Source organism: Triticum urartu, chromosome 4, assembly GCF_003073215.2.
Source record: "Triticum urartu cultivar G1812 chromosome 4, Tu2.1, whole genome shotgun sequence".
Lineage (NCBI taxonomy): Eukaryota > Viridiplantae > Streptophyta > Magnoliopsida > Poales > Poaceae > Triticum > Triticum urartu.
The window spans coordinates 436,325,602-436,397,690 of record NC_053025.1 but is presented as its reverse complement, the minus strand read 5'-3'; the positions used below and the strand labels follow the sequence as shown (position 1 = coordinate 436,397,690).

The 72,089-nt window shown below is 44.7% G+C and overlaps 2 protein-coding genes across 4 annotated transcripts; one reads left to right on the top strand and one right to left on the bottom strand.

The window, feature by feature from the left end:
- Nucleotides 1–18,334: 18,334 nt before the first annotated feature.
- Nucleotides 18,335–39,599, top strand: LOC125551911 (PH-interacting protein-like). Of its 3 annotated transcripts, XM_048715309.1 has the most exons (23): nucleotides 18,335–18,721; nucleotides 20,626–20,995; nucleotides 21,297–21,448; nucleotides 26,348–26,584; nucleotides 27,468–27,577; nucleotides 27,656–27,733; nucleotides 27,823–27,929; nucleotides 28,950–29,044; nucleotides 29,128–29,252; nucleotides 29,346–29,533; nucleotides 29,717–29,792; nucleotides 30,190–30,358; nucleotides 30,552–30,622; nucleotides 32,701–32,781; nucleotides 32,855–32,925; nucleotides 33,662–33,758; nucleotides 34,087–34,146; nucleotides 35,188–35,242; nucleotides 35,338–35,738; nucleotides 35,826–37,493; nucleotides 37,756–38,331; nucleotides 38,420–38,478; nucleotides 39,175–39,599. In XM_048715309.1, the coding sequence occupies exons 2-23, from the start codon at nucleotides 20,640–20,642 to the stop codon at nucleotides 39,368–39,370; spliced, it is 5,028 nt and encodes a 1,675-aa protein (XP_048571266.1). In that variant the 5' UTR covers nucleotides 18,335–18,721; nucleotides 20,626–20,639; the 3' UTR covers nucleotides 39,371–39,599. The 3 variants fall into 3 exon arrangements, with proteins under 3 accessions (XP_048571266.1, XP_048571268.1, XP_048571269.1); XM_048715311.1 differs by lacking the exon at nucleotides 26,348–26,584; XM_048715312.1 differs by lacking the exons at nucleotides 18,335–18,721; nucleotides 20,626–20,995 and having other exon boundaries at nucleotides 21,314–21,448; nucleotides 26,355–26,584.
- A 252-nt stretch (nucleotides 39,600–39,851) lies between these two features.
- LOC125551912 (probable glycosyltransferase 5) lies at nucleotides 39,852–41,615 on the bottom strand. The gene has a single exon (XM_048715313.1). The coding sequence runs from the start codon at nucleotides 41,296–41,298 to the stop codon at nucleotides 39,913–39,915; it is 1,386 nt and encodes a 461-aa protein (XP_048571270.1). The 5' UTR covers nucleotides 41,299–41,615; the 3' UTR covers nucleotides 39,852–39,912.
- Nucleotides 41,616–72,089: the final 30,474 nt, after the last annotated feature.

Sequence of the window (72,089 nt, the reverse complement as noted above, 5' to 3'; positions counted from 1 at the left end):
CGTCACTTTTAGGCCCGATGGCTTCTCCGATCATCAACAGCGATGCGATTCAGGGTGAGACTTTTCTCCCCGGACAGATCTTCGTATTCGGCGGCTTTGCACTGTGGGCCAATTCGCTTGGTCATCTGGAGCAGATCGAAAGCTACGCCCCTGGCCATCAGATCAGATTTGGAAGTTTGAACTACATGGCCGACATCCGCGGAGACTTGATCTTCGACGGATTCGAGCCACAGCCGAGCGCGCCGCACTGTCACGATGGGCATGATTTAGCTCTGCCGCCGAACAGTGCCCTGGAGGCCGCACCTGTGTCCGCTCCGACCCCTAGCTCGGAGCCGATCACACCAATCGAGGATGGTGGTTAGACACCGCCTCGGGGGCTGCAATCTCTACGGCGATCGAGCCGAACACCAGCCCTATTCTCTGCGAAGCCCATGACTCCAAGGAGCCGGACTCCTCTCCAGACTCCGAGCCCTCCGCGCCCCGACCGATCGAACCCGATTGGGCGCCGATCATGGAGTTCACCACCGCGGACATCTTTCAGCACTCGCCCTTCGGCGATATTCTGAATTCACTAAAGTCTCTCTCTTTATCAGGAGAGCTCTGGCCGGACTATGGTCAACAAGGTTGGGATGCAGATGATGAAGAAATTCAAAGCCCACCCACCACCCACTTCGTAGCCACTGTCGATAATTTAAACGACATGCTCGACTTCGACTCCGAAGACATCGACGGTATGGACGATGATGTAGGAGATGAACATGAACCAACGCCTATAAGGCACTGGACAGCCACCTCATCTCATGATGTATACATGATGGACACACCCAAAGGAAGAGAAGACGAGGAACACAGGGATGCAACGAGGGATTCACTCGAAAAGCAATCAAAGCGGCGACGTAAGCGCCGCTCCAAGCCCCGCCTCGACAGAAACAGCAGACATACAGACCTAGCCATAGAGCAGGACGAGCCGGTGGACGACGAACATGCCTTCGAGCAAGCGTCCGAACAGGGAAACTTGGATAAACAAACCGAAAACCCCGTCCCCGGCGGAAGCAACAGTCCGAACGACCTTACGCCGGATAAACTCATGGAGCAGAAGAGCCTCCACAAAAGGCTCATCGCCACTGCGCATAGCCTGAAAAAGCAGAAGCGGAAGCTCAAAACTGCGGAAGATGCACTCAGAATCAGATGGAGCAAAGTACGCAACACCACAGACAAATATGCCGGCAGTCGCCGCACAAAAAGCTATCCAAAGCGAAAGCTACTGCCTGAATTTGACGAGGAGGCCTTAGAGCCCCCGCAGTCAAAAAATAGGAAAGCCATCCGGTCAGATGGACGACCGCATGGCCAGCATGGAGCGGCAAGCGGCGCCGCACACAAGCCGGCACGCGATCCACCAAAGGACCCGCATCAAAAAGACGGCCCAGCCAGATCTATATACGGGCCAAGAAAGCAAGCTCTAGTAAGCAATGCAACACAACAAATATCCGAACATCATCGCACACCCAAATACAGGGGTGCCGCACACCCCCTATGTTTTACCGATGAGGTGCTGGACCATGAATTTCCAGCGGGATTCAAGCCCGTAAACATAGAGGCGTACGACGGAACAACAGACCCTGGGGTCTGGATCGAGGATTATATCCTCCACATACACATGGCCAGAGGAGATGACCTCCACGCCATAAAATACTCACCCCTCAAGCTTAAAGGGCCAGCCCGGCATTGGCTCAAAAGCCTTCCCAAAAACACCATTGGAAGTTGGGAAGAGCTTGAGGATGCTTTCCGGGCAAATTTTCAAGGGACCTATGTCCGCCCTCCGGATGCAGACGATCTCATTCACATAACTCAACAGCCCGGAGAGTCAGCCCGGAAATTCTGGAACAGATTTCTTACTAAAAAGAATCAGATAGTCGACTGTCCGGACGTTGAAGCCCTAGCAGCTTTTAAGCACAACGTTCGAGATGAATGGCTCGCCAGACACCTCGGCCAAGAAAAGCCAAGAACAATGGCCGCATTAACAAGCCTCATGACCCGCTTTTGCGCAGGAGAGGACAACTGGTTGGCAAGATGTAGCACCAGCGACCCAAGTACATCCGAAGTTAGGGATGGAAACGGAAAACCCCGACGCAGCAAGGACCAGCACCGGAATAAGGGAAACAACCCAAAGAGCACGGCGGTCAACGCCGGATTCAAAAGCTCGCGGCAAAATCAGAGAAAGCCACCCCTCAAGAATAACAGGGACGAGGTATCCAACTTAAACAAAATCTTGGACAAGATATGTCAAATACACAGTACTCCCGGGAAGCCTGCGAACCATACCCACAGAGATTGTTGGATTTTCAAGCAAGCCGGCAAGCTCAACGCCGAACACAAGGGGCTCGACACACCAAGTGAGGACGACGACGAACCCCACAAGCAGAGCACCAGGAAACAAAGGGATTTCCCACAAAAAGTCAAAACAGTAAACTTACTTCACGCGACGAACAGAACGGCGCCACCAGAGATACGCGCCATACGGCCTATCCCGAAGGAGTCTCGCCAATGGTTGTTAAAACCAATCACCTTCAACCATCAGGATTACTCTAGAAGTATCCGGAATGCAGGCTGGACTGCCTTGGTATTAGATCCAATAATCGGCGGACTCCACTTTACAAATGTCCTGATGAACGGCGGCAGTGGTCTAAACCTGTTATACCAGGACACAATCCGCAACATGGGGATAGACCCAACAAAAATTCGTCATAGCAAAACCTCCTTTCAAGGGGTAACGCCAGGCCCGGATGCCCGCTGTATGGGTTCTCTCCGGCTAGAAGTTATGTTCGGCTCCCCCGATAACTTCCATCGCGAACAACTAACTTTCCACATCGCCCCATTCTCAAGTAGCTATCAAGCACTGCTGGGACGCGAAGCTTTCGCCCGCTTTAACGCAATACCGCATTATGCATCTCTTACGCTTAAGATGCCCGGTCCACGAGACATCATCTCATTAAAGGGAAAACACTGAGTGTTCCCCCCACGCGGAAAACAGTGCGGCTGCCTTGACAGCCCCACAATAAAGTGGCTTCACCAGCCAAAGCATCTAAACAGGTCGTCAAGACCATGGACATGGCTAGACGAGTCCGGCATGAACATACAATTGATAAAGGCTTAATAGCCGTATACCCCTGTACTAGGGGCTCCGCGCAGATAAAACAAGGGACAATAAAGCTCAATTTTACCCATTTCGATTTATACTTCGTTTATTTAGCATAACTTATGTTCGGCACGATCTTTCTTTAACCAAGTTCCTCTCTTTTACAGATGAACACCGTGCTACGCCCGTCCAGGATACGGCACAACGGAGACACATGCGTAGACGTGCAGCAAGGACCCGTTCCAAGGATTCTTTTCAGATTAAGACCCTGCATAAACCTTTTTTATTGTCTCTTATTGATACACATCCCCTGGTTTCTTGATATAACCAAGGAGGAGGCTGGCGTTTTGGCATGTGGCCACGTCAGAATTTTGCATGTACCTGGACACTAGGGGCTTACTACTAAGGGCGTTATCCCACCCGCCCTCATAAAGACCAAATACCTTAGGGAGTGTTCGGCGTCACGAGTTTGGCCTTATATGCATCAGCTCTGAATCATGTCTTTGGTCAAATGTTGGGTTTGCCCGGCTCTTGTGTTTTGCTACCTTACGCTCCGCTCTATCGGCTAAGGCAGCACCAGGAGAACTACTGCGATTGTGCCCCGGTTCGGCCAGGCGAGCACCTCAGTAGAGAAAGCCGAAAACTGACTGTCATGATATAGCGTGAGACTGGTCAACCACTCGATGACTTACCGGAATCTTTAGGATTCCTCCGCATTAACGAAGGGCCGTTTCCCGGCCAGGCACATACGCGCCCCGAGTTCGGGCGAGCGCAGGCGCCACCAGGGGCTATATAAGTAGCCTCACTGTCAAACTCCTATGGCTAAGTGAAAGTGATAAAGCATCATAGTCCGATTGCCTAGTTCGCTGCGCTATCACCTCCTTTGTAGGACCAAGACGTTGGATCAAGTGTGAAAATGCGCCTTCTGCGAACACCCCCGCATTATGTGCGTGGGGGCTGAAGCTGACGACTGCCATCTTTCAGATTATATATACATATATGTTAAACGGCCGCACAGGAGGTATCATAATACTTGCAGGCACAAGTATAAAAAGCTTCTACAATTTATCAAAATATTGTTTTACAATAATACATGCTATTCGAATATAGTATCCTTCGAGCACTGCGTCTCTATTAAATGAGCGCCTTGCAAAACTTCCTAAAAATAGCGCTCGGCAGGTACTCGGCTTCCATCCGAGTCTGGGGATGCAACAGCGGTGGCTTCCATTTCCGCCCAGTATGTCTTGACACGGGCAAGAGCCATCCGCGCACCCTCTATGCACGCTGACCTCTTCATCGCATTGATATGCGGCGCCGCACCAAGGAACTGCTGCACCAAGTTGAAATAACTTTTTGGCTCTGGCCTCTCTGGCCACAAATGACTCACAACATACTTCATGGCGAGTCCGGACAACCTATTTAGCTCGGCCCATTCGGCCAAATGATTGGCTAATGACAGTGGACGCTCTGGATTGTGGAACTGTGACTAGAAGAGCTTTTCCACTTTGCGATCTTCTTGATCTCGGAAGTGCTCGGCCGCATCTGCGGCACTCGCTGCTAAATCCATATAGGTGTCCGCCGTACTCCACATCTGGTCTAACGGAGCATGTTTAGGATCACAGAACTTCCTCCGCGGCATAAAGGGCTTTCCAGCCGCGATTTCTCCGGCCTGACGCAGCTCCTCCTTCATAGCTCTCATCGCAGAGCGAGCATCCTTGGCATCGGCAACGGCCTTCTTCAGGTCCGTCTGTTCCGCCTGATCTTCTTTTTCAAGAAGCTTGCAACGGTCAGCAGCGTTCTTCAGCTTCACGACCATCTCGGCCATTTGCTTCTTGCTTCGGCAGTGAGCAGCCTGTTCGGCTTTCAGCTCTTCAATTGCTTTTCCGACAGCCGCATCACTTTTCCTGGCTTGCTCCTTGGCTCGGGCAAGTTCCGCCCGAAGATTCTCCATGGCAGCAGCACCATCTGCATCAAGCGCACACATTGTAAGATACTGGCATAAAGCTCCTCTTACCAGGCGCCGCCGAAGGAATTACATACCTTGTGCCTCGTCAAGCCGCTTGTTGACAAGCGCGATGTCGGCATCTGCCACGTCAAGTTGCCGCTTTAGCTCGACAAATCCATCAGTCCGGCTGGCCACCGGACACTTCGCCACCTACGTATAAAGGCGGCATATTAGACCTGGGATTATGATCCTCTGTGCGCCGTCACTTTTGACAACATACAGAGTCTCAGGGGCTATTATCTACACAGGGCGCATCTTATTTATGCGCAACTGTCCAAAAAGGGTACAATATTTCGCGTACCTCAAAACCTGTCAGTAAACTCCTGACGGCCTCGTGCAATCCGCTCTCTGCGGATGAAATCCTCTCAATCACCGTACCCATCAATGCACGGTGCTCCTCTGAGATAGATGCTCGCCCTAGAAGATCCTTCAGCTCCTCCGACCGCGCACCAGACGGCGTCGGACTCGTCTGATGGCTCTTTTCGAAGGCCGGACGCGGAGGGCTTTGGGGGGCCATATGACTACCTTCCGGCCCCGCCGGATTCAGAGAAACCCTCCGTGACGATACCTCTGGGTCGCCCGCCTCACAAGGTGGTACGGTAGGGGGAGGCGTTCCGCTCTCCATCATCTCCGGGAGAAGATCCCCCGAAGACAAGCTTTGCTGAGAAGGGCTAAGGTCCGAGCTACAAGGTAAATTTTCGATTACTTTCCTCAGATATAAAGGATGGATTTCTCTTGTCTCTTAAAAAGAAAACTCCTCTCTACTTACGACTAGGTGGAGGGCTGATCCCCTTGGGGGCATAATTCGACCGAAGTATCCCCCAGCACAGGACCCTCTGGCGAAGATTTCTTCCCCCGCTTTAAGGCCATGGTCTCCGGGTCTTCAGAGGCGGTCCTCTTCTTCCCCTGAGGAGAGGAATTTTCGATTCCTCCCTTCTGGACAACCTCATTCGAGGAGGCTGTAGCTTCCTCGTCCCCTCCCTCGCTTCCCTTTGAAGGCACAACCTCCAACATCCTGACTAGCACGGGACCCGGCGTGGTCTCGGGGAGGGGGGCCGGACACCTGATTAACTTTGCTTTCGCTATCCACTCATGTTTAAAGGACAGCTCTTTTAGGGGCAATTTTATGATAAATATACGGATAGCGAGTCCGGGCACAAGGCTACTTACTTGAGTATCCGGACGATTGCAGCTCAGACCTGCGTCCTCCGTAGAATCCGGACACACTGCTTGTGGTCCGAAGAACAATTTGTACATCTCCACGGGCGTCATGCCAAGAAAATGTTGGAGAACTCATTGTCCCTCCGGGTTGAACTCCCACAGGCGGAGGGGCGACGTTTGCAGGGCAGAACTCGGCGAATTAACATAACCTGCATCACCATGACCAGACTGACGTCTCTTTCTAGGAGATCTCGGATGCGGCCCTGCAACAGGGGCACGTCCTTTGCTGTCCCCCAGTCCAGCCCCGTATTGACCCATGACGCCAGTCGTGGCGGGGGACCCGAGCGAAAGACAGGTGGCGCCACCCACTTAGGGGCCCTGGGAGCGGTAATATAAAACCACTCTCGTTGCCATAAGCCGGACCCCTCTTGAAAAGAGCCCTCGGGCCATGGAGTACCAGCATTCTTGCTTATAAAAGCACCTCCGCACTCCGCGTGCCGTCCCTCAATCATCTTCGGCTCTACTTTGAAGGTCTTGAGCCATAGTCCGAACTGAGGAGTGATACAGAGGAAGGCTTCACACACGACGATGAATGAGGAAATACGGAGGATGGACTCCGGGGCTAAGTCATGAAATTCCAGCCCATAATAATACATGAGCCCCCTCACGAAGGGATCCGTCGGGAAGCCTAGCCCCCGAAGGAAGTGAGACATGAACACCACACTCTCACCGGGCTTGGGAGTGGGAATGACCTGCCCTTGGGCAGGCAGCCTATGCGAGATTTCGCCGGTCAAGAACCTGGCCTCTCTCAACTTCAGCACGTCGTCCTCCGTGACGGAGGAGGGCATCCATCGGCCTCGAAGGTCGGAACCGGACATTGTCGAAGGTCTGAAGCGCCTGAAATCTGGAGCCTTGGGTGTTGGAACTCGAGGCGAAGGGCGAACTCGTTTGAGATTGAAAGAAAGGAGTAAGGCCTTGGTCTCTTTATAAGAGGTTGAATACCAAGGGCCTTCCTCGTGACCGTTTGGGACTCGCCTTTGATCGAGAAAATATACCAACGGGTACGGTTGGGTTACCCGCACCCGTATTGATGAGAATCCCGGAATAAGGGGACACGATCTCTGCTTTAACAAGACGTGCCAAGGAAACCGCCTCGCTAAACGCGCTGAGGTGGGACAGTAAAACGATTCAAATAAAGACTTGGCCGTGGTGTGATGTCACGCTACGGAATACGTCAGCAGATTAGATTTGTGTAAATATTATTCTCTCTATGGCAATATGTGGAAACTTATTTTGCAGAGCCGGACACTACCTTTGTGTTCAAAATCTTCTATGAAGTATTTGGAGGAGGAACCCGCCTTGCAATGCCGAAGACAATCTGCGCGCCGGACTCGTCGTTATTGAAGCCTGGTTCAGGGGCTACTGAGGGAGTCCTGGATTAGGGGGTGTCCGGATGGCCGGACTATACCTTTGGCCGGACTCCTGGACTATGAAGATACAAGATTGAAGACTTCGTCCCATGTCCGGAAGGGACTTTCCTTGGCGTGGAAGGCAAGCTTGGCGATACGGATATGTAGATCTCCTACCGTTGTAACCGACTCTGTGTAACCCTAGCCCTCTCCGGTGTCTATATAAACCGGAGAGTTTTAGTGTTGGGGAACGTCGTAATTTCAAAAAAATTCCTACGCACATGCAAGATCATGGTTATGCATAGAAACGAGAGGGGAGAGTGTTGTCTACGTACCAACGCAGACCGACTGCGGAAGCGATCACACAACGTAGAGGAAGTAGTCGTACGTCTTCCCGATCCGATCGATCCAAGCACCGTTACTCCGGCACCTCCGAGTTCTTAGCACACGTACAGCTCGATGACGATCCCCGGGCTCCGATCCAGCAAAGCGTCGGGGAAGAGTTCCGTCAGCACGACGGCGTGGTGACGATCTTGACGTACTACCGACGCAGGGCTTCGCCTAAGCACTACAACGATATGATCGAGGTGGAATATGGTGGCAGGGGGCACCGCACACGGCTAAGGACCGATCTCAAGGATCAACTTGTGTGTCTATGGGGTGTCCCCTGCCCCCGTATATAAAGGAGTGGAGGAGGGGAGGGCCGGCCCTCTCTATGGCGCGCCCTAGGGGAGTCCTACTCCCACCGGGAGTAGGATTCCCCCTTTCCTAGTCCAACTAGGAGTCCTTCCATGTATTAGGAGTAGGAGTCAAGGCAAGGGAAAAGAGGAGAGAAGGAAGGAGGGGGCGCAGCCCTTCCCCCTAGTCCAATTCGGACTAGGCCTTGGGGGGGCGCCCAACCTCTCCTATCTCTTTCCCCTAAAGCCCAATAAGGCCCATATACTCCCCGGCGAATTCCCGTAACTCTCCGGTACTCCGAAAAATACTCGGATCACTCGGAACCTTTCTGATGTCCGAATATAGTCGTCCAATATATCGATTTTTACGTCTCAACCATTTCGAGACTCCTCGTCATGTCCCCGATCTCATCTGGGACTCCGAACTCCTTCGGTACATCAAAACTCATAAACTCATAATATAACTGTCATCGAAACCTTAAGCGTGCGGACCCTACGGTTCAAGAACAATGTAGACATGACCGAGACACGTCTCCGGTCAATAACCAATAGCGGGACCTGGATGCCCATATTGGCTCCTACATATTCTACGAAGATCTTTATCGGTCAGACCGCATAACAACATACGTTGTTCCCTTTGTCATTGGTATGTTACTTGCCCGAGATTCGATCGTCGGTATCCAATACCTAGTTCAATCTCGTTACCGGCAAATCTCTTTACTCGTTCCGTAATACATCATCTCGCAACTAACTCATTAGTTGCAATGCTTGCAAGGCTTATGTGATGTGCATTACCGAGAGGGCCCAGAGATACCTCTCCGACAATCGGAGTGACAAAAACCTAATCTCGAAATACGCCAACCCAACATGTACCATTGGAGACACCTGTAGTACTCCTTTATAATCACCCAGTAACGTTGTGACGTTTGGTAGTACCCAAAGTGTTCCTCCGGTAAACAGGAGTTGCATAATCTCATAGTTATAGGAACATGTATAAGTCATGAAGAAAGCAATAGCAACATACTAAACGATCGGGTGCTAAGCTAATGGAATGGGTCATGTCAATCAGATCATTCAACTAATGATGTGACCTCGTTAATCAAATAACAACTCATTGTTCATGGTTAGGAAACATAACCATCTTTGATTAACGAGCTAGTCAAGTAGAGGCATACTAGTGACACTTTGTTTGTCTATGTATTCACACATGTATTATGTTTCCGGTTAATACAATTCTAGCATGAATAATAAACATTTATCATGATTATAAGGAAATAAATAATAACTTTATTATTGCCTCTAGGGCAAATTTCCTTCAGTCTCCCACTTGCACTAGAGTCAATAATCTAGATTACACTGTAATGATTCTAACACCCATGGAGCCTTGGTGCTGATCATGTTTTGCTCGTGGAAGAGGCTTAGTCAACGGGTCTGCAACATTCAGATCCGTATGTATCTTGCAAATCTCTATGTCTCCCACCCGGACTAGATCCCGGATGGAATTGAAGCGTCTCTTGATGTGTTTGGTCCTTTTGTGAAATCTGGATTCCTTTGCCAAGGCAATTGCACCAGTATTGTCACAAAAGATTTTCATTGGACCCGATGCACTAGGTATGACACCTAGATCGGATATGAACTCTTTCATCCAGACTCCTTCATTTGCTGCTTCCGAAGCAGCTATGTACTCCGCTTCACATGTAGATCCCGCTACGACGCTTTGTTTAGAACTGCACCAACTGACAGCTCCACCGTTTAATGTAAACACGTATCCGGTTTGCGATTTAGAATCGTCCGGATCAGTGTCAAAGCTTGCATCAACGTAACCTTTTACGGTGAGTTCTTTGTCACTTCCATATACGAGAAACATATCCCTAGTCCTTTTCAGGTATTTCAGGATGTTCTTGACCGCTGTCCAGTGATCCACTCCTGGATTACTTTGGTACCTCCCTGCTAAACTTATAGCAAGGCACACATCAGGTCTGGTACACAGCATTGCATACATGATAGAGCCTATGGCTGAAGCATAGGGAACATCTTTCATTTTCTCTCTATCTTCTGAAGTGGTCGGGCATTGAGTCTTACTCAATTTCACACCTTGTAACACAGGCGAGAACCCTTTCTTTGCTTGATCCATTTTGAACTTCTTCAAAAAAAATTCAAGGTATGTGCTTTGTGAAAGTCCAATTAAGCGTCTTGATCTATCTCTATAGATCTTAATGCCTAATATGTAAGCAGCTTCACCGTGGTCTTTCATTGAAAAACTCTTATTCAAGTATCCCTTTATGCTATCCAGAAATTCTATATCATTTCCAATTAGTAATATGTCATCCATATATAATATCAGAAATGCTACAGAGCTCCCACTCACTTTCTTGTAAATACAGGCTTCTCCGAAAGTCTGTATAAAACCAAATGCTTTGATCACACTATCAAAGCGTTTATTCCAACTCCGAGAGCCTTGCACCAGTCCATAAATGGATCGCTGGAGCTTGCACACTTTGTTAGCTCCCTTTGGATCGACAAAACCTTCCGGTTGCATCATATACAACTCTTCTTCCAGAAATCCATTCAGGAATGCAGTTTTGACATCCATCTGCCAAATTTCATAATCATAAAATGCGGCAATCGCTAACATGATTCGGACAAACTTAAGCATCGCTACGGGTGAGAAAGTCTCATCGTAGTCAACCCCTTGAACTTGTCGAAAACCTTTCGCGACAAGTCGAGCTTTGTAGACAGTAACATTACCATCAGCGTCAGTCTTCTTCTTGAAAATCCATTTATTCTCAATTGCTTGCCAATCATCGGGCAAGTCAACCAAAGTCCATACTTTGTTCTCATACATGGATCCCATCTCAGATTTCATGGCTTCAAGCCACTTTGCGGAATCTGGGCTCACCATCGCTTCTTCATAGTTCGTAGGTTCATCATGATCTAGTAGCATGACTTCCAGAACAGGATTACCGTACCACTCTGGCGCGGATCTTACTCTGGTTGATCTACGAGGTTCAGCAGTATCTTGATCTGAAGTTTCATGATCATTATTATTAGCTTCCTCACTAACTAGTGTAGGTGTCACAGAAACAGTTTTCTGTGATGTACTACTTTCCAGTAAGGGAGCAGGTACATTTACCTTGTCAAGTTCTACTTTCCTCCCACTCACTTCTTTCGAGAGAAACTCCTTCTCTAGAAAGGATCCATTCTTAGCAACGAATGTCTTGCCTTCGGATCTGTGATAGAAGGTGTACCCAACAGTCTCCTTTGGGTATCCTATGAAGACACATTTCTCCGATTTGGGTTCGAGCTTATCAGGTTGAAGCTTTTTCACATAAGCATCGCAGCCCCAAACTTTAAGAAACGACAACTTTGGTTTCTTGCCAAACCATAGTTCATAAGGCGTCGTCTCAACGGATTTTGATGGTGCCCTGTTTAATGTGAATGCGGCCGTCTCTAGAGCGTATCCCCAAAATGATAGCGGTAAATCAGTAAGAGACATCATAGATCGCACCATATCTAGTAAAGTACGATTACGACGTTCGGACACACCATTACGCTGTGGTGTTCCGGGTGGCGTGAGTTGCGAAACTATTCCACAGTTTTTCAAATGTACACCAAACTCGTAACTCAAATATTCTCCTCCACGATCAGATCGTAGAAACTTTATTTTCTTGTTACGATGATTTTCAACTTCACTCTGAAATTCTTTGAACTTTTCAAATGTTTCAGATTTATGTTTCATCAAGTAGATATACCCATATCTGCTTAAATCATCTGTGAAGGTGAGAAAATAACGATATCCGCCACGAGCCTCAATATTCATCGGACCACATACATCGGTATGTATGATTTCCAACAAATCTGTTGCTCTCTCCATAGTACCGGAGAACGGTGTTTTAGTCATCTTGCCCATGAGGCACGGTTCGCAAGTACCAAGTGATTCATAATCAAGTGGTTCCAAAAGTCCATCAGTATGGAGTTTCTTCATGCGCTTTACACCGATATGACCTAAACGACAGTGCCACAAATAAGTTGCACTTTCATTATCAACTCTGCATCTTTTGGCTTCAACATTATGAATATGTGTATTACTACTATCGAGATTCAATAAGAATAGACCACTCTTCAAGGGTGCATGACCATAAAAGATATTACTCATATAAATAGAACAACCATTATTCTCTAATTTAAATGAATAACCGTCTCGCATTAAACAAGATCCAGATATAATGTTCATGCTCAACGCTGGCACCAAATAACAATTATTTAGGTCTAATATTAATCCCGAAGGTAGATGTAGAGGTAGCGTGCCGACCGCGATCACATCGACTTTGGAACCGTTTCCCACGCGCATCGTCACCTCATCCTTTGCCAGTGCCCGCTTATTCCGTAGTCCCTGTTTCGAGTTGCAAATATTAGCAACAGAACCAGTATCAAATACCCAGGTGCTACTGCGAGCTCTAGTAAGGTACACATCAATAACATGTATATCACATATACCTTTGTTCACCTTGCCATCCTTCTTATCCGCCAAATACTTGGGGCAGTTTCGCTTCCAGTGACCAGTCTGCTTGCAGTAGAAGCACTCAGTTTCAGGCTTAGGTCCAGACTTGGGTTTCTTCTCTTGAGCAGCAACTTGCTTGCTGTTCTTCTTGAAGTTCCCCTTCTTCTTCCCTTTGCCCTTTTTCTTGAAACTAGTGGTCTTGTTAACCATCAACACTTGATGCTCCTTCTTGATTTCTACCTCTGCAGCTTTCAGCATTGCGAAGAGCTCGAGAATAGTCTTGTCCATCCCTTGCATATTATAGTTCATCACGAAGCTCTTGTAGCTTGGTGGCAGTGATTGGAGAATTCTGTCAATGACGCAATCATCTGGAAGATTAACTCCCAATTGAATCAAGTGATTATTATACCCAGACATTTTGAGTATGTGCTCACTGACAGAACTGTTCTCCTCCATCTTGCAGCTATAGAACTTATTGGAGACTTCATATCTCTCAATCCGGGCATTTGCTTGAAATATTAACTTCAACTCCTGGAACATCTCATATGCTCCATGACGTTCAAAACGTCGTTGAAGTCCCGATTCTAAGCCGTAAAGCATGGCACACTGAACTATCGAGTAGTCATCAGCTTTGCTCTGCCAGACGTTCATAACATCTGGTGTTGCTCCAGCAGCAGGCCTGGCACACAGCGGTGCTTCCAGGACGTAATTCTTCTGAGCAGCAATGAGGATAATCCTCAAGTTACGGACCCAGTCCGTATAATTGCTACCATCATCTTTCAACTTTGCTTTCTCAAGGAACGCATTAAAATTCAACGGAACAACAGCACGAGCCATCTATCTACAATCAACATAAACAAGCAAGATACTATCAGGTACTAAGTTCATGATAAGTTTAAGTTCAATTAATCAAATTACTTAAGAACTCCCACTTAGATAGACATCCCTCTAATCTTCTAAGTGATTACGTGATCCAAATCAACTAAACCATAACCGATCATCACGTGAGATAGAGTAGTTTTCAATGGTGAACATCGTTATGTTGATCATATCTACTATATGATTCACGCTCGACCTTTCGGTCTCCGTGTTCCGAGGCCATATCTGCATATGCTAGGCTCGTCAAGTTTAACCTGAGTATTCCGCGTGTGCAAAACTGGCTTGCACCCGTTGTAGATGGACGTAGAGCTTATCACACCCGATCATCACGTGGTGTTTGGGCACGACGAACTTTGGCAACGGTGCATACTCAGGGAGAACACTTCTTGATAATTAGTGAGAGATCATCTTAAAATGCTACCGTCAAACTAAGCAAAATAAGATGTATAAAAGATAAACATCATATGCAATCAAAATATGTGACATGATATGGCCATCATCATCTTGCGCCTTTGATCTCCATCTCCAAAGTACTGTCATGATCTCTATCGTCACCGGCATGACACCATGATCTCCATCATCTTGATCTATATCAATGTGTCGTCACACGGTCGTCTCGCCAACTATTGCTCTTGCAACTATTGCTATCGCATAGCGATAAAGTAAAGCAATTATTTGGCGCTTGCATCTTATGCAATATAGAGACAACCATAAGGCTTTTGCCAGTTGCTGATAACAAAACATGATCATCTCATACAACAACTTATATGTCATCACGTTTTGACCATATCACATCACAACATGCCCTGCAAAAACAAGTTAGACGTCCTCTACTTTGTTGTTGCATGTTTTACGTGGCTGCTACGGGCTTAAGCAAGAACCAATCTTACCTACGCATCAAAACCACAACGATAGTTTGTCAAATAGACTCCGTTTTAACCTTCGCAAGGACCGGGCGTAGCCACACTCGGTTCAAATAAAGTTGGAGAAACTGTCACCCGCTAGCCACCTTTGTGCAAAGCACGTCGGGAGAACCGGTCTCGCGTAAGCGTACGCGTAATGTCGGTCCGGGCCGCTTCATCCAACAATACCGCCGAACCAAAGTATGACATGCTGGTAGGCAGTATGACTTATATCGCCCACAACTCACTTGTGTTCTACTCGTGCAAATAACATCAAACCATAAAAACCTAGGCTCAGATGCCACTGTTGGGGAACGTAGTAATTTCAAAAAAATTTCTACGCACACGCAAGATCATGGTGATGCATAGCAACGAGAGGGGAGAGTGTTGTCTACGTACCAACGCAGACCGACTGCGGAAGCGATCACACAACGTAGAGGAAGTAGTCGTACGTCTTCCCGATCCGACCGATCCAAGCACCGTTACTCCGGCACCTCCGAGTTCTTAGCACACGTACAGCTCGATGACGATCCCCGGGCTCCGATCCAGCAAAGCGTCGGGGAAGAGTTCCGTCAGCACGACGGCGTGGTGACCCGATCTTGATGTTCTACCGAACGCAGGGCTTTCGCCTAAGCACTACAACGATATGATTCGAGGTGGAATATTGGTGGCAGGGGGCAACCGCACACGGCTAAGGAACGATCTCAAGGATCAACTTGTGTGCTATGGGGTGCCCCCTGCCCCCGTATATAAAGGAGTGGAGGAGGGGAGGGCCGGCCCTCTCTATGCGCGCCCTAGGGGAGTCCTACTCCCACCGGGAGTAGGATTCCCCCTTTCCTAGTCCAACTAGGAGTCCTTCCATGTATTAGGAGTAGGAGTCAAGGCAAGGGAAAAGAGGAGAGAAGGAAGGAGGGGGCGCAGCCCTTCCCCCTAGTCCAATTCGGACTAGGCCTTGGGGGGGCGCCCAACCTCTCCTATCTCTTTCCCCTAAAGCCCAATAAGGCCCATATACTCCCCGGCGAATTCCCGTAACTCTCCGGTACTCCGAAAAATACTCGGATCACTCGGAACCTTTCCGATGTCCGAATATAGTCGTCCAATATATCGATTTTTACGTCTCGACCATTTCGAGACTCCTCGTCATGTCCCCGATCTCATCTGGGACTCCGAACTCCTTCGGTACATCAAAACTCATAAACTCATAATATAACTGTCATCGAAACCTTAAGCGTGCGGACCCTACGGTTCGAGAACAATGTAGACATGACCGAGACACGTCTCCGGTCAATAACCAATAGCGGGACCTGGATGCCCATATTGGCTCCTACATATTCTATGAAGATCTTTATCGGTCAGACGCATACAACATACGTTGTTCCTTGTCATCGGTATGTTACTTGCCGAGATTCGATCGTCGGTATCCAATACCTAGTTCAATATCGTTACTGGCAAGTCTACTAACATCTTAGTTACAATGCTTGCAAGGCTTATGTGATGTGTATTACCGAGAGGGCCCCAGAGATACCTCTCCGACAATCGGAGTGACAAAACCTAATCTCGAAATACGCCAACCCACCATGTACCATTGGAGACACCTGTAGTACTCCTTTATAATCACCCAGTTATGTTGTGACGTTTGGTAGTACCCAAAGTGTTCCTCCGGTAAATGGGAGTTGCATAATCTCATAGTTATAGGAACATGTATAAGTCATGAAGAAAGCAATAGCAACATACTAAACGATCGGGTGCTAAGCTAATGGAATGGGTCATGTCAATCAGATGATTCAACTAATGATGTGACCTCGTTAATCAAATAACAACTCATTGTTCATGGTTAGGAAACATAACCATCTTTGATTAATGAGCTAGTCAAGTAGAGGCATACTAGTGACACTTTGTTTGTCTATGTATTCACACATGTATTTTGTTTCCGGTTAATACAATTCTAGCATGAATAATAAACATTTGTCATGATTATAAGGAAATAAATAATAATTTTATTATTGCCTCTAGGGCATATTTCCTTCATTTAGTCCGTAGAACGAACAACAATCATACCATAAGGCTAGCTTCTAGGGTTTGGCCTCTCTGATCTCGCGGTAGATCTACTCTTGTACTACCCATATCATCATATTAATCAAGCAAGACGTAGGGTTTTACCTCCATCAAGAGGGCCCGAACCTGGGTAAAACATCGTGTCCCCTGCCTCCTGTTACCATCCGGTCTAGACGCACAGTTCGGGACCCCCTACCCGAGATCCGCCGGTTTTGACACCGACACCCGCCAACCCTTCTGTTCCCGCCATCGTCTTTCCTGCCAACCCTTATGTTTCCGCCAACTTCTTTCCCACCATCCCTTCAGTTCCCGCCATCTTTTCATTATTGTTGCCACCCAGCTGCAATGTATAGTGGAATAAGATTTCGTACCTCAAATATTTTGTCAAACACCGCTACAAAACCTCGGCTCACCATACAATACGTGAATGATACACTCATTGTTGCCGCACTCACCCTAAAGTGTTCCTTGATGAGTTTGCCCTCATAACTGTCCTCTCAATCAACTTCCGTAAAACTGCATGTCTTCCAATCCACTCAGAACATGCATTGACCTTGCTAATTGCCACGACCGTGGCATGCTAACATGAATCCTTTCGTCTACTATACTTAGGTTTGACTCTGTCGCCCGCAAAACTACCAACCTCTGCCTTTGCCCCCATCATAGACGTACATCTTCCGAGATTATGTCCTTGTGTGGATCACTAGGATTGCTATCGAGGGGGGGGGGGGGGGCGGTGGCTCACACTCGTCTCTTCGATTCTCGAAGATATGTCCCAGGAACACAGTTATGTTCCAATCATCTCCAGGGAGGATGACTGGAGCTAATCATCTTCGGGGAGGATGACCAGAAGCCCTTGTTCAGCGAGGACGACTAGACACTAATCATCTACCAGTAAGACGATTAGTTCCAGTTGTCTTGCCCGAAGATGACGCCCTATTATTTGTGAAATATATCTAAACCGTGTATTATTTTTATAAATTAATAAAAAATGTATTGTTTTAAAAAATAGCTCCATGCTAGCCATAGATGTGAACTGGATGTTGCATAATGCAGCATCACCTCGATGCGGGCATTGAAATGTCAGTCCTATGTAAACTTTTTTGTCACTTTGTTAACCTCATCCATATGAGTTTAGACCAGTGAGCCTCAAGTTAGTCTGGTCTACGAAGCTCTATCACCGTCATCACAAATCGAGTGTCGATCATTAACATTACTTCTATGGGCTCCTCCCCATGGACAACACCATCATGGATGTATTGCATCTAAAACAATGAAGGCGAGAATGAAACTCGGAAGGCTGCAAACCAAACTGCATATATATTTAACGGTTTTGCAAAACCTGTATGGTTGAAAGCATAATTTTTCGTCGTGTTGGGAATAATTTATTTGTAAATTTTTATCCCATTGCAACACACGGTCATTTTTGCTAGTAACAAATCATACATATAATTTCAGTTCTTATAATATTAGTCAAAATATTTATGTTTCATAAAATCAAATCTCACTAAAACATAATGCAATTAGTTTCCACGACAACGCATGGGGAACGTCTGGTTATTCGTTTGACGATTATGCCCCCCTCGGTCGCTACTGGCTGGCTCGACCAGACTGATTCAGTCTATCGAATGCAGCGGGAGACAACACTGAGAAAAGCGAGAGTGGCCGGAGCCCAAGCTGCGTTAGGGTGTCCGGGGAGGTGGTCTGTGGGAGGGCGGCTGCTCTCGGGAGCGGGCGAAGCAAGCGGGGTGCAGGGAGCTCTCGGCAGCGGGCGAAGGAAGCGGCTCGTCGGCCGGTTCGCTCCGGCACGCCGCGGGCGAAGGAATCTGCTGGAGGAGGGGCAGCGAGCGGTGGTCAGCCGCGGCAGTCAACTGGCGTGCGGCTGGAGGAGGGATTGGGCCGCAGCGGCGCATTAGGCGGCGGTGCCGTGCAGCCGTGCGTCAACGGAAGGCAATTACAGAACACTGGTCACTTAATCACTTGCTTTCCGCCACTGGTCAGTGTTTATCAATGAATCTCCTGATTAATTGTTACATTTATCGGTTACTTGATTGCTTCACATTTGTGAAATCAATGCACTGCTGAGTATAGTAGGTGGATCTCTCACCAGCCCCCTTCCGGCGCGTATTATGACCATATTGTGCTTTCTGTTTTCGCGGTGGTGGTTCAGACTTTGCGAATTTCTTAGCCAGATTGGTAGATTTGTGCTTATTGATGTGTTCAATGCCATGCAGAAGCTGTAGTAATATCAGTTGTGGCAAGCATAGGAAATGTCTCGAAGTTCTAATTTGTAAAAAATTGCAAAAGTTTCACAGGTTTTACAGCTAGGTTTGTAGGCTTAAGCCTCATATGAGTTTTCCCCTGTGATGCTTTCGTAGATGAGATTTGTGGCATAACGAGCTTTAGTAGAACATATTTGATTGAGCGCTGTTGGCATTGTATCTGCTCAGTTTGAATGCTGTGAATTCTAGGGCTGTAGTGATGGTAAGCTAAATGTTTGCCATAAAAAAATATCGTTGTATTTAGTGCAAAGATCAGTTTTGACCGAATGCGAGTAGTAGTCATGGATGCTTTGCATGATTCGATCAGTTTGTGAAGCTGGGAGGTGCAAATATAGGGTAGAAATATGTATCGGATTGTTTTTCTTATATATATCCTGCTTATAGGTTCTAGGTTTTAGTGGTTGGTTAGCAGAAGAGGTTGAATAGTAAGTACCTCTGCCATGTGCCTTAGGTAAATTTATAGAGATGCTTGCATTTCAAACAAGATCTATGCAAGGCGAGGTGGTTGTGTTTATGTTGTATTTGGTGATTGCGCACTCTAGATATGTAGTTTACTTGCTTAACATCTCACTTGGTGCAGGTAAAAGAAAACTCTTACTTGGTTTGTGTACTTTGTGAATTTCAAGTATTAGATAGGTGTTTGTAGGGACGATTATGTAAAATCCAAAGTTCCATCTGCTGATGTGCAATTGTAACATGGAACTTTGACTTATCGGAAACATATAGACGTCCTGACAAAGGTTGAAAGGAATATATTCAAATAGTTACATTACACATTTGACTACATAGTATATGGTATAGAACTTCCATTAGTACTATACCGCTATATCAGTTGCATGTCATGAACTTTTGGTAGAGTTTTCTATTTGTTGGCAAATGAAGTTACCTTTTAGCAAATCAAGTGATGTGTCGTGTGTTGGTTGATGGTGGAGGCCAGGTTCTTGATAGCATTGTCGATAACCTAGCTGTTGTTTGCACTAGATTTTCAACTTCCACTTGTATGTATGGTTGTGCTGTCTTTATAATGCCACACATCATTGCAGATGTGTCTATGGTTGTCAAAAGGTATTATTCAGACGAACCTTTTATGCAGTAACGGACCAGTTGTACCGCAATTCTGTTAAACTATGGTTCATTCATATAATTGCACTTGAAAAGTTATTTCAGATTCATCCTAAAAACTACTCCCTCCGTTCCTAAATATTTGTCTTTCTAGAGATTTCAACAAGTGACTGCATACGAAACAAAATGAGTGAATCTACACTCTAAAATATGTCTATATACATCCGTATGTGATAGTCCATTTGAAATCTCTAAAATGACAAATAATTAGGAACGGAGGGAGTATTTGTTTTCTCCACATCTCATGGTTACCAGCTTGCTGCTAGTTCTCCAAATTATTTTTCCTCTATGTGCGTGCTTGTACTATGGAATATGTATTATCCTCCATTACTTGGGAGTATAATATTCTGCACCGTTCATGTCCATTCAATATTTGACTTCTCTACTTGTGTTTTTGCATTGTCTCTTGGCTAAGCTCTTGTCTGGTTTCCAGAACTCAATATCTCTTTATCAACTAGCAGTATTCTTGTATTTAAGCTTATGTTTTTAACTGCAGGTGGTGTTGTAGACATGGATTTTCGAAAGCATCAACCTTCTGCTAATGCAACCTCTATTAGTATGGTCCACCTGGATTTTCCTAGCCAAATGCTTGAGGATATTGATTCTGTGAATCAAGTGATGCCAGCAGATTTTCCATCGGAGGCTCCTATTGATATTGATATGAGGGAACTTTACTTTCTAATTTTGCATTTTTTATCACATGGTCCATTTAAGCGGGTCGCTGGAGAGCTGTGCAATGAACTTCTGGAGCATCAATTGTTACCTAGAAGATATCATGCTTGGTATTCGCGTGGTGGTTTTCATAGCGGCAAAGAAAATGACGATGGTGTATCACTCCCTTTGGGTTACCTAAAGCTAGTTGAGAGGTACACATACATTACTCTATTTGTTTTGTCTTCTGGAGCTCGTACTTCCTCCACCCTTCCTGATTTGGTAATGATGTTCTTCAGTTAGTGTTTGTGTGACTAATCTAAAACTGATGAAACCAATGATTATGAAATCTGTTATTATGTTATAAAGGCACATCACATAATAATTAGCAAAAGGGGTAAGCAGACATATTTAAAATGGTCTTATGGCCTTATCAACAATAAACTTCTGTCTGCTTTTTTCTTAACAATCAAATGCAAATAAGTTTTTTGCTAACTAGTTTTATGCTGCTTTTAGATACCCTCATATTGGTAAAGACCACTTGGTGAAGCTGTTAAAGCAACTGATGATGACTTCCTGCCGCCCAGACAGCTTGGTTAGAGATGTGTCTCCAAATGCTGCTGATTTTCCAACACTTCTTGGCTCCAACTCCTTTTCCCTTCTTGCATGTATGTATTCTGAAATCTAGTCTTTAAAGTATTTCTTTCCCCATTTCTTGAGCTATTTAAAACATCTTTTGTTGCAACTTAGTGTTTCAGTTTTGAAGTTTGGGTAGTTAGTTTTATGTTCAGTGTAATTCAGTGTATTGTTAGAGTATATTTATATAGCCATGTAGCCTTTTGTATTTACCCCATTGTATAAGGGGGCTTCTGCATATTTCCTGCACCTGTACATGTATATATACTGGCCTATGGCCTCATGGGAATACAAGTTGCATATTTCTAACATGGTATTAGAGCCTAGGTTTTTTTTTTCGCACGCGCAACTCGTGCTCCTCCGATCCAAAAATTTGTGCGTCCGCCGTCGCTGCGCCTCTCTTTCTCGGTCTCTCTCCGGCCGATTGCTGCTCCTACTCTACTGCACGCCCGTCCACGTACTTCGTCTGCATCTACAGGTCTCCCGGCTCTGTCTTTTTGGTTCGTCCTTGCCAGTCCTCCATCGACTGGTTGTCTGGTTCCCTTGCCGGCGCCGCCCCTTAGTGGATTCCGCCGCCAGCTGCTGGTCTCGGCCGCCCTCACCAGGTCCCGCTGCCCTCGTCGAATCCTGCCGCCAGCCGCTGCTCTTCGCCGGATCTCGCTGTCTCCTCCGGCCTCCACCGCCGTCCGCCCGCCCGCAGCTGTACAGCCGCGCGTGCACGCCATCACGAGTCAGCCGCCCGCTCGATCTGAGCGAGGCTGCTTTGCGCGTTGACCTGGGCCTCGGCTGCTACTTTGGACATTGGGCTGCTCCATCCAGGCATCCAGTGACGTTGACTGGTTGGGTTGGCTAAAAAAAAGAGTACGTCTTCGTTTGGTCAGATGTCTCATTGCTGCCCGTTGCCTTCTGGGGGTGTTCCCTATACCGATCCTATCTTGCACATGCATCCAGTGCTTGGTGCTCGTCCGCCTATGGCGTCGTCTCCTTCGGCGTCTTCCGTAGACTGTGCTGGTCGCTCTTTTGCGGCCCCTCCTGCGATCTTCGCACATGGTGATTGTCGCTCTATACCGACACCTCTCGCGACTTTCACCGGTTGTGTTGGTGCATATGACTCCATCGACTGCGCTTCGCACACGCGTCTTCCCTTGGCGCTTGGTGCTTGTCTGCATACGGTCTCATCTCCTTCATCGACCTCTGCGGACGCTACTGATCATGCTACATCGCCACATCTAGCGGCTTCCATGGGTGGTGGTGGTCACTTCTCTCTTGGTGCTACTGCGTCGACTCCTTCAGCTATGTACTTCACCGAGCAGGAGATTGTGCGACTTCGCGATCTGTTGGCTGCCTCCGGCTCTTCATCGTCGGGTGCATCTACGTCGACCACTTCAGTTGAGCTCCTGACTGAGCAAGAGATTACGCAGCTTCGATGCCTGCTCGCTGCGTCCCCTGGTTCTTCACCGACAGGTTTTGTTGGTTCTGCTACTAACTCTTCTGGCATTGTGAGACCACCCTCTACACAAGCAGGTACATCTCCGTGGATTCTTGATACTGGAGCATCTTTTCATATGACTCATGATTCATCCACTCTGTCCTCTACTCGACCTCTCGATTCTCCCGTTCATGTTCTTACTGCGGATGGTACCTCTCTCCCGGTTACTGGCCGAGGCACTCTTAGCACTTCGTCTTTTCATGTTCCCGATGTTGCTCATGTTCCTCGACTTACCATGCAGCTCATTTCCGGTGGTCAGATTGTTGACTCTGGTTGCAGGGTCATTCTCGACTTTGACTCATGTTCTGTTCTAGACCGTCACACTGGTGCTCTTCTTGGTGCTGGCCCCCGGCGCCGTGACTCTCAGGGTCTCTGGGAGCTTGACTGGCTTCATCTTCCATCCGCTGCCACCGCCGCCAGTCTCCACCACTGTTGCCTTGTCTACCAGCTCTTTTCAGCAGTGGCATCATTGCCTTGGTCACTTATGTGGCTCTCGTCTCTCATCCTTAGTTCGACGTGGTCTTCTTGGATCCGTCTCCGGCGGTGTGTCTTTAGACTGTCAGGGTTGTCGGCTTGGTAAACAGGTCCAGTTACCTTATCCTCATAGCGAGACTGTGTCTCGGCGTCCTTTCGACCTTGTTTACTCTGATGTTTGGGGTCCAGCTCCCTTTGCCTCGAAGGGAGGTCATCGCTACTATATTATCTTTATAGATGATTTCTCGCGACACATGTGGATATATTTTATGTCTTCTCGTAGTGAGGTCTTATCTATCTATAAGCGTTTTGCTGCCATGGTTCACACTCAGTTCTCTACGCCTATTCGTGTGTTCCGTGCTGACTTTGCTAGAGAGTATATCTCCAAGATGTTGCGTGGAGTTCTTGCTGAGCAGGGTACTCTTGCTCAGTTCTCTTGTCCCGGTGCTCATGCTCAGAATGGTGTGGCTGAGCGCAAGCATCGTCACCTTCTTGAGACGGCTCGTGCGTTGATGATCGCCGCCTCTCTTCCGCCTCACTTTTGGGCTGAGGCTGTCTTCACTTCCACATATCTCATCAACCTTCACCGTCCACTGCTCTGCAGGGTGGCGTTCCTTTCGAGCGTCTTTTTGATGGTTCTCCTGATTATTCGACGCTTCGTTTGTTTGGTTGTGTTTGTTATGTTCTTCTTGCCCCTCGCGAACGCACCAAACTGACCGCTCAGTCTGTTGAGTGTGTCTTCTTAGGTTATAGTGATGAGCATAAGGGCTATCGTTGTTGGGATCCTGTCGGTCGTCGGATGCGTATTTCTCGGGATGTGACTTTTGATGAGTCTCGTCCCTTCTACCCGCGTCCATCTTCCTCGACCTTTTCAGTGGAGGATATATCTTTCCTCACTTTTCCTGACACACCTATCACTCCCGTTGAGCCCTTGCCCGTCCGTCCTACTGCCCCTACTTCTTCGGCTTGTGCAGCTCCGACGCCACCATCTCCCATGGTTTCCTCCCCTCGCTTGTCACATGATTCTGCACCTTCATCCCCGGTGTCTTCTTCGCCATCTTCGCCTCATTCGGATATCTCTCGTATTCTTCCATCTTTTCCTCGGTATTATACTCGTCGTTCACGTGTTGTGGATGCGTCTACCGATGTGCCATCTACTTCCTCCTCTGAGCCTAGTTATGGCTTGCGTCCTCGTCCGCTTCCGCCTATTGATCGCTTTGGTTTTCCAAGTGCTGGTACTGTTGTTCTTGAGCCGACTTCTTATCGCCAAGCTGTTGTTCATCCCGAATGGCAGTTTGCGATGGCAGAGGAGCTTGCTGCTCTTGAGCGCACTGGCACATGGGATCTTGTTTCTCTCCCTCCTGGTGTTCGTCCCATCACCTGTAAGTGGGTCTACAAAGTTAAGACTCGCTCTGATGGTTCTCTTGAGCGTTACAAAGCTCGTCTTGTGGCTCGTGGCTTTCAGCAGGAGCATGGTCGTGATTACGATGAGACTTTTGCTCCTGTGGCCCATATGACCACTGTTCGCACACTTCTTGCTGTGGCCTCTGTTCGCCACTGGTCTGTATCTCAGCTTGATGTTAAGAATGCCTTTCTTAATGGTGAGCTGCGTGAGGAGGTTTACATGCAGCCACCACCTGGGTGTTCTGTTCCTGATGGCATGGTCTGCCGTCTTCATCGCTCTCTCTATGGCCTTAAGCAAGCCCCTCATGCATGGTTCGAGCGTTTTGCCTCTGTGGTGGCTGCTGCTGGATTTTCAGCGAGTGCTCATGATCCGGCGTTGTTTATCCACCTTTCGGCTCGTGGTCGGACTCTTCTTCTTCTATATGTTGATGACATGATCAACACTGGTGATGACCCCGAGTATATTGCCTTTGTGAAGGCCCGTCTCAATGAGCAGTTTCTTATGTCTGATCTTGGTCCTCTCCGCTACTTTATTGGGATCGAGGTCTCTTCTACCTCTAATGGCTTTTATATTTCCCAAGAAAAGTATATCCAGGATCTTCTTGCTCGTGCTGCTCTTACTGATGACCACACTGTTGAGACTCCCATGGAGCTCCATGTTCACCTCCGTGATACTGATGGTGACCCCTTGTCTGACCCAACACGTTATTGTCATCTTGTTGGGAGTCTTGTCTATCTAGCTGTCACTCGTCCAGATATCTCTTATCCAGTCCATATTCTAAGTCAGTTTGTCTCTGCTCCCACTTCGGTTCACTACGGTCACCTCCTTCGTGTTCTCCGATATCTTCGTGGCACGATCTCTCACCGTCTGTTCTTTCCTCGCTCCGCTTCACTACAGCTTCAGGCATATTTGGATGCTACGTGGGCTAGTGATCCCTCGGATCGGCGTTCACTTTCTGCTTACTGTGTTTTTCTTGGTGGTTCTCTCATTGCCTGGAAGACGAAGAAACAGACTGCAGTTTCCTGTTCGAGTGCAGGGGCTGAGTTGCGAGCTATGGCTCTTTTGACGGCAGAGGTGACTTGGTTACGGTGGTTGCTTCAGGACTTTGGTGTTTCTGTCACTACACCTACCCTTTTGTTGTCTGAGAGTACAGGTGCTATTAGCATTGCGCGCGACCCTGTGAAGCATGAGCTCACCAAGCATATTGGTGTTGATGCTTTTTATGTGCGCGCTGGTGTGCAGGATCGGGTTATTGCTCTTCAGTATGTGCCTTCCGAGTTACAGTTGGCGGATTTCTTTACGAAGGCCCAGACTAGAGCACAACATGGCTTCTATCTCTCCAAACTCAGTGTTGTTTATCCACCATGAGTTTGAGGGGGGGTGTTAGAGTATATTTATATAGCCATGTAGCCTTTTGTATTTACCCCATTGTATAAGGGGGCTTCTGCATATTTCCTGCACCTGTACATGTATATATACTGGCCTATGGCCTCATGGGAATACAAGTTGCATATTTCTAACAGTTATTACTTTAACGTGCTGATGCAAACTTGGATCCTTCAGCTGATAGGTGCAGGCAAGATAAGGAAACCCTCAGGCTGCCGAGGTATCTCCGGTGGTCACACATACATGCTGATCAAGTTCATGGTTTAAGTTTGAGGGAGATTGGTGGTTTCACTAAGAATCATCGAGCTCCTTCTGTACGTGCATCATGCTATGCCATTGCAAAGCCATCTACCCTTGTTGAAAAGATGCAGATTATAAAGAAATTGAGGGGACATCAGAATGCCGCGTATTGTGGTTCGTTGAACTTCTCCGTTTTCTGAATTTAGTTATGTTCAAGGAAAGTATACGAATATTGGCAAAATCGCTTCTTGGACACTCCACTTGGGTAATGCCTGCTCAAACGCAACCATGATTTGGCTCAGGGACACTACAGAATTTTGATCACTTTGCGGTCTTGCGGAACACACTCTGGCCATTGCAGTAATACATTGTTGAATTTTAGGAGACAGTGGTAGCTCAAACAGTTAATTTTAGCCTCAGAATCGAACTAAGCCTACCTGTCAGTGACCCCTCACATGCCACACAAACACACTCTATATGGATTCTCCAGTTGTCTCACAAACACGCTTTACATGGATCCTCAAGTTGTGTCCATGTGGTAGAGGGAGTTGTGTCCATGTGCTAGAGGGCACTGACAGTGACAGGTGGGTCAAGTTTGGTTCCGAGGGCAAAAATGATCTTTTAGCCCTCTTCACTTGCAAAATTCTAAATAGTGTAGTGTGCTTCATCTGGACACCAGTGTTGTTGTGTCCCCGAGCTAAATCATGACTACTTGGTGGGTTTAGCAACTGGCATCCAAGTAAAATATCCAGGAGCCAAATTTTACTCTATGTTTGGAGTCCTGTTGATACTTGTGCTAATTGAATGTTAAGACCTATTTAAGTTTCAGGAGGTTCCTACAGTGGATCTATATGTGTTAGGGTTCACCACGAAATTATTTGGTGATATTAACTGGAAAGTTTACCAAATGCATGCCACTTGTTCTGTTTCTAAAGATTTTACTGTTTTCATAATGAGCTGTTTGGTTGTTGTCCAAAACTCCAAATCATCATAGTTATCCATCTGTACATTTTCCATTTTACCTGCTGTAATGTTTTTACTGTTCCTGTTTCTGCAGCTACTTTTGACCGCTCAGGACGTTATGTTATTACTGGTTCTGATGACCGCCTTGTCAAAATTTGGGCGATGGAAACAGCATTTTGTCTGGCTAGTTGCCGAGGCCATGAAGTAAGCTTTGCTTATTGCAATGCAACACATAAATATTCACAACCTTCCATTAAATCACCTTTCATCTTCTAAATTAAGGGTGATATTACTGACCTCGCTGTGAGTTCCAATAATGCTGTGGTAGCATCTTCCTCCAATGATTTCATTATTAGAGTGGTAAGATTGCTAGTTTCTGTACCACCTAGAACATTACGACAGTTCTCTTTCTACCTTCTATACGTCTAATGCATTTGGTTACTAAGCAGTGGCGCATACCTGACGGCATGCCAATGTCAGTGTTGAAGGGCCATACTGGGGTTGTAACAACTATTGCATTTAGTCCAAGGCCAGGTGCTGCTTTCCAGCTATTGTCGTGAGTGTTTCCTTTTCTTATTCCTGATAGTATAGTCTTTGTAGTTATTTAATTCATGATTATATGTACTAACTGACGGCAGCAGCTGTACAAAATGATAAAAAGGAACTGGTACAAGTCTCTAGTAGAAGTCATGTCCAATCTGCTTTAGTTTCAGTGAAGGAAATGCTTAATTGCACACAGTTTAAAGCTACCTCAGTTATCCTTTTAAGTTCTGTCTTTCCCTATTTCATCTCGTGAAGTTCCACGCTCGCAGTTTGATCAAGCAAACAAGACAAGGATTAATTACGAATTAGGTGTGTCCAAGTTAGAGAAACCGAACCAATCTTGGAAAAAATCATGAATGTTTTGTTCATTTTTTTCTCGAACAGTTTTTGTTCATTTTCGTTTGTTTGATTTCTAGCCACATTTTGCCACACCTCACCTTAGGCAAGTTTGACCAAGTTAGATGGGTGTTTGGTTCTAGCCACACCTAAGGCAAGATTTTTTTTATGAGAAGTGAACCCCACATGTCATAGACACAAAAAGTGTGGCAAGATTCCCTTAGGCAAGCCAAAGTGTGGCTAACAATTTGAGCAACTCAAGTTAGGCAAGTGTGGCAAGTATGGCAAAAATAATGTGGCCATATATGGCAAACATAGTCACAATCCAAACAGCCCCTTACATTTTTTATACTCTGAGAGCATCTAGTCACCAAACTTATGTAAGTTATATCACTGCTACCGCAGTTCCGCCATATCCTGAAGTAATAGGAATGGTACATTTGTTGTGTATCATGTATTATCTGTGCATCCTTCCGTTTTCATATGGTAGATCCTTGCATTGTGCTCAGATTTTCATATTTCGTTTATTTGCTTATGCATACTGTCAGATGTATGTTTTTTTTGAATGTTCTTGGGATAAAACCTCATCATTTGTTTGCTGTATGTATTTTTACAATTGTTATAGCATTTTTGGCATCCTATTATAACTTTGTAAGTTATTTGCTCTCCCTAACTGTCACATCATATTGATGAGCAGATCATCTGATGATGGGACATGCAGGATTTGGGATGCTAGACATTCTCAACAATCTCCACGAATATATATACCAAAACCTTCAGATGTTGCCGCTGGTTAGTTCATTAAAGCATGTCTATTGCGTGTGTGTGGGTAACGCTTACATTTATTTGCTGTAACCACATGCTGTTGATTCCAGGGAAGAGTGGTGATGCATCTTCCAGTGCTGTTCAAGTTCAACCAACAAATCACCAAATCTTATGTTGTTCATTCAATGCTAATGGAACTGTGTTTGTTACTGGCAGTTCAGACACTTATGCGAGGGTGCGTTTTCTTGTTATCTACTGCCACTTGTGAGGTTCTGATTTTACTACGAAAAGGTGAAGTGCCTTTTCTCATCAGAAGTGTTGATTTCAGGTGTGGAGTGCTTGCAAGAGTTGTTCTGACGAACATGACCAACCGAATCATGAGATGGACATATTATCAGGTCATGAAAATGATGTAAACTACGTGCAGTTTAGTGGATGTGTTGTATCAAGATCCTTTTCGTCTGACAGCAGTCACACCAGTAAGGAAGAAAATAACCTTAAGCTAAGAAATTCATGGTCAGTATATTTTGTACTTATGGAATGGTCATTCACATGTTCTTATGTAATCCTTGAGTTTATTCACCTCCTGTCTTACCTGTTCTTACTAGTTTCTGTACTTCATTCATCTTTAACCTCATGTTGAACTGGTGTTCATTGTTGGCTTCAGTTCTACATCATCTGAGTGTCTCCTTTTGCCAGGTTCACACATAATATTGTTACCTGCTCCCGTGATGGCAGCGCAATTATATGGGTTCCGCGGTCTCGGAGATCACATGTAAGTTAATGGGACCTAAAACTCCAAGTTTGCTCCTGACAAACATTGTTTCACTAATTATGTTTACGGCGATTTGCATTACTGCTGATTTCGGCTGCTGCTACAGTAATCTGTATTGTCTCCTTAATACCATTCATATTTATTTTCTGATATATTTTGTATTTTCCGATTGTATTACGTGTGTTATCACTAGAGGTGTGTAGTAAGAGCTGGCTGAAAAGCAACTTGCCACATCAGCCAGTTTAATAGTGTGCCCTGTGTAATAGTTAATGCATGTTCGCTAACTGGTCAGTCGTATTAGCGTGTGTGCTGGTGAATGTAGTTGGCATTTGGTGTTATAGTTTCCTTAGGCAGAATTTATAACTTTTTGCACAATTTGTTTCCTGCACTAACCCAGGGAAAGATTGGACGCTGGACACGCGCTTACCATCTCAAGGTTCCTCCACCCCCAATGGCTCCTCAACCACTTCGCGGTGGTCCACGTCAAAGATACAATCCAACTCCTCGGGGTGTGAATATGATTGTTTGGAGTTTGGACAACCGCTTTGTGCTTGCTGCTATCATGGGTATCTTTGGTCTACTGCTTTATATATTTTTACTGTGACTGAACCCTTTCCTTATATTTGCATGTATTACCATTTAAGGTTCCTAGTATTCCTAGCATGAAGAAATTCAATCTTGTTGTTACATAATTGATAATTTATCTTTCAGTGTTCTCATTTGTATTCATGTCACTTAAACATGTCTTATGTTCTGAAGATTGCAGAATTTGTGTTTGGAATGCTTCTGATGGGAGCTTGGTGCATTCACTGATTGGCCATCAGGAATCAGTAAGCATGTGCCATGCAGTCTAGCATTAGAGTTACTTTTGGATTTCGTTAACAACTTGTTATTGCATGTTGAAACTTAGTTTGTGCATAAACCTGGGAATAGTTTGACATCCAAACTAAATCCAACCCAAACTATAGGACTGCATGTCGATCATCCAAACCAAATCAAACCAAACTCTATGAGTTATTCACTCAAACCAATCCAAACCGCCTCCTATTTTTGGATTGAATCCACAGATGCAAACCATAGACAAATCCATATGCACATGCTTATCTAACGGACTGGTACTCTAGTAAGAATCCTCTACTGGAGTCAGCGAGCGCAACACCAGAGAGGTAGAAGTAGAACCAGTCGATTTCAGGCGCCATCACGCTGCTAGTGACGTCAAGCGTCGCGTAGCTGACCTCGCCGCAGTTGCTTGTCTTGCCATAGTCGCGCATCCGTTCCGTCGACGTCCCATCGTTGCAGTGCCCTTTGGGTCATGCGGTGCCGTCGGGACCTCGTCTCCTAGAGCTCCGGGATGGACGCTGCTGTCGTCGCACTCCACGCTGGCGCCGAGACGCCAAGGGCTTCGACTGCCGGGGACGCGCTCGCGGCAGCCTCCGCCTCTGCCCGGTGCAAACACCGGGACGAAAGTGAACCCGCGGCATGCGCTAGGCCTGCGTCGTGCACAAGCGCGCCTCCATCCCAAAATACTAGCTCGCGGCCACCTCCTTGCCTTGCGCTTAGTGTTGTGCCTCCGTGCGACTGGGTGACCGCGCCGCCGGCTGGGGTCACCCCACCTTCCGGTGTTTTCTAATGGTCGCGCGTGCAGGGTCGTGACAGAGGAATATTCCCGTCGCTCCCGGAGCACCTCCTCGCCGACTGTGATTTCTTATCCTCCTCTTTTCTCCATGGTCGAGCAACCATAGCACGCCATTGCCGCATGTCTGGAGTCACGGCTCTGTTTTTCTTCTCCTAATTGATTTCCTGTATGCATTCTTGGCTTCTTGCCGTGGATGGGGTTGTGGCTGATCGGCTGCCATCATTTTGTCACCGTATTTAGTGCGTAGAGCACCATGGAGAACTCTCTCTCTGCCTGTGTAGCCTTCTTCTCAACAGAGAGCTTGTGGTGATGCGCCGTTGAGGACTGGTCGTGTGGATGACCGCCATGAGTGGAAGCGCTGGTCTCGTACAGTTTGGTCGCTGGATTTGGTTTTGACCATGGGTTGAAACAGTCTGAAACCAATTTGTATGTATCCAGACCGAACCAACTAATCCAGTAATACGCAAAACCCAGATCACACCAGATTATGTTAGGGGCTCAGCCCATTCAATCCAATCCAAAGACAGTTTTGTAGGAAAACCGCACTGAAACTAAGGTTTCAATCCAAACTATTCCCAGGTTTATTGTGCATGAAATTTCCTATCAGTTAGGTGCATTTGTGTGAACTTTGTCGCTGGCAACTCATCACGGGCATGCTATTCATCATATCACTAGTGAAAACACTATGAAACAACTCTTATTTTCTTAGTGAATATGCCGTCAAAGAGCATGGATTAAAGATGATAATTACATGGAACATGAAAGGAGATGCTAATCTCAGCAAAATAAAATAAAATTTCTAAGAGTATGGCAGTGTGTGTTGCAAAATTATTGCCGTTTCAGAATTGAAGTGAGTAGTAGTAGCAGTATTGTCCTTGACCTCAGTTCACATATATTTTGTTGCCCAATCGTGGACAGTTTAGTGCATTGGCAGCCAATTATGTTCGCACAGTTTGATCTATATGCTTAACTTTAATTGTTTCACATTAGTAACCTCTTTTTTCTTGTGATAGTGTAATGAACTAATGATTCTTTGTCCTATGCTATAGTCAATCTTGATTCATGAGTTCTATATGCATTTCTAATTTTTGCATGTATTGAACTGGTTTAAATGATCAAGCACCTGAAGCTTTGTTTGATCGCAACATCCTGATTTCCATTCTCATTCATAATTCATCTGCACTATGTTATTCAACTTCTTTTTTCTTAAAGGTTGACCCTTGTATAAACAAATGTCCTCTTGTTAAATTTGCTCACATTCATTATCAACAGACATTTGTTCTTGATGTGCATCCGTTCAACCCCCGTATAGGTATGAGTGCTGGGTATGATGGAAAGACAATCATCTGGGATGTAAGTTCCAACTAGACATCTTTAATCTTGGTCACTATCTTCATTCCTGAAAATACGCTATTTCTGTATCCAGATATGGGAAGGAAAGTCTGTACAGATCTACGAAACTGGCCACTATAAGCTTGTTGACGGCAAGTTCTCTCCGTAAGTGTCACTATAATTTCTTCACATTCGTGACAACATGAATTTTTGTTTTGGCCCTTAAGCAAATGTACATTTTATTTGTATTTCTTTTGTAAGAATGCGCCTGCATTGAGATGATACTCCATAAAATGTTTAGAACAATGAAGAAAAATAGCAGGAAAAAACCCAGGGACTACTTATAAATTTTAAGGATGTTCCATTGATCTTAGGAAGGTTGGGATATTCCATAGTAAAACTTTTGAGAATATATTGTGGTGTGCTTTTTTTTAAGTTCTGTTCAGAAGTGATCCCTCCCTTTTCTGCTATATTTCTTGACTTTTTCTGTTTTTGTTTCACGGATGACTTGATGGTGAAATCTGGTTGACCAGGGAGAAAAGTGCACTTATCTGTCAATGGCAGCTAGGTTTCTCTCTCTACTTGGATGCCAGAATTTCTGGGTGCTCGCCTTGTTCATAAAGGTGAGGCGAGCTTCCATGATGTGCTGACTGTTTAGGCTACAGCATGGCAACTATCCTGGTCGAAATGTAGATGATCCTTAGTGTTCTAGTTTTCTGTTATAGTGCAGCCAAACTAATATGACTTCAACTGACAGCGTTACTTATTTCTCTGTAATGTTGGGATGTATCATTGCCAAAAATGAAATTTTTGCCATTTGACCAGTTACCATAGATTGCAGATGAATCTGAGTTTATTTGTCTGTCGTGATGTCTTGACGTGTTGCTGAATGGACATTTAGGGATGGAACATCACTTGTCCTCACCGATGAAATTGGGCAAATATTCATTATTGGTACAGGGCAGGGCAAGTCCCAAAAGGATGCGAAATATGATCAGGTATATGAATTGTTACTGAACTACCAAATTATTGGGGGAATGCCTAGTGCAAACCAATGTTGGGTGCAGTCATGCAAACTGCCATTATCTCCATTATCATGTGTACAGCTGGGTGAGGCACAGTTGATATTCTAATTCAGTTTGATCATGTATAACTTTCTAATCTGTCAGGGCCTTGGTGCTTAGTCACAGAATTATTCATCCATGTGGCGCTTTGAGAGTTTGCATGACTCTACCTAGATATGTTTGCGCTGGATAATCCTCCTGTTTTGGAAATATCCCTCCTTGTATGCAATCATCGATGCTGACTATTCATGTTTTCAAACAGTTCTTTCTTGGAGACTACCGGCCCCTTGTTCATGATACAAATGGAAGTGCTATTGATCAGGTTCGTCTGAGGATATGAGCTATCTGTTTTTTGCATTTGCATTAGCCGATTGAGTTGTATATTGTCGTTATATTCATTTTCTGCAACTAACTCTACCATCAGATTCATCGTGTGAACTGTTTCAAAATCCGTTTTAGTGGAACTTTTCATTTTGATATTTTCTGAATATTTGTTAAACAAGCGAAATTGTATAGGTATCATGTATTGTTTTTTGTCTAAAAAAAGTACTGTTTTCAAGAGAAGTCCTAGACTTGCTTTTGTGATGGTATATGTTTTACTGGTTGGTGAAGTAATATACTCCCTCTGTAAACAAATATAAGACGTTTTAGGTCACTACATTTGTTTACAAGGTAGTATGTCAGATGATTTGAACTAGCTATCCGTTAGTCGTTTTTCGCTGCCAACCGTATTTATAAAGAATGCCACGTACTACCGCCATTTCAGTCTACTTATGGAGTGTTGCTAGCTCAGCAGCTAAGTAAGGTGGATTATGTGCTGTCAAATCGAGCGAGGACCACTCTGCTGATTGGCAGGAAGTTTGACTTTGATGGCAGTCTTGAAAGTGCACAACATTGATGTTTTGTTATTCCCTACTACAGTATGTTATAACTTTATAAGTTACAAGCATCCTGTACCACAATCATCCGATCACCTCTTAATGTGTTTTCTTAGTAGCTGTAATATATAATATGTTTTATATATCAAACGTTTGTGTGGTGCTACTCGTACCATCTCATTAGAAGTCATACAGAGGGTGTAATTTGTTTCAGTAACTATTCCTTTTTTATTTATTTCTTGTGCTTATTCAAGCCAACAAACAAGTTAGCATTGCAAGACTAAGGAATCTTAAAACATGATAAAACACAGAACTCCAGGTTTGAAAAACTACTGGACGCCTGCTGGGTCCGGTATTTCCCAAGAAAGGGATATTGAACCCTGTTCCTGATCATTCTTGCCTGTGTGGAACTGTTTTTTTCTCTTCACAAAGTGCATTATGAGCTATCAAGTTTTCTTTATGATGCCTTTTCTTACTGTACCCAGGAAACACAACTTGCACCTTATAGGAGAAATATTCAAGACCTTTTGTGCGACTCGGGTATGCAACTTCTCTATCTTTCTAACCAAGGTATAATTTAGTAATTTATTGGTCGCACATGATTATAATTGTTCGTTGCTAATTGCCAATTGAAGGTATGATACCTTACCCAGAGCCTTTTCAGAGCATGTACCAGAAACACAGGTTAGGTACCCTGGGTATTGAATGGCGACCTCCCTCGGTAAATTTTGCTGTTGGGCCCACTTACGATGCAACCACTGGCGAGTACCAAATCATCTCAGTTATTGATCCAGATAGGTGGGAACCACTTCCAGAGATAACAGACTTCATCGAGCTTGAACCAGAAAATGAAGCGATCTCTGATGATACTGATTCCGAGTACAATGGCATGGATGACTATTCTAGTGAAGGAGAACAGGAGATTTGGGGTGGTCATGCTTCTGGTGCTTCATACTCAAGTGCAGAGATTGATGGATCTAATCTTAACAGTACTGCTAATCTCCGCAGATCTAGAAGAAAGAAGAAAAGATCTGATGTAAGAGGCGACATTAAGATCATTCCATTTCCTTTATGTCGGTTTCTAACTTTTCAACTTATTTTCCTTTTATTACGTCTTCTACAGGCTGATTTTGTTACTTCATCTGATCGGCGAGTTAAGAAAAGAAATTTGGATGGGCATGGTGTGGCTACACCGTCAAGGCCACATAGAGGTAGGAAGTCTAAGACTGGCCGTGCTACCAAAAGGAAAATATCTCCTAAATCTAGGAGATTGCGACCTCAAAGACGTGCTACTCACAGCACACACAGTTTTTTCTCGAAGATTGAAACTTCAACAGAAGAGGAAGATGGATCAGCGAGCAGTCTTTCAGACAACGAACTGAACACAGAAAGCACTGAAGCTGAGCAGTCAGCGTGGCATGGCCTGCCAAGACTTGGTAGAGAGACCAACCAATATGATTCCGAATATGTTACCCGACCTTCTCAGTTCACTGAAACCAAGGGAAAAAATTCTGCAAATAGTAGAAAACTGATTCTGAGGATACCACGCCGTGATCTAAAAGTTCAGTTTCCTTCAGAAAGTGCAAATCCAGAACTCCCACCTCATTATGCAGTGCTGTCACTTCCAGCAGCCAGATACAAAGACGATGAGCCGGAACTAGCTTTTGAGCCTGGAAACTCCTCTGCTTGCAAGTCTGAATCACCTCTGGTCTCTGTTCTACATGATGCGGGTACTGTTCACAGTAATGACGCAATCAAAGGGGGTGAGCTTAAGCTGCGACCTTCAAAGCATTGCAAGTTCGGGGACTCTTCTTCAGGAGACATGTGGGTCTCTTCAAATAATGCACTTTCACATGACGTTTATGGGTCTGGTTGTCAGAAAACACCTAATCAATATGATAATGGCGTCCAACAAAGGGTTGAGCAGAATGTACAGAAAAGACAACGTGCAATTTATCTGGATAGCATCCATGAAAACCACAATACTGATGATTATCGTGAAGGTAATTTGCCTGGTAAAGAATGGATAACTGACAACAAGAATACTCATCTAGAGGAAGAAAATAACAGGGAACACGGTCAGCAGTTCCACAGCACTCGGTCTATATCCTTTAAACTGAAGTTGTCCAGACCAAGAGGCTTTGCAGATGGAGCAAGTTCATCAGACATATCGAAGACTAGTGCAGTAGGGAGTGACATCAACCATGTTAAAGTTTCCATGCAGCATGATGAGGTTTCTGCCACCAGTCAACATAGGAGTAGTGACTTCACTAGTGTGTCCAGACGTTTCCAGGACTTTGAATCTGCGAACACATACGGCACAGTGTGCAAAAGGTCAGAGCCAAGTAAGCACAGGAAAAGATTGGGTTCGGATGCCTTTGGAAATGGACATAGTACTTCTGTTTCCAATGATGATGGTGGGCATCAACCTCTAGACTGCAGTCCTGTTGCACTTACTGGTAGTTTACGAAGAAACGAAAGGAGGTCATGTGCATACACTGATTATGGTAGAGAAAGGGATGCAATCTCTCATGTGCAAAGTTCTTCCCTCGAAGCAGCAATTAGTGGGAGACGAATTGTTGCAAATGTGCGTGAAGTAATGTGGGGATCAACATCAAAGACTGCTGGTATAAAGTCTTGTATGAACAAAGGAGAGAGTTGCAACTTTCCTGATACACATCTATTGGAGAAAAAGCACCAAGTATCGAGGCCGTGGTTGATGTTGCTAGAGCATGAAGATATCTACCGTTATATTCCTCAACTTGGCGATGAGGTTATGTACTTGCGACAGGTATTTATTTATTTTCGCTGCATTGTGTGTATAAAGTACGGAAATGATTTTGGTGCTAGCAGCTTTCAGCTGCAAACATACTAAAATAATAATAATAAATCTTCTGTTCCCACTTCCCCCTCCTGCCCAGTTGTAAGGTATACTAGTTGATGGTGGGAAAATCGTGCATAGGTTAAATACGAGCATATATACCATTGTGACTCGTAAAATAGTATTTATGAAGCGCCTCTTATCATACTTTCTGTGCGCTTGTTATTTTTAGGGCCATGAAGAATATGTTTATAAAGTGCAATCATCGGATAATTGCCCATCGAATCGGATCAGAGGCCTTAAAGCTGCCGAGCTTTGCAAAATTAAGGGTCTTGATTACAAGCCAGATAGAGGGTCTGGGGAAAGCTGCTGTGAATTAACTATTAAATTCATTGATCACACTTCAAGCGGATTTGGCAAAGAGTTTGTAATCACATTGCGTGAGCTAGTTACGTTCCCTGATTTTCTTGTGGAAAGAACACGGTTTGAAGCTACTACCACGTATAACTGGAGCATCGCTGATAGGTGCAAAGTTTGGTGGATGGATGAGGGAGAGGATGGAGGAAGTTGGTGGGAGGGACGAGTATTGGAAATAAGACCTAAGTCACCTGATTTTCCTGAGAGCCCTTGGGAGAAATATGTCATACAGTATGAAACTGATGGCTCTGAACATCCGCATAGCCCCTGGGAGGTGCATGATGCTAATAACCCATTGGTTCCATGGAACCGTCCACATATCGATCCCAGTACCAGGAACAAATTGTTATCAGCAGTGACCGGTTTACAGGAAAAGTCTCTCAGAAATCAGGTGAAGTTTTATTTTCAAAATTTACACCCTTTGGCTACTCTTGGGTTGTTGTTTTGACTGTTTACCGTATTTTTGTACGGGTCTTCAGGATCGCTACGGTGTTCTGAAGTTAGATACTGTTGCAGGAAAATCAGATTTCATAAACAGGTAATTCTTGTATAAAAGTATGCAGTGCAGATGCTTCTATATGTTTTTTTTTTCATTTATAACAAAAGTGAGAATGATGACTGCTGTGAAATAATCCTCATGAGGCATATAATCTGTAGATAATGCAGTATACCATGTATTTGTAAAAAAGTTTACCTTATTTCCGTTGGAGGTTAACATGCCTATGTTTGTTTTAAGGTTTAACAAACTAAAGATATATGGAACATAAAATACCTTATTTCTGGGAGGTTAACACACCTGTGTTTGTTTGAAGGTTTAACGAACTAAAGATATATGGAACATAAAATGTGGATTCTTTATTCATGATTTGTAGGTGACATATACTTTTTAGAAAATAATAGCAACCAACCTCTTTACAAAACTGCCTTTTTTGTTGGCAAATCTCGTAGCGAGCATCTAACATAAATTCGCTAATTGATACAAGGCCCATTTTCCAAATCTCGTCAAATAAATGCGTGTTTGACAAGGTTTTTGGGTATATATGGCTGTACCCCTACAAGGCCCCTTTTCCATTTCAGTTATGAGGCCATATTTGTTAAAATGCAGATTTGATGATTTTCATTAACAAGGTTAAAAAAGATTCAACCAATGCATACTCTGGAAGCGTATCGTTTTTATTTATGATGAAGGAGCACCTGTCTTAAAAGATTTTTCTCTGTACAACTTGCGTTCTAGGTTCCCTGTCCAATTCTCCATTGAGGTGATCAGAGCAAGACTACAGAGCGATTACTACAGAACTCCGGAGGCTGTCAAACATGATGCCACTGTGATGCTTGCCAATGCCAAGTCTTATTTTTCCAAGAGCGGCGAAATGACCAAAAAGATCCGCAAGCTATCTGAATGGATCCAAGACAAGATTCTATCACTATAGTGGGAGGTGCGCTGTGCGGGGTTGGCATTCTTCCCTTTTAGCAGAATTTTTGCACTCATCCCGTCAGATGATTCTCCGTTTGCGTCGCAGAAGCATGTTTTTGTTAAGAGGAATGAACCAAAATAGTTGGCAGGTTGGGAGGGATTTCTTGTGTGGCCCAACATTTTGAAACTATATCTGATCTGATCCCCGGTTTATTGATGCAAATTGAAATCCTGACCATTTGACCCTTGTTTGCCGTCAAGAGAGATGGGATCCTATTGGACGAACAAAAAATAAGAACTTGAGACTTGAGAGCCTTGTTAGAGAAAGCAAATGCTAACGTGTAAATTATGGTAAAGGAAATGCCCTACCAGATCACTGGGTTTGTATAGTAGACCGAGTAAATCATCGATAAAGAGAAGGCAAAATCCCTGGACTCGACTCGAGTCCTAGTACTATTGAGTTCTCTATTATAAACTAAACATCAGACTGAAAACAACATGGGAAAAGAAGAAGCCAGCCACGACAAAACAAGAGTCGATTCCAGGCTAAGTCGTCGTCTACGTTGCCCTGAACGTGGGGTGCAACAGCCGACCGAGCTCCTCGTCTTCCGCGTCCAGCGGCCCGCCGGTCTCATTCCTGACGCGCTGCACGGCGGTGCCGTTGAGCGACTCGTGGCCGAACCCGTACAGCCTCAGTATCTGGTCGTCGGCGAAGTTGAAGGCGCGCTCCATCCCGAGGCGGCAGCGGTCCGCCGGATAGCTGTCGGCGTACCGCCGGCACGGCTTGCACCCGACGAAGTGCGTCACGAGCGGCCAGGCGCCCTCCCGCCGCAGCTCCTCGTACCTGTCCACGATGAGCTCCCAGAAGCCGTTGAGCTCGTACGAGTTCTCGAAGAAGACCTTGTCCCCCCACCTCTCCCGCTGCGTGACGAGCAGGTAGATGAGCGCCGACTGGTCGTCGGCCTCGAACGGCGGGCGGCCGGAGAGCTCCCTGGCGAAGAGCTCGCCGTAGCTGTCGCGCACGGGGCCGCGGGGCCCCATGGGTGCCATCGCGTGGAGGAGGTCGAGCGACCACTGGCAGTTGCGGATGAGGATGCTGCCGGTGTTGACGCCCACCCAGCTCTTCTCCTCGTACACCTTGGCCTCCCAGCCGTGGAGCACCAGGTTGTGCGCCGCGTAGCGCTCCCACGGCAGCTCGAACCGCATGTCCGTGAACACCGCGTCCGAGTCCACCCACCACAGGAGCTCCACCTCCGGGTGCGCCATCATCAGCGACCGCAGCAGCGGCAGCTTCGCCCAGAACCCGGTCATCTCCGCGTCCAGGAACGCCGTGTTGTAGTACACCTCCAGGCCGTGGACGCGGCAGTAGTCCGCCTTGTTCTTGAACGCGCGCAGCAGCAGGTGGTCGCCGTCCGGGTCGGGGCACCGTGCCGGCGCGGACCCGGTCACCACCAGCACCCGCGGCCGGCCCGCGGGCGGCACGCGCGCGGGGAACTCCGGGTGCGCGGCGAGCCACGCGGACCGGCGCGCGTCGTAGTCCAGGATGGTGCGGCCCAGCGAGTAGGGCGGGTCCGTGAGCTGCCGGGGCGGCGGGAGGCCGATGTCTTCGTCGCTCACGTTGGCGGCTGCGGGCGGCACCGCTGGCGGAGCTGCGGTGGCAATGTGGATGGGGTTGCTGAACACGACGCGGAGGCTGGGGAGGGTGAGGATGGAGTCGGTCGGGCCGAGGATGAGGAGCAGCGCGCCGGTGAGCAAGAGAAGGAACACGAGGGGGATGGTGGTGCTTCCCGCTGCCGGGCAGCCGTAGTGCGGCCGCCAGCGCACGCCGTTGGCCGGCTTGCCGTCGTGCTGCTCCGCCATCACTGCTATGCTGTCGCTAGCCACAGAAGCTGTCCGGCGCCGCGCGTTGCACGCACCTTCCATCGGCGATGGTTTAACCATCATGTGGCGAACGTCGTCAACGGGAGAGGGGAGTCGAGCTCGAGTGGTGCATGGCACGCTCTTGTTCCCACTTCCCACTACGAACCAAGTAAGAATGGGGATCACGATGAGGGAGGGAAGGAGGGGGTACCGTAGGTTATAGTAAAATAACGTATAATGCTGAGCAGGTGATTTCTAGAAGTGAAGAAGTTCAAATCTCAACGCATACTAGGGCTGGGGGCTCTTAATTGCCCATGTGCATTTGTTCAAAGTTCGTGTTCCCAGACTACCTATGCTGCAGCGCTACAGACGGTGCCGAAGAGGTAGACAAACGGTGCGTATGTACTAGAGTATAAATAATATGAAGAGTAGTACACACTCGTCTGTAGCTGATGTTCCTCAAAACATAACAGTTGACTTACCTTATGTGACACCATCCTTTCAAATTGTACCCCGGAGGACGGAGCTGCATCTACACTAACTAAACACAAAAACTAAAAGGAGCACCTATATGTCAGATGCCTGAATTTTATGTAATTTTCAGTCTTTTTTTCTATGCACCTATATGTATGCATGTAATCTCTTTGGTCATATCGGAAGCAGACATGTCCATATCGTACCTCAAAGAATAACAAAAAGTTAAAAGAAAGAGGAACACATTTCTTTCTAAGGAAGAAAAAATTATCAAAGTCAAGCTAAGTGGTGTTACCTGAAACAAAAATGAAAATAAAGCGACATTTATTCTAAGGAAGAACAAATTAAGGCCATTGGTATTACCTAAAAGAAGAAAGAAAATGATGAAATAATAAAAATGGACATTTTTTTTGAAATAAATAGCATTTAGCTTTTAGTACAAATTCAGATAAGGAAGAACACATTTATTTCTAAGAAAGAATGACTTATGGGAGAGATTTAGTCCTAACAAGAATAACAAGAAATTTTATAAGAAATTTTATATTATACAACTATGCCTAACATGAACACATTATAAATACTTATTATCAAACTCTTCTCTTATATGCGGAAATTATAATTTATTGATAAATTGCACATAATATAACAAAACTTCCACCCTTCCATGTTGTGCAAAACAAGTGTAAAATAGCGCAAATAATAATTATTATTTAAGCGAATGAATTAAAAATAATAATTCCATTTTATGTCTCTGACACAAATTAAGCAGTTACGTGATTACAACAAGCAGTCGCCGCTTATACAAAGAAAATCCAATGATCAAATAATTTACTAAGCAACAACAAAAAAACAAGATGAGACATTAGCACAAGCGAGAAAATTAGACATATTTTTTCATGCCAGACATTTTTTTACCAATAATAAATGACATATGAACATATTAACTGAAAAAGGTTAAATACTATTTAAAATAGAAATTTCAATCCAAGGAAGATATAATTGTGAAAGTCGTGTTATTAAAAAAAATTAAAATGAAAATAAACAAAATTTATTCTAAGGAAAATGAATTAAGGGCATTGGAATTACCCTAAAAGAAGAAAGAGAATGAAGAAAGGATACAAAATGACCAAAAAATAATTTTAGAAAAATGTAGTTAGCTTTTAGTACTACAAATTTAGATCATGAACAAAACACAAAGAAGAACACATTCATTTCTAACGAAGAATGACTTATGTGAGTGGTTTAATCCTAAAAAGAATTACAAGAAAATTTATATTATACAACTATGCCTAACATGAACGAGTTACAAATACTCATTTTCAAACTCTTTTGTTATATGCTTCAGTTAGAATATATTGGTAATTGCACATAAATAAATAAAAACTAGTACTCTCCCATACTATGCAAAACAAGCACAAAATAGTGCAACTTTATAATAATTATGATTTAATGGAATTAATTAAAAATGAATTCCACTTTAAGTCCCTAACACAAATTAAGTAGTCACATGATTATGAAAAACAATCATCGCCTAAATAAAGAAAACCCAACGGTCAAACATTGACTAAGCAATAAAAAAAGTGAAGCATTAGCACATGCGAGAAAACTAGACAATTTTTTCATGCCAAGGTTACTTTTTTTACAATCAAATAAAAAAGTAAAAATGTGAACTAAAAACTATTTTTTTCTATATAAATTTTAATCTAAGGAAGGTAGAATCATGAAAGTGGTTTCATCGGAAAAAAATATTCAAGGAATAATGAATTAAGGGCATTGGTATTACCCCTAAGAGAAGAAAGAAAATTAAGAAAGGATAAAAAATGGTCAAATTTAAAAACAAAAACAAAACAACACTTAGCTTTTAGTACAAATTTAGGTCATGAACAAAAACAAAGAAGAAACATTTGTTCTATGGAAGAATGACTTATGGGAGTGGTTTAATCCTATAATGAATGATAAAGTAAGAAATCTAAAAATAAAATTTATACTATACAACTATGCCTAAAATGAAGAAGTTATAAGTACTAATTTTCAAACTCTTTTATTATATGTGCCAACTATAATATAAATATATAAACTGTGAACTACAAAAACTAAAAATATAGAAAAATAAGTAAATTTCAATCTACAGAAGATAGAATTGTGAAAGTGGTGTTACTTGCAAAAAAATAAGACAACATTTATTCTATGGAACAATGAATTAAGAGCACTGTCATTACCCTAAAAGAGGGGGGAAATGAATAAAGAATTGGAAATAATAATGGCCAAAAACTTGCAAACAAAATGCATACAGTTTGTGTTGATCTACAATATACAAGAACAATCATATGATCGTATAACTTGCACATATGTATGTCAATGCTACACCATCGCTCCTCCCTCCATGACTCCGCCACGCCACAACAACTACCCTATGGATGGATCGGGGCCTTGGCCGCCGGGGGATGGCTATACTCTAGTGGATCTACTGCTTGGATGCGAGAATGACCCAAAAATGAGGTAGATCGAGCGGAAATGGCGAAGGAAAGAGAGAGAAAGTCGAATGAGCAGAGGCGTCTGGAGGAAGAAGATGGATGCGCTCTTATTGCGACCTTTTCAGCCGCGTCCTGGACGAAGATGACTCTTCGGCCGCGTACTGGCTGAAGTCAGTCTCTTCGTCCTACGGCCCACCGAAGACTACACTTCGGCTCATTTGTGCTTCTCTTCGGCCCACCGTAGAACCAAGATGGCTCTTCGGCCAGCCAATGGACGAAGACCTCTTCTTCGGTCAACACGAGAACAAAGAATCCCTCTTCGTCCAGCAGAAGGCCGACAATATGATAGAAGTGAAAAACCTTAATTTGGGTATGCATTTTCGAAATTTGTTAAAAAGTTTTTAACATGGGATCTTGTTTCGAAGATCTCGATATGATAAATCCAACGCTAAAAACAGTTTGTAATTTAGACGCACGGTTCAAGCGATAAAACATTGTGAAAAAATGAATCTACGAAAAAGGGCAAATTTCTCAGGTTGCGACAAGTGATGCACATGTAGTGCGCCACTTGACACCATCGAAGAAGGTGAGAGTGGCCTTTGCAAAGGACACTTCAGAATTAGTGACTTCGAAGGAAGAAAAAACTATAAAAACGCTACAGTTACCGAACTAATGTGCGGGTTGACTGGGCCAGAGCTACGTGACCGACACATCAACCGATCCTTTATGTCGACCGCGGGCGGCAAATAGCGCCAGCTTCGCCTGCAGCGCCTGCAGGTGGGCCGACCTAGCTTGTGGCAGTGCGCACTGTAGGTTTCTTTGCCGGTTTTTTCTTTCTTTTGTTTTTTGTTGCTTTATTTTTTTTGGTTTCTTCCTTTTAGTTTTGTTAGTTTTTTTCTTCTAGTTTTCCATTTTTTTTTCTGGGTTTTCCTTTCCTTTTCTTTTCTATTTCATTTTCTGTTATTAATACATGGTGAGCAATTTTTTAATACACGGTGAACAATTTGTTAATATACTATGAACATTTGTTTGTTTTGGTTTTTCAACACATGTTAGGCAATTCGTTAATATATGATGAACCTTTTTAAATTTCACGGTGAATAAGTCCTTGATGGTCTTTGGATAATTAAGAAAATGTTCACCGTACACTATAAAAAAAGTTTAATGTGTGTTTACAAAAAATTTCAGTGTCTATTTAAAATAAGTTCACTGTATTATGAAAAAAATTCATTGTGTACTGCAAAAATGTTCATCATATATTAGAAAGTGTTCATCATATAATACAAAATGTTCATCGTGTATTATAAAGTTCATCATATATTAATAAAATATTAAATTATATATGAAACATGTTCAATGTGTATTTTAAAACCGTTCAACATATATTTGAAATAATTCACCATATATTATAAAAATGTTTATAGTACAAAAAGTTATAAAAATGAAAAGGTGTATAAGTTAAAAACCAAACCAGGAAGAAAAATAAATAAATAAGACCGATCAAAAAAACGGGTGCTACAGTGAACCAACTGCCACAGTACACAGATCCCGTACAGTGAACCAATTGGCACGGGAGGTTTGGTCCCGCATCTTCACGGCCTTGCGCATGCCGGCTGACGCGCCGCAAGTAGGAGAGTCAATGCAGGACTGGTGCGCAAGACACAACACGCTTGGGCGTAGCGCGAGGATGATCAGCACCATCTGTCTGCTCACTCTATGGGAGTTATGGAAGCACATGAATGCTAGTCTTCGACGGGGCGAATGTGAGCGCTACACGCCTTATGGAGCGAATAGCAAGCGAGAGTAGGACTTGAATGTAGGCGGGCATCTTGCGAGGGGACTTAGCAGCGGCCTTCATAGCGGCATCGGAGTGGGCACATGGCGAGTAGTCGGTTTAGTGCGTAGGTGGATGGCGAGGAAACGCCGATGATTATGTAATATAACTATGGAGGACTCTCTTCCTTTTCTTCTTTAATATATGATATACACGCTCGTGCGTATTCGAAAAAAAGTACATAGATCGCTACACTACCCAGCTTCTGCAGCGAATGCTTGCTGGGTCCAATGCGATCGCCCCTGCTGGTGTCTAACAGGAGGTCTCCTACACGTGTCTGTATCGCTCGCTAGGAGCGATGCATATCACCACCCGTCATAACACATTGCACAGATGTTTTTTTGCGGGAATGTTCATACATAGTTCCAAGAAAAGATGTTCGTTCAGGCACAGTTCAAAAAAAAAGATGTTTTTGCATAGGTCATGTGGGAAATATTAGCATATTTTTTATTATACTAATCCACGAGTAAACAATAAGCATGCCAAATATGGTATGCAACTCATAACGATACCTAAACATGTGACGATACCTAAACATGTGAGCACGTATATATACTACATAGAATCGAAGCATCTATGAACACAACATATACGGCTAGCACATGAAAACGAGGGATGAACAAATCATACCTTCCGGTTGGCCAGACCAATGCGGCGAGGACAACAATAGCCTCAGCGTCGTGTGTGGCCTTCTTTTTAGCGGGGCGTATTCGACCATGGTGTCGATGTAGGGAAAGTAGTGGAAGTAGAGGAGGACGAAGACGGGACGGATGAGGAGCAGTCGCATTTAGACGCTCCCCAAAAACCTTATTGCCGTTCTCCCGGGTAGAATCTCGAACAACAAGGTTCTAGAGGCACCTGCTGCCCGACCAACCGTGCACACAGTCATCGGGATGGGATCGTCGGAAGCAGCACACTGAGAGGAACAGTAGATGACGGCTAGGGTTGTGCAAGGAGTGAGTGAGTTAGTTAGGATTCACTCCACTGGCAGTGACACCTTGTATAGGTTGTCGGGTAGATGGGTCTGGGCTTAGGCCCACGACCGAGTCTGCAAACAGCCCACGGTCCAACCTCTTGGACAATGGCACTATTGTACCGACTCGTCCATTCTTGACCGGCAAAATAAAGGCTCGGCTCTGATACGTCTTCAACGTATCTAAATTTTTGATTGTTTCATGCTGTTATATTATCAATCTTAAATGTTCTATATTCATTTACTATCAACTTTATATCATTTTTTGGGACTAACCTATTGACATAGTGGCCAGTGCCAGTTCCTGTTTTCTGCTTTTTTTTACTTTGTAGAATATTAATACCAAACCAAATCCAAATGCCACTTTTTGGAGATTTTTTCTGGACAGAAGACCCAGGGAGCATACGAAGTGCACGGGAGGAGGCCCATGGGGCCCACTAGGCACCAGGGTGCGCCAGAAGGCTCAGGTGTGTCCTGGTGGGTAGTGGGCACCACGGGAAGCTTCTCGACCGTCATCCACCTCTATAAATACTCTAAAATTCCAATAACCCTAGGGGAGTCGACGAAACACAATTCCAGCCGCGACAAGTTCCAGAACCACGAGATCCAATCTAGAGGCCTTTTCCGGCACTCTGTCGGAGGGGTCAACGATCACGGAGAGGTTCTTCATCATCACCTTTGCCCCTCCGATGATGCGTGAGCAGTTTACCGCAGACCTATGGGTCCATAGGTAGTAGCTAGATGACTTCTTCTCTCTTTTTGATCTTCAATATAATGTTTTTTTCGATGTTCTTGAAGATCTATTTAACGCAATGACTTTTTGCGGTGTGTTTGTTGGGATCCGATGAATTGTGAGTTTATGATCAGATCTATCCATGAATATTATTTGAGTCTTTGCTGGACTCTTTTATGCATGATTGTTATAGCCTCATATTTCTTCTTTGAAACTTTGGTTTGGTTCGGCCAACTAGATTGATTTTTCTTGCCATGGGAAGATGTGCTTTGTGATGGGTTTGATCTTGCGGTGCTCAATCTCAGTGAGAGAAGGAGACATGACATGCATGTATCATTGCCATTAAGGATAAAAAGATGGGGCCTATTCCTACATGAATAGATCTTGTCTACATCATGTCATCGTTCTTATTGCATTACTTTGTTTTTCCATGAACTTGATACACTAGATGCATGCTGGATAGCGTTCGATGTGTGGAGTAATAGTAGTAGATGCAGGCAGGAGTCGGTCTACTAATTTTGGATGTGATGCCTATATACATGATCATTGCCTTGGATACCATCATAGTTATTTGCTCTTCTGTCAATTGTCCAACAATAATTTGTTTACCCACCGTATGCTGTTTTCTTGAGAGAAGCCTCTAGAGAAATCTACGCCCCTCCCAGGTCTATTTTCTATCATATTAAAACCCCAAAATACCTTGCTACACTTTTTCTTTATTTATTTTATTTTGCATTTTCGCTAGATCTATTTATCAAATCTCATACAATTTAATCTATCTCAATACCAAGGAGGGATTGACAACCCCTCTTATGCGTTGGCTTGCAAGTACTTATTGTTTGTGTGAAGGTGTTGTTTACATAGTGTTGCTTAGTTCTCCTACTGGATTGATAACCTTGGTTTCACAAGCGAGGGAAATACTTACTGTTGTTGTGCTGCATCATCCTCTCCTTTTCGGGGAAATACCAACACAGATACAAGCAATCAGGAAGAATTTCTGGCGCCGTTGCCTGGGAGACATCATCAACATCTATCAAGTACCTATGCATAAACTCTCATCTCCTTGCAATTACTTTATTTGCCATTTTCCTCTCATTTTCATCTCCCTCACTTCTAAAAAGTTTTACAAGAATACAAAAATATTGTTGGTTGCTTGTTTGCTATCTTTGCTTGCGTTGCCATGGGCCTTCTATTTGCTTGCATTTTGCTTGCTAAAAATCTATTTAAGATGGATCATCATCCTCTTGCTAATATTTTTAAAAGATCCAATCATGATGAACCAATTTATAGTGAATTGAGTTCACTAGACTATCTTTATGAAGTTTTGCTTGAGATTCACGAATCTGAAAATTGTGATGAAGTGTTAAAAGAAGAAATTTATAAAGTGATTCACGATAGCTCCTTAGATGAAAAGCATGATTACAATGATGTTATTATAAATTTTATTAATGTCAGTTGTGCTAATAATATGCAAAACCCCAAGCTTGGGGATGCTAATTTTGCTATGTCCACTATTTATTGCAATAATCATGATTGGGGTGATTCTTCTTATGATCTTAAAAATTTATTTAAGCCTCATGATGAATATAATATTGATAATAGTGTTTGGAATAATATTGAAAGTGGGTTTGGAAGAGTGTCAACTCTAGGTAAAAATAATCCCACATATTTGGAGAGTGTTCAATCTTATGATTTTTTTGATAAAAGCGGGTTTGGAGAGGCCATTCTATTAGTCGATGTTAATCCCACTATTTTGGAAGACTATAAGACTTTTATGCATGTAGATCATGAAGAGAAAATTTTATATGATAGTTATATTGTTGAATTTGATTATGATCTTACATGTAATTATTATAAGAGAGGAAAATATGGTTGTAGAAATTTTCATGTTACTAAATTACCTCTCATTATGTTGAGATTGCCAATGTTTTATTCCTCTCCCTTGCATATGCTAGATATTTCTTGTCTTGATATTTGTTTGCTTATAAAATTACTATGCATAGGAATTATGTTAGACTTAAATGTGTTTGTCACATGTTTTATGATGCTCTCTTTGTGTTTCAATTATTAATTTTCATGTGAGCATCATTGAAATCTCAAAGCCTATCTTAATGGCTATAAAGAAAGAGCTTGTTGGGAGACAACCCAATAGTTATTTTTCTGTTTTCTTCTGTGCACATAGTTATGTTACTGTTATGATTGTGTTTTTATGTTTTAATTAGTGTGTGTGCCAAATAAAGCCTTTAGGCTCATGTTGGGTGATAGTTGATTTGATCCTGTTGTAAAGCAGAAACTTTTGCGTCCAATTTTAGAAATTCACTAGAGTGTGATAAAATTCTGATTTTTTTACACAAGATTGATATACAAATTGCCTACGTTGTCCTAATTTTTTAGATTTTTGGAGTTACAGAAGTATGGTTAAAGTACGGATTACTGAAGGAAATATGCCCTAGAGGCAATAATAAAGTTATTATTTATTTCCTTATATCATGATAAATGTTTATTATTCATGCTAGAATTGTATTAACCAGAAACTTAGTACATGTGTGAATACATAGACAAACAGAGTGTCACTAGTTTGCCTCTACTTGACTAACTCGTTGAATCAATGATGGTTATGTTTCCTAACCATAGACATAAGTTGTCATTTGATTAACGGGATCACATCATTAGAGAATGATGTGATTGACTTGACCCATCCCATTAGCTTAGCACTTGATCATTTTAGTTTACTGCTATTGCTTTCTTCATGACTTATACATGTTCCTATGACTATGAGATTATGCAACTCCCGATTACCGGAGGAACACTTTGTGTGCTACCAAACGTCACAACGTAACTGGGTGATTATAAAGGTGCTCTACAGGTGTCTCCGATGGTACTTGTTGAGTTGGCATAGATCGAGATTAGGATTTGTCACTCCGATTGTCGGAGAGGTATCTCTGGGCCCTCTCGGTAATGCACATCACTATAAGCCTTGCAAGCAATGCAACTAATGAGTTAGTTGTGGGATAGTGCATTACGGAATGAGTAAAGGGACTTGCCGGTAACGAGATTGAACTAGATATTGAGATACCGACGATCGAATCTCGGGCAATTAACATACCGATGACAAAGGGAACAATATATATTGTTATGCGGTTTGACCGATAAAGATCTTCGTAGAATATGTAGGAACCAATATGAGCATCCAGGTTCCGCTATTGGTTATTGACCGGAGACATGTCTCGGTCATGTCTACATAGTCCTCGAACCCATAGGGTCCGCACGCTTAAAGTTCTGTGACGATCGGTATTATGAGTTTATATGTTTTGATGTACCGAAGGTAGTTCAGAGTCCCGAATATGATCACAGACATGACAAGGAGTCTTGAAATGGTCGAGACATGAAGATTGATATATTGGAAGCCTACATTTGGACATTGGAAAAATTCCGGGTGAAATCAGGATTTTACCGGAGTGCCGGAGGGGTTACCGGAACCCCCGGGGGTTAATGGGCCTTGTTGGGCCCTAGTGGAGAGAGAGAGGGGCCGGCCAGGGCAGGCCGCGTTCCCCCTCCCTCTCTGGTCCGAATTGGACTAGGAGAGGGGGGGGCGCCCCCTTTCCTTCTCCTTCTCCCCCTTCCTTTCCCCCTCCTAGTAGGAGTACGAAAGAGGGGAATCCTACTCCTACTAGGAGGAGGATTCCTCCTCCTGGCGCACCCTCTAGGGCCGGCCGGCCTCCCCCTTGCTCCTTTATATACGGGAGCAGGGGGGTACCTCTAGAAACACAAGTTGATCATTGACCCCTTAGCCGTGTACGCCCCCCCCTCCACCATAATCCACCTCGATCATATTGTAGCGGTGCTTAGGCGAAGCCCTGCGTCGGTAGCAACATCATCACCATCATCACGTCGCCGTGCTGATGGAACTCTCTCATGAAGCTCTGCTGGATCGGAGTTCGTGGACGTCATCGAGCTGAACGTGTGCTGAACTCGGAGGTGCCGTGCGTTCGGTACTTGGATCGGTTGGATCGTGAAGACGTTCGACTACATCAACCGCGTTCTCATAACGCTTCCGCTTACGGTCTACGAGGGTACGTGCATGATACTCTTCCCTCTTGTTGCTATGCATCACCATGATCTTGCGTGTGCGTAGGAATTTTTTTGAATTACTGCATTCCCCAACAGCGCTATCCGAGCCAGGTTTATGCGTAGATGTTATATGCACGAGTAGAACACAAGTGAGCTGTGGGCGATACAAGTCATACTGCTTACCGGCATGTCATACTTTGGTTCAGCGGTATTGTTGGATGAAGCGGCTCGGACCGACATTACGCGTACGCTTACGCGAGACTGGTTCTACCGACGTGCTTTGCACACAGGTGGCTGGCGGGTGTCAGTTTCTCCAACTTCAGTTGAACCGAGTGTGGCTACGCCCGGTCCTTGAGAAGGTTAAAACAACACTAACTTGACGAACTATCGTTGTGGTTTTGATGCGTAGGTAAGAACGGTTCTTGCTCAGCCCGTAGCAGCCACGTAAAACTTGCAACAACAAAGTAGAGGACGTCTAACTTGTTATTGCAGGGCTTGTTGTGATGTGATATGGTCAAAACATGATATAAGTTGTTCTATGAGATGATCATGTTTTGTTGAAGTTATCGGCAACTGGCAGAAGCCTTATGGTTTTCTCTTTATTGCATAAGATGCAAGTGCCATGTAATTGCTTTACTTCATCGCTATGCGATAGCAATAGTTGCAAAAGCAATAGCTGGTGAGACGACCATGTGACGACACGTTGATAAAAGATCAAGATGATGGAGATCATGGTGTCATGCCGGTAACGATGGAGATCATGACAGTACTTTGCAGATGGAGATCAAAAGCACAAGATGATGATGGCCATATCATGTCACATATTTGGATTGCATCTGATGTTTATCTTTTATACATCTTATTTTTGCTTAGTTCGGCTGTAGCATTATAAGATGATCTCTCACTAAATTTCAAGGTACAAGTGTTCTCCCTGAGTATGCACCGTTGCCAAAGTTCGTTGTGCCGAGACACCACGTGATGATCGGGTGTGATAAGCTCAATGTTCATCTACAATGAGTGTAAGACAGTTTTGCACACGCAGAATACTCGGGTTAAACTTGACGAGCCTAGGATATGCAGATATGGCCTCGGAACACCGAGACCGAAAGGTCGAGCGCGAATCATATAGTAGATATGATCAACATAGTGATGGTCACCATTGAAAACTACTCCATCTCACGTGATGATCGGACATGGTTTAGTCTATTTGGATCACGTGATCATTTATATGACTAGAGGGATGTCTATCTAAGTGGGAGTTCTTAAGTAATATGATTAATTGAACTTTAATTTATCATGAACTTAGTCCTGATAGTATTTGCATAACTATGTTGTAGATCAATAGCTCGCGATGTAGCTCCCCTTTTATTTTGATATGTTCCTAGAGAAAAACTAAGTTGAAAGATGTTAGTAGCAATGATGCGGATTGGATCCGTGATCTAAGGACTATCCTCATTGCTGCACAGAAGAATTATGTCCTTGATGCACCGCTAGGTGACAGACCGATTGCAGGAGCAGATGCAGACGTTATGAATTTTTGGCGAGCTCGATATGATGACTACTTGATAGTTTAGTGCACCATGCTTTACGGCTTAGAATCGGGGCTTCAAAGACGTTTTGAACGCCACAGAGCATATCAGATGTTCCAAGAGTTGAAATTAGTATTTCAGACTCATGCCCATGTTGAAAGGTATGAGACCTTTGACAAGCACTTTGCCTACAAGATGGAGGAGAATAGCTCAGCTAATGAGCATGTGCTCAGAATGTCTGAGTACTACAATCACTTGAATCAAGTGGGAGTTAATCTTCCAGATAAGATAGTGATCGACAGAATTCTCTAGTCACTATCACCAAGTTACTGGAACTTAGTGATGAACTTTAATATGCAAGGGATAACGGAAACGATTCCCAAACTCTTCGTGATGCTGAAATCGACGAAGGTAGAAATCAAGAAAAGCATCAAGTGTTGATGGTTGACAAGACCACTAGTTTCAAGAAAAGGGCAAAGGGAAGAAGGGGAACTTCAAGAAGAATGGCAAGCAAGTTGCTGCTCAAGTGAAGAAGCCCAAGTCTAGACCTAAGCCTGAGACTAAGTGCTTCTACTGCAAAGGGACTGGTCACTGGAAGCAGAACTGCCCCAAGTATTTGGCGGATAAGAAGGGTGGCAAAGTTAACAAAGGTATATTTGATATACATGTTATTGATGTGTAATTTACTAGTGTTTATAGCAACCCCTCAGTATTTGATACTAGTTCAGTTGCTGAGATTAGTAACTCGAAACGGGAGTTGCAGAATGAACAGAGACTAGTTAAGGGTGAAGTGACGATGTGTGTTGGAAGTGGTTCCAAGATTGATATGATCATCATCGCACACTCCCTATACTTTCGGGATTAGTGTTGAACCTAAATAAATGTTATTTGGTGTTTGCGTTAAGCATGAATATGATTTGATCATGTTTATTGCAATACAGTTATTCATTTAAAGTTAGAGAATAATTGTTGTTCTATCTGCATGAATAAAACCTTCAATGGTCATACACCCAAGGTGAATGGTTTATTGAATATTGATCGTAGTGATACACATATTCATTATATTAAAGCCAAAAGATGCAAAGTTAATAATGATAGTGCAACTTATTTGTGGCACTGTCGTTTAGGTCATATTGGTGTAAAGCGCATGAAGAAAATCCATGCTGATGGGCTTTCGGAATCACTTGATTATGAATCGGTTGATGCTTGCGAACCATGCCTCATGGGCAAGATGCCTAAGACTCCGTTATCCGGAACAATGGAGCAAGCAACAGACTTGTTGGAAATAATACATACTGATGTATGCAGTCCGATGAGTGTTGAGGCTCGCGGAAGGTATCATTATTTTCTGACCTTCACAGATGATTTGAGTAAGATATGGGTATATCTTCTTAATGAAACATAAGTCTGAAACATTTGAAAAGTTCAAAGAATCTCAGAGTGAAGTGGAAAATCATCGTAACAAGAAAATAAAGTTTCTACGATCTGATCGTGGAGGAGAATATTTGAGTTACGAGTTTGGTCTACATTTGGAACAATGTGGAATAGTTTCGCAACTCATGCCACTCAGAACACCACAGCGTAATGGTGTGTCCGAACATCGTAATCGTACTTTACTAGGTATGGTGCGATCTATGATGTCTCTTACTGATTTACCGCTATCATTTTGGGGTTATGCTTTAGAGACAGCTGCATTCACGTTAAATAGGTCACCATCGAAATCCGTTGAGACGACGCCTTATGAACTGTGGTTTGGCAAGAAACCAAAGTTGTTGTTTCTTAAAGTTTGGGGCTGCGATGCTTATGTGAAAAAAACTTCAACCTGATAAGCTCGAACCCAAATCGGAGAAATATGTCTTCATAGGATACCCAAAGGAGACTGTTGGGTACACCTTCTATTACAGATCCGAAGGCAAGACATTTGTTGCTAAGAATGGATCCTTTCTAGAGAAGGAGTTTCTCTCGAAAGAAGTGAGTGGGAGGAAAGTATAACTTGATGAGGTAACTGTACCTGCTCCCTTATTGGAGAGTAGTTCATCATAGAAACCGGTTCCTGTGACACCTACACCAATTAGTGACAAAGATAATGATGATGATCATGAAACTTCAGATCAAGTTACTACTGAACCTCGTAGGTCAACCAGAGTAAGATCCGCACCAGTGTAACACCCCAGATGTAACTTACCATATTTGTACTCTGACTCTTGCCATTTTCGGCTCTAAGTTATGAGATTCCTTTGTGGTTGGGTTTTATCTTCATTTTGCATTTTGTCCATGTCATGCATTTCATATCATGTCATCATGTGCATCGCATTTGCATACGTGTTCGTCTCATGCATCCGAGCATTTTCCCCGTTGTCCGTTTTGCAATCCGACACTCCTATGTCCTCCGGCGCCCCCTTTTGTCTCTTTTCATGTGCGGGTGTTAAACATTCTCGGAATGGACCGAGATTTGCCAAGCGGCCTTGGTGCACCACCGATAGACCGCCTGTCAAGTTTCGTGCCATTTGGAGTCCGTTTGATACTCCAACGGTTAACCGGGGAACCGTAAAGGCCTCGTGTGTGTTGCAGCCCAATACCCCTCCAAAACGGCCCAATAACCCATCCAAAACTCTCCCATGTCCTTCGCCGTCGGGTCACGATCGTGTGGTCAAAAACTACACCTCATTTGGACACTCCCACCTCCTTCTATGTATAAACATGTGCCCCCCTCAAAAATTCGCGGACGAAACCCTAACTCTCGCTCTCCTCGCGCCGTCGGACACGTCCGTTTGGGTCGGACGCGTCCACCCCGCCGCCTCAGCCACTCCCATGCCGCCACGTCACTGTCGCCGTTCTGCGTGACGCCGAGGCCCGCCGGCCCGCCGCCGGGCCCGAACCGGGCCGCGCCCGTGCGCCGTCGTCCGCCCGCGGCTCCCGCGCACCGCGCCGCGCCGCCGCCTTGCCCCGCTCCGGCGCGCCGCCGACTGCGACTCCGCACCGCTCCCTCCTCTCCGGCCGGGGCTCCCCGCGCCCGAGGTCGCCGCCGACCGCGCCAAGTGCCCGCGCCAGATCTGGCCTCCCCGTCCCGCCTCCGGCCGTCCTCTTCTTTCCCGGCTAGAACTCCGGCGAGCTCCTCGGTCAACCTCAAAGTCCGCACCCGAAGCCCCAGATCCAGATCTGGAAGACTAGGGTTGACCTCGTTTTCCCACTAAGTCATTTTATTTTGCATTCTGAAGCCCTGTTCAACATGCCATAACTCATAATCCGTAGATCCGTTTTGCATGCATAATATATCAAAATGTTCACCATGATGTGGTCTTCATTTTGTTCCATTGTCACATGCTTGTTTGAGTCCATCTTGATGCCCAAATCATTGATGCAAGAGTGCTACAAAATGTTAGATGCTGATTCTTAGCAGAGTATGAGCATTTGTCATTTTGCTACATTTTTTGTGTGCTGCCTATGGTCATGAGCTCTACATGTGTTTTGGGCTACGCCATGCCATCTTCACAGGGGTGTATGCCATGTATTTTTGTGATCAATTTGGTGACTAGCAAAAGCATGCAAAGTAGCTCTCGTGATATTGCTGATTTCAGCGACTTAGAATTTCACTAAGTCATTTCCTTGCTATTATTTTTATGCCATGTATCCATGATGCTACAGTGTGATCCATGCTTGTTTTGAGTATCTTCAGTAAGGATGATTTTTACATATGGTTATGCTCTATCCATCCTTGCCCCTGTTTGCAATTATGGAGTGCCCTAGCATGACTTAATCTTGCTCTACTTTTGCTATAAAATGTTCCTGGCAGATTGTTTACATGTTGATCAATTTTGCCATGGTTGTTGCAGTTGATCCAAGCATGCTATAAACTTGTTGTTGCCTTGGTTAGCTTCTTGAACATGCCATCTTGTTGATTCTATGCTTAGTTTGTCATGCAAGGCTTTGTGATGAGTGAATCAAACTCGCAAAGATGCCTTCATATTTCTATTTTGCCATGCTCAGTTTTCTCCTAAGTCTGAATCTGTCAACAAAACTTGCTATGTTTACATGGGTGCCATCATATCTTCTGATCCTTTTTGGCTTATGGTCAGTAAGGGACTTTTGTTCTATGCTTTGAGTAGATTCATGCCGTGCCTTGTATTGCTATGATAAGTTCCTGTAGCATGTTGTTTGCTTGCTCTAAACATTGGTTCCTGATGTTAATTCCTGGCATGTTGTTATTTTCACTAAGTCTGTGATGCTGATATCTTTTGCACTTTTGACATGCTTGTTTGTACCTGCTCTGGTGTGATTTAGCCGAGATCAGCTGTTCATCTTTTGTCAAGCATCTTGAGTAGATCACTGCCATGTGCTTTGTTGTTATGTTGGGGTGCAGTAGCTTAGTTTCTTGTTGCATTCTAGATGGCATCGTGCTGTTAATTGCAGAATTGTGTCATTATTGTTTTGCTTGCCATTTGCAAACCGTGCATCCGATTCCGTTGATATTTATATCGATTTCGATCAAAATCAACTCATCTTTCCAGCAGAACACTTGGTTTGCCAAGTTGATGCCTTGATCAATCTTTTCCTTCCGGAGCATTCATATGCATTGCACATCACATCTCGCATATCATGCCATATTTTGCATCATGTTGCTTGCGCATTGCACCGTGATTGATTGTTGGTCTTTTGCTTGTGTGCTTGCCTTGGGTAGAGCCGGGAGACGAGTATGTGATCGAGGAACCCGTTGAGTATGCTTATGAGGATCAAGCTTTCGTCAACTCGGAGAACTTTGCAGGCAAGATGACCATACCCTCGAAATCACTTCTATCTTTGCTTGCTAGTTGTTTGCTCTATTTCCATGTCGTGATACCTACCACTTGCTATATCATGCCTCCCATATTGCCATGTCAAGCCTCTAACCCACCTCCCATATTGCCATGTCATGCCTCCCATATTAACATGGAGATTGTTGGGATATCATTATTATATCTTGTTTACTTTAATGCATCTATATACTTGGTAAAGGGTGGAAGGCTCGGCCTTTTGCCTGGTGTTTTATTCCACTCTTGCCGCCATAGTTTCCATCATACCGGTGTTATGTTCCTTGATTTTGCGTTCCTTATGCGGTTGGGTTATAATGGGAACCCCTTGACAGTTCGCCTTGAATAAAACTCCTCCAGCAAGGCCCAACCTTGGTTTTACCATTTGCCACCTAAGCCTTTTTCCCTTGGGTTCCGCAGACTCAAGGGTCATCTTTATTTTAACCCCTCGGGCTAGTGCTCCTCTAAGTGTTGGTCCAAACTAGAGCCCTTGCAGCGCCACCTCGGGGAAACTTGAGGGTTGGTTTTAGTTGTACGGATCGCTTATCCGGTGTGCCCTGAGAACGAGATATGTGCAGCTCCTATCAGGATTTGTCGGCACATTCAGGCGGCTTTGCTGGTCTTGTTTTACCATTGTCGAAATGTCTTGTAACCGGGATTCCGAGTCTGATCGGTTCGTCCTGGGAGAAGGAATATCCTTCATTGACCGTGAGAGCTTGTGATGGGCTAAGTTGGGACACCCCTGCAGGGTTTTGAACTCTCGAAAGCCATGCCCGCGGTTATGGGCAGACGGGAATTTGTTAATATCCGGTTGTAGAAAACCTGACACTTAACTTAGTTAAAATGAATCAACCGCGTGTGTAGCCATGATGGTCTCTTTTCGGCGGATTCCGGGAAGAGAACACGGTCTCGTGTTATGCTTGAACGTACGTAGTTTCAGGATCACTTCTTGATCTTTATAGCTTCTCGACCATGCTTTGCTTCTCTTCTCGCTCTCATTTCCGTAAGTTAGCCACCATACATACTAGTGCTTGCTGCAGCTCCACCTCACTACCTTTTTCTACCCATAAGCTTAAATAGTCTTCATCGCGAGGGTGTGAGATTGCTGAGTCCCCGTGACTCACAGATTACTTCCAAAAACAGATGCAGGTGCCGATGATGCCAGTGCAGGGGACGCGACCGAGTTCGACGAGGATTCGGGACGTTACTATGTGTCTTTTTCGGACGATCAATAGAGGATCCCAGTTGGGGCGATCGGGGATCTAGCATTTGGGTTTGTCTTTCTTTATTTGGTTCCGTATTCGGACCTTGATTGTATTCTGGATGATGTAATGCTATATTTATGTATTGCGTGAAGTGGCGATTGTAAGCCAACTCTTTATCCCCTTCTTATTCAGTACATGGGATGTGTAAAGATTACCCCTCTTGCGACATGCCTACTATGCGGTTATGCCTCTAAGTTGTGCTCCGACACGTGGGAGATATAGCCGCATCGTGGGTGTTACAAGTTGGTAATCAGAGCCTTCCCTGACTTAGGAGCCCCCTGCTTGATCGAATCGCTGACGTTGTTGAGTCTAGAAGAAAATGTTTTGAGTCTTATAGGATTATATATATTGGAGAGTAGGATTCTTTTTACTCCTCAGTCCCTTCGTCGCTCTGGTGAGGCCTCCTGACGTAGAGTTTTGACTCTTCTCTTCTCAAATTTCATGAATTTTTTTAGGATCACGCGGGTATCTTGGAATCGTTCTGATGGTTTTGTGATGAGAACATTGTTCTTGGTGCCTCCTGACATTTAGGGGTTGTGGCAGTGTCCCGGGGAGTTGAGCTCCGAGGTGTTGTCGTCACAATTTTATCGTTGCAATTCTGGAATACCTGAGTTCGCCAACATCGAAAATCTCTTTTATGCAGTTGTTGGTGAGATAACCTCGATGCCACCCAGTACTGGGGCGGGAGTTCAGGAGTATTGCCATAACTCGTATAATGGATGCTTTTCGAAGGTTGAGGTAAATGATTTCCAAAGGTTTCTTGGTTATGTGTTGAAGGATGGATATAGCTGGATGTAGGATTTGCTAGTTTTGGGTGAGATATTATGCTTCCCCTGTATCCCCAACACCTGATTGCATAACCATAAAGTTTCGGGAGTTTCATAGGTGGGAATTCATGTAGCACTAGGATTTCTTTCCGCAGATATTTGGTTTGTGATTGGGTAATCCTTACCAATTATTTGTTCATATCCGTACCTTGTTGTTTTATTCATCTACCTTTATCTAAGTGGCTTCTCAACTTATGGAAGTGTGATCATTTACTTTGGAATTCATTCGTTCATTCTTGTTCGAATGTTAAGGCTACATATTGCAATTTCGATCCATTGATTCAGCTTGAATATATGTCTGTCAAGATGCTAACGGATGTCACCCTCTTCAGGATGGCTCCTCCAACGCGTCAGAATCTGGAACCTCCGCCACCACCTCCACCTCCGGAGGCATGGCAAGCTGTCATAGCCACCACCAACGCCAACACTCAGATGCTTTTGCAACTCCTGCAAGAGCGCAACCAAGGAAATCAAGGCCAAGGCAACAATCAAGCTCAGTTTGCTACCCTCAATTAGTTCCTCGCAAACCAGCCGAAGTCCTTCAGTAATTGTGTCGAGGCCACAGACGCTGAAGATTGGCTCATGGATATCCGCAAACATTTTGAGTGTAGCAATGTCAGGCCTGAGGACTTTGTCAAGTTTGCTTCATTTCAACTCAAGGACCAAGCTGCTGAGTGGTATCAACAATACAAAGATTCCAGAGGAGGTCGTGTGATTACCTGGGATGATTTCCGTCGAGACTTCAAAGCTCACCACATTCCACAAAGTGTTGCTGAGAGTAAGCGTGAGGAGTTCCGCAACCTCAAGCAAGGCAACATGTCTGTTTACCAATACAACATCCTGTTTCAGAGGCTCACTAGCTCTGCCAAACAAGACGTCCCTGATGAGAAGAGCATGATTTATCAATTCAGAGGTGGCCTCAGAGAAGATCTACAATTAGCTCTCGTGCTTTTTGAGCCGACCAAGTATGATGAATTCTACAACATGGCACTAAAGCAAGAAGCGCTCAGCCCAAGTGCTATGCATCTAAGAAGAGAGTCAGGGATGCCACTCCATCTTCTTCTTCAACTCAAGTGGCAGCTAAGAAACAGAAGTTCTGGTTGCCTCCTCCTCCTCTGTTCCGTCAGCCTTACCAGCAGAAGAGTAAAGGTGGCAATGGATCTTCCCCCCCCCCCCACCCCAGCCATCCCAAAAAAAATCCCTCTCCTGCTCCAAGGTCAAGTGCTCCTTATCACCGTCCGCTCTCAGAGGTTACTTGCAACAAGTGTCAGCAGAAATGACACTATGTGAACAAATGCTTCAACCGAAGGCGCCTTCCGCCTCCTCCTCCTGTGAGATCTGCCAGCAATGCAGTGGTCAAGCATAATCCCAAGTCTGCAAAGGTCAACATGATGAACGCAGCTCAGGCAGAGGACTCTTCAGAAGTAATCATGGGTAATCTTCCTGTTAATGATATTCCTGCAAAAGTCCTTTTTGATACTGGTGCATCGCATTCTTTCATTTCAAGACCTTTTGTGGCTATGCATGATTTGGTTATGCAAGTTTTGCCGAGACCTTTGTCTATTGTTTCTCCGGCCCGACATATGACTTCTTGAGTATTCGTTCCGGATTCCATTATCAAGATGGGCGACTATAAGTTTCTGTCTTCTCCTATTGTTCTTGGCGACTCGGATATTGATCTAATTCTCAGCATGGACTGGCTTTCTAAGCACAAGGTTCAGCTTGATTGTGCTGCCAGGCAGATTCAATTGACACACTCGTTTGAGGATGTGATCATCTATGCCACTCGTGACGATACCATTCGACCGTTTTCTCTCAACGAGAAGGGCGAGTTGAATGCCATCTCTCAGATTACAGTCATTTTTGAATATCAAGACGTCTTTACAGAAGAGCTTCCAGGAATGCCTCCTCACCGGCCAGTTGAATTCGTCATCGATCTTGAGCCTGGCACAGAACCTGTTTGCAAACGTCCTTACAAGCTTGGACCAGAAGAGTTGAAGGAGTTGAAGAAACAACTCGGTGAACAAGCGCGTATGGGTCTGATCCAACCAAGTTCTTCTCCATGGGGTTGTGGTGTTCTTTTTGTCAAGAAGAAGGATGGAACGGAATGACTCTGCGTCGACTACCATCCATTGAACAAGAAGATAATAAGAACAAGTACCCACTTCCCAATATCAATGAGCTTTTTGAGCAACTCAAGGGTGCCCAAGTATTCTCCAAGCTTGACCTCCGTATGGGTTATCATCAGATTCACATTCGTGAACAAGATATCCCCAAGATAGCACAGAACAAGCTATGGTTCTTATGAATATACTGTCATGTCTTTCGGCCTTGTCAATGCTCCTCCAACGTTCTCTCGCATGATGAACTTCATCTTCAACCCTTACACAAATGATTTCGTGTTGGTGTATCTCGATGATATTTTGGTCTTTTCCAAGAACAAGGAGGATCATGCCAAGCACTTGAGATTGGTACTCGACAAACTCAGAGAACATCAGTTCTATGCGAAGTTTTCAAAATGCGAGTTTTGGCTCGATGAGGTTCTCTACCTTGGGCATATCATCTCCGGCAAGGGCATATCTGTTAATCCTGAGAAGGTATCTGCAATTATGAATTGGGAACCGCCTCAGAATGTGAAGCAGCTCCGCAACTTTCTTGGGCTTGCAAGCTATTGTCGAAGATTCGTTGAGAATTTCTCTAAGATTGCAAAGCCTCTTTCCAACCTTCTCCAGAAGCATGTGAAGTATTTCTGGACGCCTGTATGTGACGTGGCTTTCAACACCCTGAAAGAGAAGTTAATCACAGCTCCTTTTCTGACTCCTCCTGATGAATCCAAACCATTCGAAGTTTTCTGTGATGCTTCCCTGCATGGTCTCGCTGCTGTGTTAATGCAAGAGAAGAAAGTTGTGGCTTATACCTCTCGCCAGTTGAAGCCCAACGAAAAGAACTACCCCACTCACGACCTCAAGTTGGCGACAGTTGTCCATGCTCTTTTATCATGGAGACATCTCTTATTGGGAAGGAAAGTGGACATCTTCACTAATCATAAGAGCCTCAACTACATCTTCACTCAACCCAACCTCAACCCCAGACAGACTGGTTGGGTCGAGATGATTCAAGAGTACAACCTGAGTATTGAATATACTCCAGGCAAGGCCAATGTCATTGCAGACGCTTTGAGCCAGGAAGGCTTACTGCAACAACTTAGTTCTCAAACCCTTCCAACCGGACCTTTGTGAAGCTTTCCGCAAGCTGAATCTCCAAGTTGTTCCTCAAGGATTTCTTGCCAACCTCCAAGTCTCTCCTACTTTGGAAGATCAAATTCGTGAGGCACAACTTCTTGATGCAATGGTAAAGAAGGTGAAGAATGGGATTGTCAAGAGCCAACCCAAGTACAAGTGCTATCGCCTTGATGACAAAGATACTCTATTCTTCAAGGATCGAATTGTGGTTCCTAAAGGTGACCTTCGTAAAGTCATTATGAACAAGGCTCGCAATTCCCTTCTATCCATTCATCCTGGTAGTACGAAGATGTACCATGACCTCAAGCAGTCGTATTGGTGGACTCGAATGAAGCGAGAAATTGCTCAGCTCATGAATGAATGTGATGTCTGCAGAAGAGTGAAAGCAGAACACCAACGGCCAGCCGGTCTCCTCCAACCTCTTGCCATTCCAGAATGGAAGTTTGACCATATTGAGATGGACTTCATGACTAGATTTCCCAAGTCCAAACGCGGAAATGATGCTATGTTTGTTGTCATCGACAAGCTTACTAAAGTGGCTCATTTTCTTCCTATCAAAGAATCTATCACAGCAGCTCAGCTGGCAGAGCTATATACCTCCAGGATTGTCTCCTTGCACGACATTCCGCAGTTGATATCTTCAGATCGTGGAAGCATCTTTACTTCTAAGTTCTGGGACTCCTTCCAGAAGGCCATGGGCACCAACATTCGCTTCAGCACAGCCTTCCATCCTCAAACTAGTGGCCAAGTCGAGTGAGTAAATCAAATCCTTGAAGATATGCTCAGGGATTGTGTCATTTCTTTCGGTATGAAGTGGGAAGATTGTATTCCATATGCCGAGTTATCCTACAACAACAGCTTCCAAGCGAGTTCGGGCAAGGCCCCATTCGATATTCTCTATGGCAGAAAGTGCCGTACTCCTCTTAATTGGTCAGAGACTGGTGAACGCCAACTTCTTGGCAATGACTTAATCACACAAGCTAAAGAAATGTGCAAAGTCATTCGTGAAAATCTCAAAGCCGCGCAATCGTGCCAGAAAAGTTACTATGATAGCAAGCATCGTGACTTGGCTTTCGAGATCGGAGACCACGTCTACCTCCGCGTATCTCCAATGAAAGGTACTCGTCGCTTCGGTATCAAAGGGAAGTTTGCCCCTAGATACGTGGGTCCTTTCAAGATCATTGGCAAAAGAGGCGACCTTGCCTATCAACTTGAGCTTCCTCCCAACTTCGCAAGTGTGCACGACGCGTTTCACGTGTCTCAGCTTCGCAAGTGCTTCAAGACTCCTGACCGCACCATCAACTTCGAAGAGATTGATCTCCAAGAAGACCTGTCTTATCAAGAGCATCCCGTTGTTATTCTTGAAGAAACTGAGCGCAAGACTCGCAACAAGTCTATCAAATTCCTGAAAGTGAAGTGGTCACACCATTCCGACCGAGAAGCTACCTGGGAACGCGAGGACCACCTCCGTTCCGAATATCCGGAGTTCTTTCAGTCCTAGATCTCGGGACGAGATCCTTTTGTAGTGGTGGAGTGTTGTAACACCCCAGATGTAACTTACCGTATTTGTACTCCGACTCTTGCCATTTTCGTCTCTAAGTTATGAGATTCCTTCGTGGTTGGGTTTTATCTTCGTTTTGCATTTTGTCCATGTCATGCATTTCATATCATGTCATCATGTGCATCGCATTTGCATACGTGTTCGTCTCATGCATCCGAGCATTTTCCCCGTTGTCCGTTTTGCAATCCGACACTCCTATGTCCTCCGGCGCCCCCTTTTGTCTCTTTTCGTGTGCGGGTGTTAAACATTCTCGGAATGGAACGAGATTTGCCAAGCGGCCTTGTGCACCACCAATAGACCGCCTGTCAAGTTTCGTGCCATTTGGAGTCCGTTTGATACTCCAACGGTTAACCGGGGAACCGTAAAGGCCTCGTGTGTGTTGCAGCCCAACACCCCTCCAAAACGGCCCAATAACCCATCCAAACCTCTACCATGTCCTTCGCCGTCGGATCAACATTGCGTGGTCAAAAACTACACCTCATTTGGACACTCCCATCTCCTATGTATAAATATGTGCCCCCCCTCAAAAAATTCACGGACGAAACCCTAACTCTCCCTCTCCTCGCGCAGCCGGACACGTCCGTCCGGGTTGGACGCGTCCGCCCCGCCGCCTCAGCCACTCCCACGCCGCCACGTCACCGCCACCGTTCCGCGCGTCGCCGAGGCCCGCCGGCCCAGATCCAGCCCCCGCCGGGCCCGAACCGGGCCGCGCCCGTGCGCCACCGTTTGCCCGCGGCTCCCCCGCACCGCGCCGCCTCCGCCGACGCGCCGCCGCCTCGCCCCGCTCCGACGCGCCGCCGACCGCGACTCCGCACCGCTCCCTCCTCTCCGACCGGGGCTCGCCGCGCCCGAGGTCGACGCCGACCGCGCCAGGTGCCCGCGCCAGATCCGGCCTCCCCATCCCACCTCCGGCGTCCTCTTCTTCCCCGGCAAGAACTCCGGCGAGCTCCCCGGTCAACCTCGAAGTCCGCGCCCGAAGCCCCAGATCCAGATCTGGAAGACTAGAGTTGACCTCGTTTTCCCACTAAGTCATTTTATTTTGCATTCTGAAGCCCTTTTCAACATGCCACAACTCCTCATCAGTAGATCTATTTTGCATGCATGATATATCAAAGTGTTCATCATGATGTGCTCTTCATTTTGTTCCATTGTGACATGCTTGTTTGAGTCCATCTTCATGCCCAAATCGTTGATGCAAGAGTTCTATAAAATGTTAGATGCTGATTCTTAGCAGAGTATGAGCATTTGTCATTTTTGCTACATTTTGTGTGTGCTGCCTATGGTCATGAGCTCTACATGTGTTTTGGGCTCTGCCATGCCATCTTTACAGGGGTGTATTCCATGTATTTTTTTGATCAATGTGGTGACTAGCACAAGCATGCAAAGTAGCTCTCGTGATATTGCTGATTTCAGGGACTTAGAATTTCACTCTCATTTCCCTGCTGTTATTTTTATGCCATGTATCCATGATGCTACAGAGTGATCCATGCTTGTTTTGAGTATCTTCAGTAACGATGATTTTGACATATGGTTATGCTCTATCCATCCTTGCCCCTGTTTGCAATTATGGAGTGCCATAGCATGACTTAATCTTGCTCTACTTTTGCTATAAAATGTTCCTGGCTGATTGTTTACATGTTAATCAATTTTGCCATGGTTGTTGTAGTTGATCCAAGCATGCTATAAATTTGTTATTTCCTTGGTTAGCTTCTTGAACATGCCATATTGCTGATGCTATGCTTAGTTTGTCATGCAAGGCTTTGTGATGAGTGAATCGAACTCGCAAAGATGCCTTCATATTTCAGTTTTGCCATGCTCAGTTTCCTAACCATAGACAAAGAGTTGTCATTTGATTAACGAGATCACATCATTAGGAGAATGATGTGATTGACTTGACCCATTCTGTTAGCTTAGCACTTGATCGTTTAGTTTGTTGCTATTGCTTTCTTCATGACTTATACATGTTCCTATGACTATGAGATTATGCAACTCCCGTTTACCGGAGGAACACTTTGTGTGCTACCAAACGTCACAACCTAACTAGGTGATTATAAAGGTGCTCTACAGGTGTCTCCAAAGGTACTTGTTGGGTTGGCGTATTTTGAGATTAGGATTTGTGACTCCGATTGTCGGAGAGGTATCTCTGGGCCCACTCGGTAATACACATCACTTAAGCCTTGCAAGCATTGCAACTAATGAGTTAGTTGCGGGACGATGTATTACGGAACGAGTAAAGAGACTTGCCGGTAACGAGATTGAACTAGTTATTGAGATACCGACGATCGAATCTCGGGCAAGTAACATACCGATGACAAAGGGAACAACGTATGTTGTTATGCGGTTTGACCGATAAAGATCTTCGTAGAATATGTAGGAGCCAACATGAGCATCCAGGTTCCGCTATTGGTTATTGACCGGAGACGTGTCTTGGTCATGTCTACATAGTTCTCGAACCCGTAGGGTCCGCACGCTTAAAGTTCGATGACGATTATATTATGAGTTTATGTGTTTTGATGTACCGAAGGTAGTTCGGAGTCCCGGATGTGATCACGGACATGACGAGGAGCCTCGAAATGGTCGAGACATGAAGATTGATATATTGGACGACTATATTCGTACACCGGAATGGTTCCGGGGGTTGTCGGATATATACCGGAGTACCGGGGAGTTACCGGAACCCCCCCGGGGGTTATTGGGCCTCATGGGCCCAAAGTGGTGGAAGAGGAGAGGCAGCAGGAGGTGGCGCGAGGCCCCCCTTGCCCCAATCCGAATTGGGAAAGGGGGGTGCGGCCCCCCTTCTCCTTCCTTCTCTCTACCTCCTCCTTCCCCCTTCTACTAGTTGGAATAGGAAAGGGGGGCAAAACCTACTTGGAGTAGGATTGCCACCCCCTTGGGCACGCCTCCTCCTCCTCCCCCCTTTATATACGGAGGAGGGGGGCACCCCATAGACACAACAATTGATCTCTTAGATCTTTTAGCCGTGTGCGGTGCCCCCTCCACCATAATCCACCTCGATTATTTTGTAGAGGTGCTTAGGCGAAGCCCTGCGTTGGTAGAACATCATCATCGTCACCACGCCGTCGTGCTGACGGAAGTCTCCCTCAAAGCTCGGCTGGATCGGAGTTCGAGGGACGTCATCGAGTTGAACGTGTGTAGAACTCGGAGGTGCCGTGCATTCGGTGCTTGACCGGTCTGATCGTGAAGACGTACGACTACATCAACCGCGTTGTGCTAACGCTTCCGCTTTCGGTCTACGAGGGTACGTGGACACACTCTCCCCTCTCGTTGCTATGCATCACCATGATCTTGCATGTGCGTAAGATTTTTTTTGAAATTACTACGTTCCCCAATAGTGGCATCAGAGCCAGGTTTTATGCGTTGATGTTATATGCACGAGTAGAACACAAGTGAGTTGTGGGCGATACAAGTCATACTGCTTACCAGCATGTCATACTTTGGTTCGGCGATATTGTTGGATGAAGCGGCCCGGACCGACATTACGCGTACGCTTACGCGAGACTGGTTCTACCGACGTGCTTTGCACACAGGTGGCTGGCGGGTGTCAGTTTCTCCAACTTTAGTTGAACCGAGTGTGGCTACGCCCGGTCCGTGAGAAGGTTAAAACAACACCAAATTGACGAACTATCGTTGTGGTTTTGATGCGTAGGTCAGAACCGTTCTTGCTCAGCCCGTAGCAGCCACGTAAAACTTGCAACAACAAAGTAGAGGACATCTAACTTGTTTTTGCAGGGCATGTTGTGATGTGATATGGTCAAGGCATGATGCTATATTTTATTGTATGAGATGATCATGTTTTGTAACCGAGTTATCGGCAACTGGCAGGAGCCATATGGTTGTCGCTTTATTGTATGCAATGCAATCGCCCTGTAATGCTTTACTTTATCACTAAGCAGTAGCGATAGTCATAGAAGCATAAGTTGGCGAGACGACAATGATGCTACGATGGAGATCAAAGTGTCGTGCCGGTGAGAATGGTGATCATGACGGTGCTTCGGAGATGGAGATCACAAGCACAAGATGATGGCCATATCATATCACTTATATTGATTGCATGTGATGTTTATCTTTTATGCATCTTATCTTGCTTTGATTGACGGTAGCATTGTAAGATGATCTCTCACTAAATTATCAAGGTATAAGTGTTCTCCATGAGTATGCACCGTTGCGAAAATTCTTCGTGATGAGACACCACGTCATGATCGGGTGTGATAGGCTCTACGTTCAAATACAACGGGTGCAAAACAGTTGCACACGCGGAATACTCAGGTTAAACTTGACGAGCCTAGCATATGCAGATATGGCCTCGGAACACTGAGACAGAAAGGTCGAGCGTGAATCATATAGTAGATATGATCAACATAGTGATGTTCACCATTGAAACTACTCCATCTCACGTGATGATCGAACATGGTTTAGTTGATTTGGATCACGTGATCACTTAGAGGATTAGAGGGATGTCAATCTAAGTGGGAGTTCTTAAGTAATATGGTTAATTGAACTTAAATTTATCATGAACTTAGTACCTGATAGTTTTTGCTTGTCTATGTTGATTGTAGATAGATGGCTCGTGCTGTTGTTCCGTTGAATTTTAATGCGTTCCTTGAGAAAGCAAAGTTGAAAGATGATGGTAGCAATTACACGGACTGGGTCCGTAACTTGAGGATTATCCTCATTGCTGCACAGAAGAATTACGTCCTGGAAGCACCGTTGGGTGCCAGGCCTGCTGCAGATGCTGCTAACAACATTAAGAACGTTTGGCAGAGTAAAGATGATGACTCGATAGTTCAGTGTGCCATGCTTTACGGCATAGGACCGGGACTTCAACGACGTTTTGAACATCATGGAGCATATGAGATGTTCCAGGAGTTGAAGTTAATATTTCAAGCAAATGCCCGGATTAAGAGATATGAAGTCTCCAATAAGTTCTATCGCTGCAAGATGGAGGAGAATAGTTCTGTCAGTGAACATATACTCAAAATGTCTGGGTATCATAATCACTTGACTCAACTGGGAGTTAATCTTCCTATTTATAGTGTCATTGACAGAGTTCTTCAATCACTGCCACCAAGCTACAAAAGCTTCATGATGAACTATAATATGCAAGGGATGGATAAGACAATTCCCGAGCTCTTCGCAATGCTAAAGGCTGCGGAGGTAGAAATCAAAAAGGAGCATCAAGTGTTGATGGTCAACAAGACCACTAGCTTCAAGAAAAAGGGTAAAGGGAAGAAGAAGGGGAACTTCAAGAAGAACGGCAAACAAGTTGCTGCTCAAGAGAAGAAACCCAAGTCTGGTCCTAAGCTTGAAACTGAGTGCTTCTACTGCAAACAGACTGGTCACTGGAAGCGGAACTGCCCCAAGTATTTGGCGGATAAGAAGGATGGCAAGGTGAACGAAGGTATATGTGATATACATGTTATTGATGTGTACCTTACTAATGCTCGCAGTAGCACCTGGGTATTTGATACTGGTTCTGTTGCTAATATTTGCAACTCGAAACAGGGACTATGGATTAAGCGAATATTGGCTAAGGACAAGGTGACGATGCGCATGGGAAATGGTTCCAAAGTCGATGTGATCGCAGTCGGCACACTACCTCTACATCTACCTTCGGGATTAGTTTTAGACCTGAATAATTATTATTTGGTGCCAGCGTTGAGCATGAACATTATATCTGGATCTTGTTTGATGCGAGACGGTTATTCATTTAAATAAGAGAATAATGGCTGTTCTATTTATATGAGTAATATCTTTTATGGTCATGCACCCTTGAAGAGTGGTCTATTCTTATTGAATCTCGATAGTAATGATACACATATTCATAATATTGAAGCCAAAAGATGCAGAGTTGATAATGATAGTGCAACTTATTTGTGGCACTTTCGTTTAGGTCATATTGGTGTAAAGTGCATGAAGAAACTCCATACTGATGGACTTTTGGAACCACTTGATTATGAATCACTTGGTACTCGCGAACCGTGCTTCATGGGCAAGAGGACTAAAACGCCGTTCTCCGGACTATGGAGCAAGCAACAGATTTGTTGAAAATCATACATATAGATGTATGTGGTCCGATGAATGTTGAGACTCGCGACGGGTATCATTATTTTCTCACCTTCACAGATGATTTAAGAAGATATGGGTATATCTACTTAATGAAACATAAATCTGAAACATTTGAAAAGTTCAAAGAATTTCAGAGTGAAGTTGAAAATCATCGTAACAAGAAAATAAAGTTTCTACGATCTGATCATGGAGGAGAATATTTGAGTTACGAGTTTGGTCTTCATTTGAAACAATGCAGAATAGTTTCACAACTCACGCCACCCGAAACACCATAGCGTAATGGTCTGTCCGAACATCGTAATCATACTTTACTAGATATGGTGCGATCTATGATATCTCTTACTAATTTACCACTATCATTTTGGGGTTATGCTTTAGAGACGGCTACATTCACGTTAAATAGGGCACCATCGAAATCCATTGAGACGACGCCTTATGAACTATGGTTTGGCAAGAAACCAAAGTTGTCGTTTCTTAAAGTTTGGGGCTGCGATGCTTATGTGAAAAAACTTCAACCTGATAAGCTCGGACCCAAATCGGAGAAATGTATCTTCATAGGATACCCAAAGGAAACTGTTGGGTACACCTTCTATCACAGATATGAAGGAAAAACATTTGTTGCTAAATTTGGATCCTTTCTAGAGAAGGAGTTTCTCTCGAAAGAAGTGAGTGGGAGGAAAGTAGAACTTGATGAGGTAACTATACCTACTCCTTTATTGGAAAGTTGTTCATCATAGAAACCGATTCATGTGACACCTACACCAATTAGTGAGGAAGTTAATGATGATGATCATGAAACTTCAGATCAAGTTGTTACTGAACCTCGTAGGTCAAGCAGAGTAAGATCCGCACCAGAGTGGTACGGCAATCCTATTCTGGAGGTTATGTTGCTAGACCATGACGAACCTATGAACTATGAAGAAGCGATGGTGAGCCCAGATTCCGCAAAAGGGCCTGAGGCCATGAAATATGAGATGGGATCCATGTATGAGACAAAAGTGTGGACTTTGGTTGACTT

Excerpts from the sequence above, each read along its gene's own strand:
- LOC125551911 (XM_048715309.1), top strand. The coding sequence starts at position 20,640 with ATGGATTTTCGAAAGCATCAACCTTCTGCTAATGCAACCTCTATTAGT. Across the intron at positions 26,585-27,467 it reads TCAGAATGCCGCGTATTGTG|CTACTTTTGACCGCTCAGGA; the intron begins GTTCGTTGAACT and ends CTGTTTCTGCAG. Across the intron at positions 38,332-38,419 it reads AAAAGTCTCTCAGAAATCAG|GATCGCTACGGTGTTCTGAA; the intron begins GTGAAGTTTTAT and ends ACGGGTCTTCAG.
- LOC125551912 (XM_048715313.1), bottom strand. The coding sequence starts at position 41,298 with ATGATGGTTAAACCATCGCCGATGGAAGGTGCGTGCAACGCGCGGCGC.